This window comes from Osmerus eperlanus, chromosome 9 (assembly GCF_963692335.1).
Source record: "Osmerus eperlanus chromosome 9, fOsmEpe2.1, whole genome shotgun sequence".
In the NCBI taxonomy this organism is placed as follows: domain Eukaryota; kingdom Metazoa; phylum Chordata; class Actinopteri; order Osmeriformes; family Osmeridae; genus Osmerus; species Osmerus eperlanus.
In genome coordinates, this window is record NC_085026.1 from 2,124,636 (window position 1) to 2,196,724 (window position 72,089).

The 72,089-nt window shown below is 48.8% G+C and overlaps 2 protein-coding genes across 2 annotated transcripts; both read left to right on the forward strand.

Moving 5' to 3' along the window:
* The first annotated feature begins 5,647 nt into the window (after positions 1-5,647).
* grin3ba (glutamate receptor, ionotropic, N-methyl-D-aspartate 3Ba) lies at positions 5,648-57,289 on the forward strand. Its single transcript, XM_062470176.1, is given in 13 exon segments — positions 5,648-6,450; positions 35,688-36,376; positions 40,611-41,116; positions 41,540-41,811; positions 42,572-42,808; positions 43,472-43,618; positions 43,964-44,109; positions 45,649-45,764; positions 52,581-52,732; positions 53,891-54,055; positions 55,155-55,222; positions 55,674-55,734; positions 55,736-57,289. Coding segments are annotated over 13 exon segments (4,035 nt in total). The 5' UTR covers positions 5,648-5,925; the 3' UTR covers positions 56,687-57,289.
* A 3,692-nt stretch (positions 57,290-60,981) lies between these two features.
* On the forward strand, positions 60,982-71,210 carry plppr3a (phospholipid phosphatase related 3a). The gene is given in 10 exon segments (XM_062469351.1): positions 60,982-61,429; positions 63,030-63,133; positions 63,358-63,543; positions 65,129-65,258; positions 65,593-65,788; positions 66,653-66,710; positions 68,187-68,360; positions 69,244-69,785; positions 69,787-70,117; positions 70,201-71,210. Coding segments are annotated over 9 exon segments (2,460 nt in total). The 5' UTR covers positions 60,982-61,429; positions 63,030-63,052; the 3' UTR covers positions 70,963-71,210.
* Positions 71,211-72,089: the final 879 nt, after the last annotated feature.

Consider the following 72,089-nt stretch of genomic DNA (forward strand, 5'->3'; position numbering starts at 1 on the left):
GAGAGACAGATAGCCATATGAGGGGGAAGAGACAGACAGAGAGGAAGGGAGAGAGACAGAGAGAGGGTGGAACAGAGAGGGGGAAAGAGAGAGAGAGACAGCCATGTGAAGGGAGAAAGAGAGGGAGAGAGAGAGAAGCAGAGTGGAAGAGAAAGATACAGGGGGTTGTAATTCCATCAGCATGGGTCCATGGTGGCAGCGACAGCCAACCAGGCAGGGTGGAGGGCGACAGTGAACTTCATTAGCTGGCCCTGTTAGTCTAATGACTGATGGCAGACAGATAGGAGCAGGGAGGACAAGAGAGGAAAGAGATTAGCTCTTACAGGGACCTGCATTACAGTACACTACATTACCTGCTGGGTCTCCCTCCACCCTCCTTCTCCCCTTACTCCCCTTCCTTCTCCCTGTTCCCCCCTCCTTCTTTTCATCCTCCTCCTTCCTCTCCCCCTCTTCATCCTCCTCTACCCCGGCACCCGCCCTCTCCCTCTTCCCCCACCCCTCCTTCCCCTCCTCCTCATCCGTCTCCCTCTTCCTCCTCCTCCCCCTCCTCACTGTATAAAGAGCAGGTTGCCCGACGGTCAGTCTCTAGGCTGATGATGTTAATGTAATCCCCTGATCCCACTATGCCAGCTCAGCATAACAGAGCCCGGGGTGACAATAGGAGTAATAGCAGCCTGAATTACAACACGGTTCTCCCTCCTTCATTAACCCACAGAACCCCTGCACTGGAGACCATGGGGGGTACCTTCTTTGAGATTTGGCCTTGTTCCCCCCCCCCCCCCCACACACACACGCAGACATGCTCATACTGTACGTACTCACATACCTTCATAAACTCATATACAAACATACACACACATACACTCACACATACACTTGTGCTGCTCAAAAAGGATGCTGATGGGGTGACCCTGACCTGGAGTGGGAGGGGCTTGGTGATTGACAGCCCATTAGCTGAGCATTGATTGGTTTAAGCTCAGAAAGTGGGTCAGAGGACAGCTAATTAAAGTAGAGCCCCGCCCTCCCTGGGAGATGAGACTGGAGAAGGCCATTTCCCAGAATTCACCTGTGACGTTCAGCATAAACTGCCGGGTGAGGCAGGGCATGCTAGAATAGATGTTAACAATGGATGTTCAGCTCTGCTGTCTAAACAACAGTAAGAATGTGAATATGACAGCAAACAGACACACACACACAAAAGCATACATGTGTGAGAAACACATGCACACCTCAATTCCTGTCAAGGACAAATAAAGTTATATTCAATCTAAACAACAGAAAGCACACATAGAGGACAGGTACAGCTCAGTGGTCGAGCAGCTGACTGCAGACTAAAATGTCACAGGTCGTAAGTAAATCCCTCCCCTCATTCGTCACTTTAGATCAACGTGTCTACACAGATAACAAAGAAATTAACTCACATACAGTACCAGTCAAAAGTACATCCAGAAGCACACACACGCAAACACCCATAAATGAGCAAAAACATATCCAGAAGAACGCACACACACACTAACACACCTCCTTGCCAAGAAGCCCGAAGTCCTCATTAGCTCATGTAGGTCCTTCACCTGCAAACACTCCCAAAGCGAGGTCATGGGAAGGTGTCTCACACACACTCAAGATAAGATTGGTAGGGCAAGAAAAGGATGATGTCAGTAACCCTGTAACACCGACACATACACATACCTCCAATATAAATATGCAGTCTCTGCCAGTACAAATGCTGCACACTGTATACATACTGCATGTAGACATGCATACATGCACATATTGCACATAATAATCCTCTCCATGTGTATCCACCCTATATTTATTACTTTGCAGTTGTATGATCTACTATTTGGCTGTTAGCCCCTCCCTCTGCGTGTTCTTTTCCTTTTCGTTCCCTCTCTGAGGGATCTGAGAGACGGTGTTTTAATAGGAGCCAGAATTCTCTGTTTTGTTGCAGACTCTTCCAAACCATCTACATTCCAGCTCTAATGGAAATGAGTCTGTTGTTGTGTTTCTGTTATTGTTGGGCTGCTGGGACCGCAGTCTGCTAATTTTGTTGGCTGCTGCTGAGTGCATTTACCTGAAAGGTTGACAAAAAGAATGTTCGTGTGTATGTGTGTGTGTGTGTGTGTGTGTGTGTGTGTCTGTCTGTCTGTCTGTCTGTCTGCCTGTCAGTATGTCTGTCTGTCTGTCTGGCCATCCATGTGTCTTTCTGTCTGCCGGACAGTATGTCTGCCTGTCTGCCTGTCAGTATGTCTGTCTGATTGGCTGACTGGCCATCCATGTGTCTGTCTGTCTGCCGGTCAGTATGTCTGCCTGTTTGTCTGTCAGTCTGTCTGTCTGACAGTATGTCTGTCTGTCTGTCTGTCTGCCTGACAGTATGTCTGTCTGTCTGCCTGTGAGTATGTCTGTCTGACTGGCTGACTGGCCATCCATGTGTCTGTCTGTCTGTCTGTCTTTCCATCCATCCATCTGTCCGTCCGTCAGTCAAACAGTGGCTTAAAAATAACAGTGGGTACTGCTAAAGCCAGATAAGTCTCTGTATTGGACAGAGACTCTGGGAGAGCATGAGGTTAGAGCAGTGAGTTCCGCTGTTAATTTGTTTAGACGCTCAATCCACAACACACTCCGACGCTCCAATCCTCTCTAAACATGTCTGTTCCTCTTTGACATCCTGGACACTTTCATTCCACACCACCCTCCTCCCCACACCCCTTCATCCCTCCTCAGCTTCTTATCCTCTACTCATTCACCTCAGACTTTTTCTCTCACTCCCTCTCTTTCTATCCCTAATTCTCCTCCTGTATCTTTTCCCTCTCTCTATAACCCTGTCTCTCTCTGCTTCCCCCTCTCCCCTGTCTCTCCATGCTAGGAGGTGTTGTGGTAAAAGGTGATAATAGCAGCTTTAGAGCTATGCCAGGAATACTAACTCATGGCTCACTGACATTTGTACAGCTCCTCTCAACCAGAGCCTGTGCTGCCAGATTACTTTGGATTATACAACTGTTCACACACGCGCACACACACACACACACTCACACACACACACACCACCCCCAATCTTAAATGGGTAATTGGCTGCTTTTGTGGTGGACCTTGTTAGAAGAACGGGTGTTTTCTGAGGCAGTCTTTAGCAGTCTAATTGTAGTGTCAGTGAGTGAATGAATCATTGATGTGGGGAAATGGCCAAGACAAGAGCAGTGCTAATGCTTCCTCTCACAGCTAGCCACGGTGAGGTGAACCGAGAGAGATGAAGGATTGGGGAGAGAGGAAGGGGGAAAGACACAGAGGGGGGAGGGGGGGTCAAATAAACAGAAAGCAAGAGATATAAGTTTAACCTAAACATACATGCCAATTAAGCAATTAAGGGACAGAGAGAGTGAGAGAGAGAGAGAGAGAGAGAGATAGAGAGAGAGAGAGAGAGAGAAAGAGGGAGAGACATAGGGAGAGAGAGCAAGTGAAAGAGAGATTTAGGGCTGTGGGGAAAAACAAAGTGAGAGAAGACCAGATGAAGAGAGATACACTGAAGGGAGAGCACACTAAATACGTAGTGGATACGTAGAGGAGGGAGGTGAACAAGAAGAAAGTCAAAGGCAGACAAGAGAAAATTGAGAGAATGAAAGAAGGGAACAAAGAAAAAGGGAGATGAAGGAAGGATGAAGGATGAGAAAGTGAATACAGAAACAAAGAGGACAGAGGGAGGAGAGGGGGGAGAAGAGGGGGTATACAGAGAGGATGAGAGAGATGGAAGGGGGGGGAGGTAATCAGAAAGGAAGAGGGTGATGGAGGGATGCGTGATGGAGGTGTGGAGGTTATGAGAGTGAGGATTATGGACAGGAACAAACCCCTGTTAACTGAGCTGAGGGAGTAATCCTCCTTAGATACATGCTAGTTTAATTAGGTTCAGCCTTAATCCCATTCTTTCTATTAATCCCATACATCGCACATAATCAACACAAACACACCCCAGAGAGAGAGACACACATGAATAAGAAGCTCTTATATACGCAGGCAGGTTCCGTTAATTACACAAACACACACACACAAAGAGTGAGACACACACAAACGGACACACACACACCCAGAGACATACATACAGAACCGACACACACGGTCAGACACATGCATATGTAGGGATACGGAGAGATTTCTATAGCTTTTCCTGACCAATTCAAACTGCGACATACAAGGCATTTAGTGTAATCCATTGATATAACACACATGCCACTGACACAGCACAGTGCAAACAGAGCACTCCCTCCACGCAGCCAAGGCTCCTGCCCCCCAATTTAGCCCTTTCTTCATCCGTCTGTCTCACAAGCGAGAAAAAGACCTGCGATTATTATGGGCTGGTAGAAAGAAAAGACATGCATCCATGCACAGTGCCTGTCAGAGATTGATAGAAAAGAGAGAGGGGAGGGGATGGAGATAAGATGAAGAGGGAGGGGGGAGAACAAGGAGAAAGGGAGGATGGAGGGAGGAGTACGAGAGAAGGGGATCTCTGCCATCAGACCAGAAGGCTATCCAGGTGTGAAATGACTTGTTGATCCTGTGAAAAGTCGGGAGTGTGTGTGTGTGTGTGTGTGTGTGATCTAATGACACCTCTCTCCACCTAGTGAGCCCAGCATGTCAGTGTGTGCGTCAGGGCTCAAATGGTCTGTGTTCATCTGACTCTCTGATACTCCACCCCTGTCAAACAACACAACTATTACACACACACACACAGCACAAACACAACTCACACACACAATCCCACCAGCACACACACACAGCTCTCTGGACTGTGATCCCCTACGTGTGCGTGACAGCAGAGCCATTATTGGGGCAATGCTGAGACACAGTGACACACACGACTAGGCCTGATTACAGGTAATGAGTCAAAGCTACCAGAGCTGAATCGATAAGATATGAAAATAGACACACACAGACTTACCGCCAGACCAGCAGAGAAACAGACACAAGCTTATTTCAATGGCTTCCCAACCCTCTTCCTGGAGAGCTATTATCTTGTCGTTTTCAGTCCAACCCTATCCAGCACACCTGATTTTAATACTATACTCATTGACAAGCTGAGTCATGTTTGTTCCATGTTTGTTGTTATGTGAAACCCGACAGGATGGAGGCCCTCCAGGAGCAGGGTTGGGTATAGTGCATAGTCACTGTGGATCTGTAACCATTGCTTTTCATGGTGGGGACATATAACTAACGCAGTAGGCTACATTACGACATAAAGATCATTTCGCTGTGGCTTACTCACTATGTATTATTATAATGAAAAACAATTTAAGGAGAAGAATCGTAATTTTAAGTTTTCAATGAGCGGCCATCTCATCAAACCATCATTAAATAATGAAATCATCGGGAAATTGATGAGTATTGATATGAAACCTTCCTAATTTTAGGACAGAGCAGAGGTTAGGTGACAAAATGAGCAACAACCGTTAGGTTATTGCCTAACTTTGAACAGGTGAGATTGTCTTAAAAATGTAAGCGCACGTTGTATATAACACTTTTCTCTCGTCATACCCCTGTCTCTCTCTCTCTCTCTCTCTCTCTCTCTCTCTCTCTCTGTCTCTCTTGCTGTCTCTCTCTCTCTATCATTCACTATCACACACGCACACACACTGAGCGCTTTGTCTTCCGCCAACGTTCATCGTGAAAGACAGAAGCGGGGCGACCGCTCTCAGTTGCGCGCGCTCATCGCTCCTTCTCGTCTCCTTCGTCTTCTTCTCATCTCCAACAACTTTCAAAGACAAAAAAAAAAACATCAACCAGTCAAAATGTCACCGCCTTCAGCAAACCAAGTCCGATTCAAAGGCAACAGAAAACATCAAGTCTGAGAAGGGAAGGAGAGCCGGGAGAAAGAGGGAGCTATGCCATCTCCCGCCAACCGGAGCCCAGTGGTCCTCTCGTCCTTCACGGAGCAGCAGAATGGTGTCGCTCTCTGGACTCTGGACTCGCTACTTTCCACTGGAAAGACTTCTCCGTTCCCGACACTTTCCCACCGCGAAACTTGTTCCGCTTCTTCTACTCTTGGTCCTCTCTCTCGACCGTTGCGCTCCGCATCCCCAGCCCTGCCACATCCTGGCCCGGATAGGGCACACCGTGCGACTCGGTGCCCTCTTACCGACCCGACAACCAGCGAGGATACAAAACGCGCTCAACCGCGCTCTTGCGAGTCTCCGGCACCAAACCGGGGCAGACGTCGCTGCCACTTCCCCGCCACCACTGCTTCCCTACAACCTTACGCTCGAGATGGTGGCTAGGTCCCCCGCGGGAGGCGACCCCGAATCTCTATCTCGGAGCGCCTGCCAGGACCTGGTGGTGCGTGGGGTTTCCGGTATCCTGGCTTTTCCCCGGTCACCAGAAGAGCTCATCCAGGTGGACTTTCTCTCGTCGTTTTTGGAGATCCCCTTCATCTCCATACTGGAGGAGACGGAGCCACTCGCGACTAAGGTAGGACAGGATGCGCATATGTGTGATTATAATTGAGAATTTGTGTGTGTGGGATGGCGGGGGTGGGGGGGTGGGGGGCGTGTTTATGTGTTTGATATGTTGTCTGTGCAGGGTCGGACTGATCGGGAGTCGGGAGATTTCTCGAACGGCCGGTTAAACGGCGCGGCATAATGCAAAAAACATAATATACGGTCGTGGGCCGGTCTGCGTTTCAAATTCCCGGGCCGTTTTTCAGTCCCAGTCCAGACATGTGTCTGTGTCATTGCGTCTGTGTGTTCATGCGCGTGTTTCACTGTGTGGTACAAAACATCAATCTACTTTAGCCTTCGCCAACTTTTCAAGGTCTTGCCAGGAACCGAATACAATATCCCGTTATGTGGCAGTGAATGTGTTAGTGATGAAGTGAATGAGAGCCTGTCTTTTTTGGCAGTGTGACAGCACAGCACACAGCTGATAGGGAGAGAGGAAACCAAACCTGTGGCATCCCTTACTGGTCCAGGTCCAGTATGTCCAACCAAGTGTGCTGTGTCTATGTAGACTAGCCTGTGTGTGGTGTATCTGTGTGGACTGTAGTCTGTCTTTTAGACAGTGAATCTGACTATTATATAAAAGAGGGTCTGTGGTTTTATAACTGAAGAAAGGAGTCCAATGGCTCAGCGGTTAGGGAATCGGGCTATTAATCAGAAGGTTGCCGGTTCGATTCAGGCTGTGCAATGACGTTGTGTCCTTGGGTAAGGCACTTCACCCTACTTGCCTCGGGGGAATGTCCCTGTACTTACTGTAAGTACAGGGACACTCTGGATAAGAGTGTCTGATAAATGACAAAATATAAATGTAAATGTAAAGAAATATGTATTCTCTAAGAACAACATGGTTAAAATGCCATACCCTGAAGTAGGTGTGTGTGTGTGAGAGAGAGATAAGTATAGAGGGAGACACAAGGAGAGAAAGGGGGAGAGTCGGAGAGAGAGAAAAAGAGAGGGGGAAGAGGGTCGGGGCAGAAGAGAGAACGAGGGTGTGTGTGTGTGTGTGTGTGTGGGTGTGTGTGTTTGCAGGGTGGTTGGGGTTGCAGGGTGGAGGTTGTGATTAGGAGGCTGAGCACTTCTCAGTAAGAATCACTCAATGTTAACAGATGAAACACCAGCAGAAGTGTGGGGAGAGATACTCTCAGAGGCTGGTCTTTGTGTGTGTGTGTGTGTGTGTGTGTGTGCGTGTGTGTGTGTGTATGAGTGAGTAAGTGTGAGTGTGTGTGTGTGGGTGTGCATGAGTGTGTGTCTGTGAGTCTGTAAATGTATATAATCCTGTGTGTTGTAAGATGCTCCTGTTTATCTCCCTGTATGTGTCCTCTTACACTATGGGTGGGTATGCATGTATTTGTGTGGGTGTGTTTGTATGCACGTGTGTGTGTGTCCATGTTAGTATTCCCGGCAGCAGCCTAAGCTGTGTGCCAGTCAATCCAGCCCCAGCCGTATCTGCCTCTCTACAACTGAGCAGCCAACTGCAACATACACACACACACGCACACACACGCACACGCACACACACACACACACACACACACACACACACACACACACACACACACACACACACACACACAGGCTCAGTAGAGTTCCAAGGAGTGTCAGGACAGGAGAGTTTCTGGATGAAAGAGAAAACATGTCAAATCAGCTTCATTGTGTGTTTTTGGCGACACAAGGATTGCTCTTCCGACTCGAGTAAAGCCTTGTTGAATATAACTTGATTGAATTTGACGTAATACTGGGATAGGGGTGAAAGGGAGTGGGAGAGAGAGAGGGAGACAGGGTGCTTATAAGTGCTTAGAGAGAGAGAGAGAGAGAGAGAGAGAGAGAGAGAGAGAGAGAGAGAGAGGAAAAGAGTCATCTGTCATGCTGTTGGAGGCCTTTTCAGAGGAGCTGAATTGTGCCAGTCTCTGGCTACTAAGACACAAAGAGGTATCTCTCTCTGTCTCTGTCTCTCTCTCTCTTGCTCTTCTATCTCTGTCCTCCTCCTCTCTCTCTCTCTCTCTCTCTCTCTCTCTCTCTCTCTCTCTCTCTCTCTCTCTCTCTCTCTCTCTCTCTCTCTCTCTCTCTCTCTCTCTGGAAAGCATTAGTCCCACATTAAACAGCGGCTAATGTGGTTAGCAGGGCCTCAGGGAGTCAGACTACATTAGGAGGGTCCCAGTCGTAGAGGCTGGCCTCGGTGCTTCCTCAGACTGTCCGCCTGTGTTGCTCTCTCTCCCTCTCCCGCTCTCATTCTCTTGTTCTCTCTCTTTCTTCCTCTCTACCCCTCTCTCTCTATATTGCTCTTTCTCTTCCCAACCCAAAACCCTCTCTTCCCCCTCTCTCTGTTCCCACCCATCTCTCTACCCCCCCCCCCCCCCCTCTCTCTCTCTCTCTCTCTCTCTCGATACCCACCCCCGTTTCTCACCACTCTCTCTCTCTGCTCTCTCACCCCCTCCCTCTGGTGAGAACAGAAGGATCTGCAGCCTGGTGAGAAAGTGCTTATTCCTCCCAATGTACTTAAGCTAATTAGACCCACTCAATGACCCGCAACTGTAAATCTCGGGCTATGTCTGCGGAGAGGGTGGGAGGAGGAGTAGAGGAGGAGTGGAGGAGGACGTGATTCTGTCTCATTACGGGGATGTGGGCGGAGGAAGGAGGGAGTTCATGTTCGGAGAGACTGTTTAGACTGCTACTATAATTCTGATGTTCAGACAGGTGTTCAGAGAGATAGAGAGGAGAGAGAGTGCAGGGAGAGAGAAACAGAGTTAGAGAGAGGGGGGGGTGGAAAAAGAGACAGATATAAAGAGACTGACCCGGCGTGTCCACTACAGCGACGCAATGCTTTCCATACATTTTCAATGGAGCCAGGCAAATCTCTTGTGTAGGGCATTGTGGGTAGCGAAGCGATGCAACCAATTTGAGTTGAGATTTTCTCAACTTTATGCAAATGAGGAGCGATTGGATTTTTGCCTAATGTGTGTAAAAGCTCCGTTACCCTGCGTGCCTTCCCACAGTGCACCACGCTCGGGGGCGTGTCAGACAGATGAATGCAGAGTTGTAGTTCCCTAAAGTCACTGTTGTAGTTCGTATAACGTCATGGCAAAGTGTGCAGACTTGGGTTTACGTACTCGCGAAATCGATCAAAATACAACTGTTACACATTAAGCAAAAATCCGATACACTGGCTAGATGTAGCATGATGTTATCTACTATACACACTAGTTTCGGCTCCTTTTTTGCTGTATTTTATTTAGAGTGAAATATTAAATGTTACAGTAGCGATCGGACACAAACGCCACTAATAATGTGCAACGCAGTCTCACAATACTGATGAAATAACTTTTACACACATGATGCAAGAAATACAATACGCTAGCTAGATGTGGCATGATCTTATCCACTACTCACAAAACGGTATCTTTGTATTTTATTCAGGGTGAAAGATTCAATGTTACAGTCAGAGGCGTTGTTAGACATAAAACTCTACTGGGGCACAGGCCCCTATTCATATCCCTTTTTTTTCTTTCAAGCTTGCTGCGCACAATGCACTACTAGGCTATAGAAACTCCCCTTGCTTAACCCACTATAGTACGACAGTTCAGGGACGCAATTTTGCTATCAGCTTTGGCAGGGACATCAATAGTTAATGCGTGCGCGCTATAATTTGAGCGCAAATACTGTTTTTTGAGCTTGATGTAATATTGTTTTTATGTTTTAGTCAAAATACGATGATCAGTAGGCCTATCATTTAGAAACTTTCTTTCGTTTTGTAATGTTTTCTTAGCCTACCTCAATTCTGACTTGTGTGCAGAGTCCGACACCTGGACTTCTGTGTGTGTGCTGTAGTGGCTATTTGGCAAGCTCAGAAGAGCTAGGGCGCTGACATGGAATTCTGCGGGCATCGGTTTGTGTTTTCGGTTAAACTGCTTAGATTTTACAAGCGTTTATTGGGATACTGCATTTATTTTTTCAAACTTTAGATTTTACTGGGGCACAGCAGATTTATACTGGGGCACGTGCCCCAGTAAAAAGGGTTTAACGACGCCCCTGTGTTACAGTATGCCACTGTATGGAAATGATAATAGAAATTATCATTAATAGAAATGTTTACCATGGTTGCTACATTACGAGAAACAAGAAAACAATCCGATTGGCCATCGCTAGCAAAAATCACTCCTCATTTACATAAAGTTTAGAAAATCTCAACTAGAATCGCTTGGATCGCGTTGCTACCCACAATGCACCACGCAAGCGACATTGTGACTCTTACTGTACCTGCACCTTGAAACTAAACACACACACTTTGTAACCATAGACACACACACCTTGTAACTAAACACAACCACCTTGTAACTACACACACACACCTTGTATCTTACACACAAAAAATACCTTCTAACTACACATAAACTTCTAGTAACTACACACAAACATCTTGTAACTACACACAAACTTCTTGTAACTACACACAGACACCTTGTAACCAGTGGCGGCCGGGACTTTGCAGAGGCCCCCCGCAAAGTTGGAGCTCGAGGCCCCTCCCCTAAATCCACTCAAAATGTATCTCCATCCTATCTTATACATTGCTGTCTACCTTTAAATATAGCCTATATTCACCAATGTGAGAGAAATAAAAAAGTTTAAAAATAACAAAAGCACAATAGCAGCCTATTTGTGTGGCATCCTGCGGAAACCCGTCGGATGTCGCGGCCGCGCGGTCATTGCTGGCTATAAACCATAAAAGATCGAAAATTGTTTTCTGTCAAAATTTAGGTTTTTGATGTTTTCTATAGTTAACACCCTAAACTTCATTGTAATGTACAAAAAGTATAGCTTCTGAAAAACTGTTAATTTCAACGTTTTTTGGACATGTCAGCTAGCAAGATTTCCAAGCCATTTCAAATCAAATGCTCAGTTTGCTTGCTCTTTTGAGTGCTGCAGCAGCCCCAAACAACTGATCAATGAAGTCAGGCTGTTAAACTTAAAAATAACTTGCTGATAAGTTATTAATGTAGCCTATACTTAAACTGACATTTACATTCACAACGTGATTACGAACAAAAGGATTTCCTTTCCATATTCGCCACAGAATTAGAATGAAACGGAGTGGAATGCAATTTTCTCGGTTATCACTTTATTGACACAGTTCAACTTTAAAATTATGTAACTTCAGTTGTGATAAAGATATCTGAGTGATTTAAACATATTTGTATTCAGGATAGTTTGTAGTTTCCAAATATGTATAATACCCAGAAAGACCCAAATGTTCACGATGTGAAGAGTTTCCGCAGGCCGCCACACATTTGTCTTTGTTCAAAACCAAAGACAGCACTAGCCTTCTGATAGTTCAGCACCAAGGATAGCATCGTCGAAATAACACACAATCAATGGAGGAAAGGAAAACATTTATTCTTGCCAATAAGTAGGCTAAGCAAGTATATTTTTTGTTGGTTGCTGGTGAAGACGTGCTGCTGCTAGCTACCTGCGGCTGCGGTAGTGTTTCGTCTGGAGATGTTGATAATATTCCTCTCTGGCTGGTCTAAATAAGTGTGTAATCTTCGGGTGTTTTGCTCGAACTTATTCAGACAACAGTTTATTGCTGCGCTTTTGAGCACCGCGTGCATATTTTCTTTTACTCATGTCTCTACCGTCATCTAGCAGAACGTAGCCTAATGATTAGCATTTTTTAAATATGCGCATTCAATAGGCGTAATGGCCCAAAAGGCACGTAAGATACGCAAAAGCCATTGTTGCCAGATTCAGGGATTTTGAGACTATTTAGCCTATTTAGATCTGTTACGTTGCCTACATTACGGAATTCCTTTACCTGGCAGTTGAAACTTGGGGCTCTAAATGAGCGCCCTCAAAGTGTTTTCCTGGTTTTTTTATATATATATTTTTTCTATAGGCCTAGTCTGTTTGTTGATATGCAGGGCGGGGCCCTTAGGGCGTGGGCGCCCCCCCGCCTTGCGGGGGCTGCGGGGGCTTCCCAGCCGCCACTGCTTGTAACCACACACGCACACCTTGTAACTACACACAAAAAAAACTTCTAGTAACTACACACAAGCTGCCAGGAGCAGCCGAGGCAGGTGGAAGTGCAGGACACGTTTTGTCAAGGTGTTTCAAGGTGTTCCTACTGACGGCTGCCATCTTGGTGGAGCTGGGTTCACAGCAGGGTTCCACACAGGTCAGGGAGAAGCACTGCGTGCTTCACACCCTCATCCTCTAAATGATTCTGTTTCTTGGCTCACCGCCACACTTGTTATTGAGGAGAGCTGGGGTCAAACTCCTGGATGAAGCACTGGATTCATCACTGCTGTGCTCGGAAGACTCCTGTTGTTGTTGTTGTTGTTATTATATAAACTTTATTACAGGCTCAAGGCCCACATGTTTTTTTTTTTTAATTATTGTTAATATTATTGTAGTTGTTATTATTATTGTTGTTGTTGTTATCACTGTTGTCACCCTCCCCACCCACCCTGTTTTCACCCTTTCTCCAGTCTGGGTAACTGGGTGAGTATGTTTAGCTGCAGCCTGTCTTTTAGAAACAATTCATTTCTGATGAAAGGGATTTAACAATGTAACACATTGTCACCCGACTGATTCATCCAAATTAAAAATAATGCACACATTTGATGGATTCAAAAACTATTTAGACATGAAAACAAATGGTTGCTAATGTGAATGTGAAATGTGTCTGAGTGAGTCGGCTGTGTTTGAGGTAGTGTTGCTATTCCTGCTGCGAATATCACTTCCTGTCTGCCTCAGGTGACCCAACACCACACACACTTACTGGTGCTTGGATTGGTAGGATTCTAAACAGCAAACATTGCTGGGATGAGGACAGACGTTTCTTACTGCAATCTATCCATCCTGCACTCTTTCATTTGCTCCCTCCATGTCTTACAGCCCAGCTCATTCTGCAGGAAAATGAAAATGAAGATTAGTACATTAAAAAACTCAATTTGCCTCCTTGAATGAAATTACATTTTAATCCTGAGACCTTGCTGAATGGGAGGAATAGTGGCTTCCAACTAGCACTGTTCTCTAAGGACACACGCACGCACACACACACACACACACACACACACACACACACAAACACACACATACTGTAAACACACAGGCACACTCACAGGCTATTAAGCTTGTAAAGCTTCTAGTGTTTCTGTGAGATGACGATGAGGACGGCGATGGGTGGATCTGTGGTGAGAACACAGAAAACGAATGATAGTAAAGAGCTCTTCAGACGTGTGTGGTGTTGCTGCTGCAAGCGAGAGGAACAGCTTGAAAGCAGCAGCCATCCGAACACAAAACCAGCCGGAAGGATCCGCTTTATTAGTGTTAATATGAGAAGCTCCTCCAGGCCCAGCCTGGTCTCTGAGATCTGTGTGTGTCTGTGTCTGTCTGTGTGTCTGTGCGTGTGTTTGTGTCTGTGTGTCTGTGTGTGTGCCAAGATATTACGTGTGTTGCAGGCTTGAGTTTCTGTATGAGTGTGTGTATATATGTGTGTGCGTGTGTGTGTGGGGGGGTTGTGTGAGTGTGTTTGCCGAGGGATTTGTGTGTGTGTGTGAGAGATTGAGAGAGAGTGTGTGCGACGGTATATAATGCGTGTTTGCATGTGTGTGTGTGGCGTGTGAGAGAGGGCGCAGAGCTCCAGTGTATTAGTGCTGCTGTGGATTAGAAAGGGGACCAGCAGCAGGCTGGTCACTGATGTCGCTGCCCCTCCTGGGGGGACCAGGCCACAGCGAGGTGGAGATGGAACATCTGGAAACATCAACACTGTTGCTTGGCTCTGGTGGGGAGGGAGGGAGGGAGAGAGAGAGAGAGAAAAAGCTAAGAAACGGAGAGAAAGAGAGAGGCAATGAAAGAGAGAGAGCGTAAGAGAGAATGAGAGAGAGAGATTGAGAGAATGTGTGAGAGAGAGAAGCTGACAGTGGAACGAGAGAAGCAGGGAAGGGATACTTAAGTCATTGAAGGGCAAATACGTTGTTTAAAGGAGAGATAGAGGGATAGAAGGATGGATCGAACGATATACCCCGGGTAGAAGGTAAGGGATAAAGCACATCGTTTCTCTGTACATTGGGGGGTGCTCCGTCAGGGCTGGAGTAGCAGCGAATGATAATGCACTGAAGGTAGGTTAAACACACTCACACACCTGTGCACAACGTCCGTGTGTTTGCTTTCGTGTGTGTGTTTCAAGGTGTTATCGCCGTGTGTTTGTGTGAATCTTGGCAAAGAAGGTGGCGACCTGAGAGAGATAACCTGTAATCTGGACCAGGTGTGACTCTCAGATAATGACACAGACATACACACACACAAACTTATACACACGCACACACACACACACACACACACACACACACACAGGTAAAGACACACAGGTATAGACACACACAGGCACACAGGAAAGAGAGGGAGACAGAAAGATAATTACAGATAAGGACAGATGTGTTTATAAGCTAAGAAAGAAGAAGTTCACAAAGGAAAGTTTGGAGATGCGGTGTTCAGAGGCGGGCCAGGGAGGTGGGCAAGAGATAGGTACTGCAGAGTCTATGAGCAGAGCTGCCAACTCCATATCACTGATTTATAGCCCATACGGATGGGTTTCAGTACCACCTGTCTGGGGAACAACACCCATCTGTAGGAACACACACACCCACACCTCCACAGTAGATCTGTCATACACATCTACAGACTGACCCCTGGAAGAGAGCAGCTGGGTGTAAATCCTATGCGATGTGCTGAGGCATCAAATTCATATTCACCTCATCTCCAGGACTGTTTATGGGACTGAGCCACACAGATGGGCCCAGAGGAGGGATGGAGGGTGGGAGACAGACAGACAGAGAGAGGGTGGGGTAAGGAGGGTTAGTTATATACAGGGAGGGAGGGAGGGAGGGAGGGAGGGAGGGGGGGAGGGAGGGCAATGAAGGGCAAAAGAAGCTTTTATTCCATCCTGCCTTTTACCATAATTATACACAGGCCGACTGGCAAACCAGCAGGTAGACAGACAGACATACAGGCAAACATGCAGATAGACAGACATACAGGCAAACATGCAGACAGACAGACAGACAGACAGACAGATAGATAGACAGACAGATAGAGAGCTGATCCTCTGTCGTCACACCACCAGATCAGTTGCCTTCTTCACTTCCAGCAGGACTCCAGTATGGAGGAGACTGGACCCCCCTGGAGCTGTACCCCCCCAACCCCCCAACCTCTCTTACAGTCCTGCTGGGTGGTAGAGCACTTCCCCTGCCAAGACCTTCCCAGCACTGACACTCTGCCACCAATATTACTGCCAATATTACTGGCTGCTGTGTGCATGAGTGTGTGTGTGTGTGTGTGTGGGGGGGGATTTTGTCAGTGTGTGCATGTGTGATAATGTGAATGTGAACGCGAGTGTGTGTGCGTTGTCAGTGTGTGAGTGTGTTTGTGTGTCAGTGTGTGTGAGTGTGTACCTGAGTGTGTCGCCAATGCTGTGGTGCAACCCCGGTTATTCCTGTTCATTGTTGTCTATCAGAATGCATGCCGACAGGGAGAGGATTGGCAGGTGGGGTGTGTGTGTGTGTGTGTGGGGGGGGGGGTCAGGGCAGGCAGTGGATGGAGTCAGCAGCCCTCCCATCTTCCATCCAGGGCTTCATTCAGTCACGGCACTTAATGAATTAGGTTGACTTATTGATCAGTCAGGAAATGTACCTACACGAGTGCACACACTCACGCATGTGCCCACAGCAGCCATGAATCAGCGTTTCACACAGCTCACGAAAACTCAACTATCCAACCTCTCGTTCTCTCACCTATCTGCTACGCAGGGGGAACGTTTCCATTGAACCAGTTCTGTTGTTCCAGCAGCATCGTACTGTTTAAAGGTGGAGAGGTGATCCTCTCGAGGCCCCAGTGAGAGCAGATTGGCTTACAGTGAGAGTCCCAGCCCTCGCCAGTGCAGCCAGAGCCTTCCTGCAGTCGAGAATGTTCTCAAGAGTCCAGAAGGCCTGCACGCTCCTAGGCCTATCACATAAACAACACTGACTCTCAATGCCTGTTGAGTGCTCCAATTGATCCCGATCCATTTGGGATGCCTGTGAGGAAAAGAGAGAGGCTGGAGGAAACACGCACGCACGCGAACACACACACACGCACCACGCACGTACACACACGTCTAGTACCTCCCTCTCACATACACACGCACGTACACGCACGTCCCGTACCTCCCCTCCCTCTCACATACGCACACACGTACACAGCACCACACAAACACACGCACATTTAAATGCAGGCGTCAAGGGAGACACACAAAAGTACGCACACACTCAGTCAAGCTCACACACACATGTGCAGTCAAGCTTTCACACAGTCTAGTGAACAGAACACTGTTGTATTTGCATAAGTGGGTATAACACACTGGGCCCTCAGACACTGTGGATAGGAAGGAGATGACCCTCCCTCCCTCTATCCTTCCCTCCGTCCCTCCCTCCTTCCTTTCTTCCCTCCCTTTGTCCCTCTCACTCTCTGTCTCTTTCTCTTTATCTGTTCAATTTCTCCTCCCTGTGCTCTGTCCAACTTTATCTCTCCCTTTAAATGCTTTGAAAGTTTTTTTTTTCCTTGTGTCATTTTTCATAAGTAAACTCTTATCTTGTTTGCTCTTTTCTATGCTCAAAATAAGAAAACTTTTTAAATTATCCTCCCAAACCACCACTGAGACCATGGGACAGATGCAATATTTGGCAGAAGAACATCCGCAGAGAGAGGAAGAGAGAGAGGGAGAGAGAGAGAGAGAGAGAGGGAGGGAGAGAGAGAGAGAGAGAGAGGAAAGAGGGATGAATATTTGAAGTTGAGAATCCGCAGTGACTCGGTTCCAACAAGTCATCTTTCATTTTTATGACCTCAATCAAGTGTCCTTGAAGCCCAAAATATAGTCTAGTCAGGTGCCTCTTATCTAGATGGGGAGGTCCAGTGTTGAACCAAACGTAAGCAGCACAACAGTAATGAATGTCACTCCCCCCCCCAACTCCCCCCCCCCCCCCCCCGCTCTAGGCTCCTCTGGCTCCCAACCAAACACAAACGTCCTCTCTACTGACTCATAAACGGAGCACCACGGTTTGATACGCATTACATTGACCATGTGTGTGTGCGGTGTGTGTGGTGTGTGCGGTCTGTGCGGTGTGTGTGCAGTGTGTGCGGTCTGTGTGGTGTGTGCGGTCTGTGCTGTGTGTGCGGTGTGTGCAGTATGTGCGGTGTGTGTGCGGTCTGTGTGGTCTGTGCTGTGTGTGTGGTGTGTGCGGTGTGTGCGGTCTGTGCGGTCTGTGCTGTGTGTGCGGTGTGTGCGGTGTGTGCGGTGTGTGCGGTCTGTGCAGTGTCGGTAAGGATACTTTCAAAACGCTCCAGAATACAGAATACATGCCCAAAAATGTAATTTGTAACATATTCCATTATTCTGAATACTTGCATTACTTCCACATTGAATTGCATTTTATAATAGGTAGGCCTATAGGCTAATATATTATAACATACCATGATTTCACATCATGGCCTACATATTTTATACACAGGAGGACTTGGCATGTAAGGAAACATAAAACAGTAGCCTAACTGAAGAAAGTAGGCAGTAGGCTAAATGTAACTGCACTAACTGCACATTGAACTGCATACTACAAAAATCTAACCGCGGTCTAAGCTACCACAAGCTAATTTTAACTAACGTTAGCTAGCATGTCAAACAGGGCTGACGGTTGTGGGGCTAGTAAATCATGCTGCTCCTCTTCCGACTCCATTGTGACTGATCACGCAAATAGCTAATTTTTTCGTTTTCATAGTGGGGCTTCTGGGAAATGCATGGAGTTGCATGAATTTATTTAGAGAGTGAATAAACTTTTAAATCTAAATACCAACTATTTAAATTTAAACTATCATAATTTGTATTCTGAATACGTAACGCCGGTACATGTATTCCGTTACTCCCCAACACTGGGTATGTGTTATGCGTGTGAATACCTGTGTTTATGTGTTTGTGTGAGTTGAGACAGGGGTAGTCCCCTCCCCCTCTGGGTCCTCATCACCCATTGGCCACAGCCGCTGGGCCCTCATCACCCATTGGCCACAGCCGCTGGGCTCGTTGGCTGATTGGGTAACAATCTGGGAGTCCTTGGTGTGCACCAGGGTTGCTGTCCATGGTGCTACTGCTGGAGTCTCTGCCCAGCCACTGTGTGTGTGTGTGTGGGTGTGTGTGTGTGTATGTGTGTGAGGAGGGGGGTGGGTGTGTATGTTTGTGTAAATTGCTTGGAGAGGAACCTTCCCTAAGACACCATCTCCAGAAAGTTTTCTGTTGCCCTTGTGGAGTGCGAGCAGAGACACAGACTCACAGCAGTGTGTAATTCCATCTGTCAGTCTGGGCTACACAGGGGGACTCTAGTGTGTGTGTGTGTGTGTGTGTGAATGTCTGAATGTGTGCGCATGTTTCTGTCCGTGAGTGCCAATTTGTATGCGTGCGTGTCTGAGTTTATGTGTGTGTGTGTGCGTGCGTGCATGTCTGATCGTGTGTGTGCGTGCGTGTCGACGACTGTGTGTTTTGTGTGTGTGTGTGTTGATGACTGTAGACACCCAGGAGGATTGCCTCCTGTTCCTGCAGTTTACCTGTCTCTACCTACTTCCTGCGATCCAGAACATGCTGCACATTTCCATTCGCTCTCTCCTATTAACTCTCCCTCTTTCTTCCAGTTCCCCCTCCCTCCTCCCTGGCCCTCCTTCTCTTTTCTTCTCCCAGTCTCTCTCTTTTCATGTCTAGGATTGCCGCGCAACGCTTGAATCCTCCTTGTCTGGCCTGTTCCTAACGCATGCAGCTACAGCCCAGGAAATGAAATCTCTATTTCCTGTTTCGGTCCTCTCTTTGTTTCTCCTCCTCCCTCTCTCCCATAGTCCCTCAATGGTCTGTCATTTTCTGGCTCCTAAAGCGACACTTTTATTGCGTAATTTGTTTTTTACTCTAACTATTGTTGTGGGAGTTTTATTACATCCTTCTGCTGTCTCTTCTGGTCTATCACCACCCAGAACCTTCTGGAGGGAAGAATTCCTCCCAGGAATAGAATGTCTGATGTTGGGAATGGAATGTGTGAAGTTCTGATCCGTAAATGTCATTTCATCTGTTGGGCCCTTTCTAAAGGTCCTCTCTCTCTCTTTCTCCGTGATAGCACTGAATCAACTACCAAGGGAGTTTCTCTCTCCCTTTCTCTATCTGTCTTGCTGTTTATTTCTCTCTCTCTCTTTCCTTTTCTCTCTCTCTCTATATCTCTCTTTTTCTCTCCCTCTTTCTTTTACTTTCTCTCACCCTCTCTTCTCTTTCTGCCTCTCTTTCTCTCTCACTGTCTACGGCACGTGTTTAATCTGATAAACCAAATGCTCCCCAATGTTGCTCTACCCTTCAGAGCAAGCAGTCTCCTCCTTGAAGGCACACACCTGCCAGTGTATCTCCTGAAGCCACACACAGTCACACACACGCACCCTTGCCAATGAAGCCCCGCACACACACGCACACGTGCACACAATCACACACACACACATGACCAGGCACACGCACCTGCCAAAGTCTCTCCACACGCCACCAACCACCTTTTCACTTTGAGCAGTCACCATAAAAAATTCTGAGATAGACGGAGAAAGAGAGAGAGAGAGAGAGAGAGAGAGAGAGAGAGAGAGAGAGAGAGAGAGGAGGGATGAAGGGAGGGATGAAGGGAGGGATGAAGGGAGGGATGAAGGGAGGAGGGGTGGAGAGGCGCACGCATGCAGGGAGGATTTTATTTCTGTGTAAAATCATGTTATAAGAGCAGCACACAGGATGTGACCTGGAAGGAATGAGGCAGGAGGGCTGGAGAAAGGAGGAAGTGGAGAGAAAGGAGAGGACAGAGAGAAGGAATGAAAGGGACAGAAATGAATAGAGATGGAGGGAGAGAGACTGTGGAGAGAGAAGAGAAAACGTGATGTAGGCAATGATGTAGTTCCTGAGACAACTGCCTGAGATCATCATTACTGCTGTAGTTCCCCTGCGGCTCCTACATCCTATCTCAGCCGTTTTAGAGTCTGGAGGAGGACGCTGGAGGTGGAGGAGCTGGAGGTGGAGGCTGGAGGAGGAGGCTGGAGGAGGAGACTGGAGGTGGAGGAGGTGGAGGTGGAGGCTGGAGGAGGAGGCTGGAGGTGGAGGAGGTGGAGGCTGGAGGTGGAGGAGCTGGAGGTGGAGGCTGGAGGAGGAGGCTGGAGGAGGAGACTGGAGGTGGAGGAGGTGGAGGCTGGAGGTGGAGGCTGGAGGTGGAGGAGCTGGAGGTGGAGGAGCTGGAGGAGGAAGCTGGAGGTGGAGGCTGGAGGAGGAGGCTGGAGGTGGAGGAGCTGGAGGTGGAGGAGCTGGAGGTGGAGGAGCTGGAGGTGGAGGAGCTGGAGGTGGAGGCTGGAGGAGGAGGCTGGAGGTGGAGGTGGAGGCTGGAGGTGGAAGAGGTGGAGGCCGGAGGTGGAGGCTGGAGGTGGAGGCCGGAGGTGGAGGCTGGAGGAGGAGGTTGGAAGTGGAGGCTGGAGGAGGAGGCTGGAGGTGGAGGAGCTGGAGGCTGGAGGAGGAGGCTGGAGGAGGAGGTTGGAAGTGGAGGCTGGAGGAGGAGGCTGGAGGCTTGAGGCTGGTGGATTGAGGGTGGTGGCTGGAGGGGTGTGGGTGAAGACTAAGACGAGGAAGAGGCTGGAGTTGGGGGTTGCTGGTTTGAGGCCAGAGGCAAGTGTGTTGAGAGTGGAGGCTGAAGGAGGCTGGCAGGTAGGGGCTGGAGGTAGGGGCTGGAGGATGCTAATGACGTTAATGAATGTTGTCCTACACTGTCCCCTGTGTGTCTCCACACACCTGCACAGACTCCCAGGGTAAATAGCTAACCAGAGGCAGAATAGCATGAATATCAAGAATATCATCTACACTCACACACACACAACACACACGCCACACACACACACAGCACACACACAGCACACAAACACATACTTCCTAGGGAGGAGAGCAGAGAGAGCAGACTGCTTACTATGCAGAGAAACACCTGAGGAGAATATGATCTCAGATCTGTAGTTAATTAAACATTAAGCATTAATCAAAATGAGACCATTAATCTCCACAAGATTATCTGTGATATTTCATAAATTATGATTCTGTCTCTGACCTGCTACACAGTAAGACACAGTCACACACAAACATTTACTGAGACACACACACAACTTCGTACAGACACTCACCCGCATACAGACCGCAACTCACACACTTACACGTACTCACGCACACACACACCCTTCTTTCTCCTCTGTGGTCTTAATCAGTCAGTATGTGTGAGCCCTGCTCTTTGATGCCCTTTACATGTTTCAATCAACATCAATCAACATGTGAACTGCTGCTAAGCATATCAAACCAAGAGGAGGACAAGCACGCACACACACACACACACACACACTTACACACACACACACTTACACACTTACACACACATACACATTACATTTTCAGACCATCGAAGAGGCTTGTTTTTCCGGATTTAGATATTAAAGTTGACGATCATTGTTGATCTTAGAACATTGACGGTTCTACATAATCATACACACACACGTACACACACACACATGGACACACACTCTTTGCTGTTCTGCTTATAGAAGCTCCACACACTCAGAGGTTTGCCAACTAAGTAAATTACCGTTGGCACCGAAAAGACTATCGGTACTTAAAAGGATCTGACGCACACTATCTTTTTATGAATGGAAATGAAAGGTGACTTTGTGGGGAGAGAAAAGAGAGGGGAGAGAAGAAAGAAGCGAGGGGAGGGAGAGAGAGAGAGAGAGAGAGAGAGAGAGAGAGAGAGAGAGAGAGAGAGAGAGAGAGAGAGAAGCTCCCTATGGCCAGTTAGAGAAAGAAGATTGTTCTGAGCGCTACTGGTTATCTCATCATTAGTGTGAAGATCCCAGAGCTTCCTATCAATGTACTCCTCTCTGGATCAGAACACTGCTGTGTCCATCTAACACACACTCACACATGCAGGACCTGGACGCACACACTGACAAACACACACCCTCATCAATCCACACACACTAACACACACACAGACACGTGAAACACTTGACTGCAGACACTCACACACACAGAGACCCTGAGTGCATACACACCGAGCCCAGGCACCCACACACACACACACACACACACACACACATTGTGCTATCTTCTTCTTGAAATATATTTTGATTACTAATGACTGAGTCTTTGTTCCTGATAAGGAGACCCCCCCACACACACACACACACCCCTCGGAAAGCAACGCTATTGTCTGATAAGGCAACATAGGACACGTGCAGGACGTCTCGGTCTGATGATGTCATGTAGGGACTAATAGAAGATTAATGGTTTGAAGTCTCCTCCCATCTGGGACATGTGAAATACCAGACCACCTGTGAACCTACATTACTGTTATCATCCTGGCCCTTAATGTGTTTGTGTGTGTGTGTGTGTGTCCATGTGTGTGAGAGTGTCTGTGGTTATGTGTGTGTGTGTGTACGCGTGTGGGTGTGTGCAAGTGTACGTGTGTCTGCGTTAAGTGTGTAAATGTCGTTCAGCATCGAGTTTATATGCATTCTCACCTCAGACACCCTCTCTACTGATGTCATAGACATAACTTTGGTAATCTTCACTTATGACATCATAGACACGTCAGAGAACTGCACTGATGATGATGTAGAGACGAAAGTTTAGAGAACTCAATATCTTAGAACTTAGCATCTGCTCTCCTTTTCCCTTTTTACTCTTCTGTACTTGTTTCCTCCTCTCTCTCTCTCTCTCTCTCTCTCTCTCTCTCTCTCTCTCTCTCTCTCTCTCTCTCTCTCTCTCTCTCTCTCTCTCTCACCCTCTCCACCCCCTTTCCTGTCTACCTTTCTATTTGTTTCTCTCTCTCTCTCTTGCTTTTTCTCTCTCCCTCTCTCCATCCCTTTCTCTGTGTAACTATATCTCTCTCTTTCTCTCTCTTTCTCTCTACCTATCCATCGCTTCCCCCCCCCCACACACACACACACCCCCTCTCTCTTATAGAGATGGATGAAGGCGGATGTTTAGGACTCGGGTGGAGAGCTCTGCTGATTGGTTGAATCAGGGCAGGTCATTTACTCACCACCAGACCCATCTATCATCTATAACCCTCCATACACACTCACATACACACTCACTCCAAAATGACTTCCATTTCTCTCCTATTGAGCATAGTTAGAGTTTCAGTATTCAACACGTCCAAGGGATAGGGATCATTTTCATGTGGACGTCCATCACACAGACACACATACTAAAACACACACATACACACACACTGACACACACACACACACACACATACACACACAGCCTCAAAGTCGGATGGAAACATCAACCTCAGCAAACCCCAAAGCTGCAGACTCATTAAGAGTGTAATGTGTGTCCCGGGGTGCGCTGAATAAATGTGTCCCCTGATTCCCCTCTGATGTTCCTGCTTCCTGTTTCCTGTGTGACACTCCCCGGGGGCTAACACTTAATGACATCACAGCAGACCACATTAGGGCTGGGGAGCGTTTGATATCACTCACAGGGTAACTGAATAATGTTGACATTATACTCGCTCCGCTGCCGGCTGATCACATTACAGTCCTGTGAGAGGCCATCTGACACCCTGACAGCCCAGGAATCCAAAACAGCCAGTTCTCCAATCGTACACGGCCGTGATTACGGCTAACCGCCTCTTCTGCAGTGAGACGCTGCTCTGCTAACAGGGCCGTATGTCGGAGGGCAAGCAGCTGGGTTAGAGAGGTGCGAGGAAAACACAGGGAGAGGGAGGGATGGAGACAGGCAGGTAGAGAGTGAGACAAAGATACAGTACAAAGAGTAAGAGAGAGAGATTATATATGGAGGCGGAAAAGAGAGTTAGAGAAAGAGAGTGAGTGAGAGAGACAGTATATATACGCAGAGGGCCTCATGTACTAACGCTTTTGCGCCCACTTCAGGCGTATTTGTTTTGCAATTTGCGCGTAAAAGCACGGCGAGGTATGCACAAACATGCCGCAGTGAGGTAAAAGCGCAGACTGCCTGTTGAGGGAACTGAAAATGGCAAATTGCGCTTTTCCGTGTCATGCATATGCATTCACGGGAGGTTTTGCCACAAGGATCACACTTTTTGAGTTGAGTGAACACAAAATCATTACAGATAAAGCAGCCATGCAATATTACAGTTAGCCTACTGTTTTCGCGCAAATTGCGAAACAAATACGCCTGAAATGGGCGCAAAAGTGTTAGTACATGAGGCCCAGAGAGAGAGAGAGAGAGAGAGAGCAAAGAGAGGGAGATAGAAAGAGAGGGAGAAAGATTCAATAGAGAGAGAGCAAGACAGCCAAGAGAGAGATAGAGAGAGAGATAGATACAATAAAGAGAGCGAGACAGTCAAGAAAGAGAGAGAGAGAGAGAGAGAGAAAGAGAGAGAGAGAGAGGCGTGTAACCTAGTGCCTCTCCACCCGTCGTGCCCCTGACTGATGGTTAGGGCTCCGGTGTAATCAGAATATGTGGGCTGCAGCAGCAAGGGATGACTCACAGCTGTAAATGAGATTACAGAGGCAATCATGACTCAGATTAGCCTGCCCGTGTTTTCCTCCATCTCCTCCACTCCGCTCGTCATCACCATCCATCACCATCAGAAATACTATCATCGGTGGCCATCAATGCGGCCAGCACTCACTTAGATTCTTCTCCTGTTTTTTTGTTTTTCCCTTCGGCGTTGGAAAATGAACATCTTTTGTTTATACTCAAATCCCTCTCGCTTAATAAGCGACGGCTTGCATTCCGATGGAGGATCGCGAGCTGCTTCAGGCTACGTTGGGAAGCGGGAGGAGGGATGGGGAGGGTGGGCGGGTGGCAGGTCTATCGTACATAAACACGGCGAGCGTATCTTTGGTTGGCGCGCGCCAATCTTCTGTGCGTGTGCTCGCGTGTGTGTGCGGATCAAAGGGATGCACGACAATCCGCCGAGCGTGTGCTGTTTCTGCTGCTGGAGAGATAACTGCCGCTCCCCAACACAGTCCTCAGCTCTGATGCTGCTGCTTGAACGCAGGCCTATTAACGCTGCCTGGAAATTGAATGGAATATTCCGTCTCCTCTGTCAATCAACTCGTCTGATCAGGATGGATGGCTTCACAGAAACCGTCACATTTGAAGATCACGGAACTGTAAACTAGTTCTTGAGCGCTGTTCTAGAATATATTTAGAGAAGTTGGATCCTTCAAGGCGTCTGCTTTTGACCGATAAAGCGCTAAACTAGGTTGCTTTAATGCTTAATTGCTTTGAATGAATGCTTGTTTACACTAGAGAAGCCTGAATGTAATATGACACCATATATCTGGACAAAAGCTTTCATGAGTGAGTGAGTGAGTGAGTGAGTGAGTGAGTGACTGAGTGAGTAAGTGAGTGACAAAGCATGAATGTGTTCCTCCTCTTCCCCAACTTCCTCTTCTCTTCTCTCCTCCTCCTCCTCATTCTCTTCCTCCCCCTCCTTCCCCTCCCCCTTCCTCTCCTCCTCTTCTTCCTTCTCCTGCTCCTCTACCTCCTCCTTTTGCTCCTCCCCCTCTACATTCTAATACTCGTCCTCCCCACCCATCCTTGTCCTCATCCTGCTCCGCTTCCTCTCCTCCTCCCCTCCCTCGCCTTCATCTTCCTACTTCACCTCCCCCTTCCCCTCCTACTCCTCCTTGTCTTCATCCTCCTCTTTATTCCCCCCTCCATCAGTTCCTCCTCCTTCCACCCTTCCCCTTTCTCCACCTCCTCCTTGTCTTTATCTTCCTTCTTCTCCCCCTCCTCCCCCCCTCCATCAGCTCCTCCTTCTACCCTTTCCCCTCCTCCCCCCATCCTCCCCCTCCACCCCCCACATTCAGCTCTTCCTTCTACCCTTCTACCCTTCCCCCTTCTCCACCTCCTCCTCCCCCTCCTCTAGCCCCTCCTCCTTCTTCTACCCTTCCCCCTTCCCCACCTCCTCCTCGCCTGTCTTGGCTCCAGGGGAACACTGATGCGCTCTGCTTCTTCATCATTCAAATTAATTTGGAGCCGCACTGAGAACAATATTCCATCAAATGGTTCATAAACTACACACACTGCACGTTACACACTGCACAGCGTTTCACACGCCCAACAAACACGCACGACGAGCAAACACACACACACGCACACAATTTCTTCGGTAATGCTGGTCTAATGCTGATTCTGAAATTGAATCACATATTTTTCTCACTCTTCTCCCCTTTCATGTGAAACCATGTTAACACGAGAACGTGCAGGTGGAGGAGAGCAGGGGGGAGAGATAAGGGAGAAGAGAGGTAGATGAAAGGAGAAGAGAGGAGAGGAGAGAAGAGAGGTCGGTGAGCGATAGAGGAGAAGAGAGGTAAGTAAGGAAGGAGAAGCAGAGGAGAGATAGACGAGAGGAGAAGTGGGTGGAAGTAGAGGAAGGGTGACGTCGAGGAGAAGAGAGCTCGAGGATGGAAAAGAGGTCTGTGAAAGGAGAGAATGAGAGAGCCGGAGGAGAGGTAGAGGGGAAGAGAGATGCATGTGCGGCAGATGACAGGAGAGAGGGGAAGCGTTGAAGGATCGGTAGAGAAGAGGACAGGTGATGAGAGGAGAGGTGGAGGAGAGGTAGACGACAAGAGAGGAAATGAGAGGTACTTGAGAGGTGGATGAGCAGAAAGGAGGAGAGGTGGATGAGAGGAGAGGTAGATACGAGGAGAGGTAGATGAGAGAAGGTAGAGGAGAGTTAGAGGAGAGGTAGAGGAGGAGAGGTAGAGGAGAGGTGAGGAGGAGAGGTAGATAAGAGGAGAGGTAGAGGAGGAGAGGTAGAGAAGAGGTGAGGAGGAGAGGTAGATAAGAGGAGAGGTAGAGGACAGGAGAGGAGAGGAGAGGAGGAGAGGTAGATAAGAGGAGAGGTAGAGGACAGGAGAGGAGAGGAGGAGAGGTAGATAAGAGTGTAGGTTGGGGAAGATCTCGTAAGGCCGGAGACGCTTGGTGTTTGTCCCCGGCTTGGGAAACCCAATTCAATTCTGTTTAGATGTTCAGGGAGATAATTGACTCGTTAATATCTGACTCCAATTTTAGAAATGTGCACAAGTGTGTTACCTGTAACCTTGAGCGCTAAACAGTTAATGACATGAAACTCTGGCGTAGGTAAAAATCGTCTGCTTGATCAGAGCATCGACCCTAAAGTATGCGTGTTCACTAATCAGTCATTTATCATTACTATAATATGGATTTAACCATAGTAGACCTAGTATGTAAACCAATCACTCAGAGGCTCCGGTAAATTCCTTCGGAGCGTGGAGATCCACCGTAAGTGACTCAGAGGCCTTAAGTTAAAACCTACTTCAAAAGTCTTTGTTTATAATCAGTATTAGCCGCATCAACCAGACTAGATCAAAGTTTTCACCGCCGTAGCGTGATAGATACGTTTCAAGGAGAACAAGTAACTTCAAATGCACAATAATAGTTTATTATCTAAATAGTAAAATAATCAATACAATGATAATGAAATATCATCAAATACAAAACATACCTTCAGAGCAATGGTTAACAAAGGTATTCACAACGAAGACTAGGCGCCTAATGCACCGGAGCTGTATCGTAAACAGAACTCAAAGTTAGTGGTAAAAACTTCTTCCTATATACACCCAAACCTGACTAAAATGGGGACACCGGTCATATGACTGAAAAGTTGTCTAACGCATACAAATTCAAATTGGATCATTAATCAAGGCTTCAGTAGACCAAGTGGTGCCCTTGCAAGACAAGGGAACATGTTAAACACATGTTGGTCTGCTGCAAGCCCAAACTCTGTAAACCCTGTACATGTACATGTTACAGTATTAAAATTATGACTAGAATGTAATACGTAAAATAAGAAACAAAATCATATCAAACATGACATTAAAAGCTGTTTAGAACTATATTTACAAGAACACAACTTTTAATGATAATTTCTTCCTCGGTCCACCTTCCTCTTCAACTGTTGAGACCACCTTTCCAGAGGTGTGTCATTAAGGTGTGATTGTCATTTTAGCATTCATGCAAATCAACGACTGTCCCAGACGAGTGTCTGGGTGACCAGTGACAAAGGGGCTGCCAAAACAGCCCTACAAGAGGAGAGGTAGAGGACAGGAGAGGAGAGGAGGAGAGGTATAGGAGAGGAGAGGTAGATGAGAGGAGAGGTAGAGGAGAGGAGAGGAGGAGAGGTAGATGAGAGGAGAGGTAGAGGAGAGGAGGAGAGGTAGATGAGAGGAGAGGTAGATAAGAGGAGAGGTAGAGGAGAGGTACAGGAGAGGTAGATGAGAGGAGAGGAGGAGAGGTAGATGAGAGGAGAGGTAGATAAGAGGAGAGGTAGATAAGAGGAGAAGTAGATGAGAGGTAGATGAGAGGAGAGGTAGATAAGAGGAGAGGTAGAGGAGAGGTACAGGAGAGGTAGATGAGAGGAGAGGTAGAGGAGAGGTACAGGAGAGGTAGATAAGAGGAGAGGTAGAGGAGAGGTAGAGGAGAGGTACAGGAGAGGTAGATGAGAGGAGAGGTAGAGGAGAGCTACAGGAGAGGTAGATGAGAGGAGAGGTAGATAAGAGGAGAGGTAGATAAGAGGAGAGGTAGATAAGAGGAGAGGTAGAGGAGAGGTACAGGAGAGGTAGAGGAGAGGAGAGGAGGAGAGGTATAGGAGAGGAGAGGTAGATGAGAGGTAGGTAAGAGGAGAGGTAGAGGAGAGGAGAGGAGAGGAGGAGAGGTAGATAAGAGGAGAGGTAGATAAGAGGAGAGGTAGATGAGAGGAGAGGTAGATAAGAAGAGAGGTAGATAAGAGGAGAGGTAGATGAGAGGTAGAGGAGAGGAGAGGTAGAGGAGAGGTAGAGGAGAGGAGAGGAGAGGTAGAGGAGAGGTGAGGTAGAGGAGAGGTAGAGGAGAGGTAGATGAGAGGAGAGGTAGAGGTAGAGGAGAGGTAGAGGAGAGGTGAGGTAGAGGAGAGGTAGAGGAGAGGTAGATGAGAGGAGAGGAGAGGTAGAGGAGAGGTAGATGAGAGGTAGAGGAGAGGAGAGGTGAGGTAGAGGAGAAGTAGAGGAGAGGTTGAGGAGAGGAGAGGTAGAGGAGAGGTAGAGGAGAGGTAGATAAGAGGAGCGGTAGATAAGAGGAGAGGTAGATAAGAGGAGAGGTAGATAAGAGGAGAGGTAGATAAGAAGAGAGGTAGATAAGAGGAGAGGTAGATGAGAGGAGAGGTAGATAAGAAGAGAGGTAGATAAGAGGAGAGGTACATACGAGGAGAGGTAGATAAGAGGAGAGGTAGATGAGAGGTAGAGGTGGGGGGGGCCTTTTCCAGCAGCTTTATAGCATCGTCAGTGTTCCCTCAGATCACAATGGCTGTTTTACGACCTCATAACCCCCTGGTGGAGAGACTAACAAGGTCCTTATGTTTAATGGACACAACTCCACTAGCACTCACCTCCCCTTGCATACCTGCCTTGAAAGGCCAGGGGAGGCTGGACCCGATGAATCGAGCAGCCATTTAAATCCAATCAAATCAACACTTACTTAAAGTGCATCTTCAACACACACAAGCCTCCACGGAATGTGTGGGTGTGTGTGTGCTCAGCTCCAGTTCTTCTTTTGGCAGACAACACAATCGCCACTACAGGCTCCATGACATCATACAGCCGGCGGTTCCTGATAGGCTGATCCTGCCTGCTGTTCCTGTTGATGGTGAAAACATGCGTCCGTAATTCAGTTTGTAATCTAAAAAGCTCGTTCCTCCTCGGCCTGAACTGTGAAATAGGATTTTGAACCTGCTGGGTGTGTGTCCAATCTGGTGTTAGGACCGGGTGCTGTGTATCTGGGTTGCGATCGAATCCTTCTCTCTGGACCAACAGGCTGCCGGGCCCAGATAACCAACCTCATTTACAAGCCTAAGTGGCTGGCAGCCGCAGTTGCATGACTTGCGCATGGGGGCATTCGTGTACGCTTATGTGTGTGTGTTTTCGATAAATATGTGCATGTCAGGGAGTGTGTGCTAATGAAGACGTGTGCATATGCGTGATTGTGTGTGTGCTTGTGTAATTTGATGAGTGTGTGTGTGTGTGTGTTAATGCCTGTGTGTACCTCATCCCCCTTCATGGTAAGGGAGATTACTGTCTCACATTATACTTAGTGCCGGGGGACCTGGGGAAAATTAGGGGGAAATTAAACAACCCGTTTGCATAATCACACAACACAGTGGTAACTGCTTGGTTACCCCACAGACCATAATAATCTGAAACAGGCTGCACAGAAGAGCCTGTAAACGGTAGCTACAAATATAACCATCCATGTGCTGCAACATATTACAGTCACAGCTGTTCATTGACAAAAATATATGGTTTTTGAAAGAGTTCAATTTTTCAAGAATGTGTAGTTCAATTGCAGCTAACCGTTATTGAGGAAAATCATAAAATGACTGAATAGCAGAATTTGAATTAAATTTGAAAACTGCCAGTCAGCGAGTCATAAAAAATCCAGTAACTGTCCTGAATTTATGAGTTATGAATGTACTGAACTATAATAACTATTTAACTGTGCAGGGCGCAGACCTTAGAGTTGCCCTCCCCTGACCTTTGTTAACCCACAGGAAGTGGAAATTAACCAATCAGGGGGTAATCTGAGTAAGAGGTCAGAATCCGGTTAGAGTGCGTGTGCTCACCCATCACTGTGTTAGTGTGTGTGTCTGTGTGCTCACCCATCTATGTGTGTGTGCTATACCCGCTGTGTGTGCGCGCGTCTGTGTGTGCGTGTGTATGCTTACAGTAAAGATGGCGTAGCAGGGCGTGTGACATTTTCAGTTCATAAACACAACAGGGGGGCCAGTCTGTTTAAAAGACATCTCCGATAATATGTTCTCTTTTGCTCTGCACCGACACAACACACCACACACACACACACCACACACACACACACACCACACACACCACACAAAACATCACACAACACACACACACACACCACACACAACACAAAACATCACACTCACACCACACACACACACACACACACACCACACAAAACATCACACAACACACACCACACACACGCCACACACACCACGCGCACCACTTTGTTTCTCCAAGCTCTGTCTTCCTGGTCAATCCATACTGAACGTCATTCCCTCTCAGGAGCATCTCAGGCCCGGTGAAGTATTGATGTGACAGTCTCGCCTTTTGTTTGTCGAAGGGTTGTTCTTGCCCGGAGCTCTCTATCTAGAGGGGGGGGGGGGACAGGAGCTGGGGACAAGGGGGTCAGGTGCAGCTAGCAGACCACCTGCCTCCCTCCGCACTTCTGGAGTCAGAAAGGAAGGATTCATGAGGGTAAAGTCCAAGACACAGATTAACAGCTGAGGTTCCTCCTCTGGTATACAGGAGTCAGAGAGAGAGAGGGGGGGGGGGGGGGAGAGGGAGAGAAAGAGAGCAAACACACACACTGGGCTGGGACCGAGAGGGAGAGGAGTGTGAAAGAGACAGGAGGGAAGACAAATAGAGAGAGAGAGAGAGAGAGAGAGAGAGAGAGAGAGGGGGGGGGGAGGAGGTAGAGATAATGAGAGACAGGTGAACCACACTGGGGGCCAGGGATGGGGAATAGGAGGCAGAGGGACGGCAATGGGAGGCAGAGAGCAGAGAGGCAGAGAGGCAGAGAGGGGAGAAAAGACAGACAGACAGCTGGGGGCTCCCATCAGAAACCTCTCTGCGTTCGTCCCCTGTCTGGTCAACCCCGGGTCCACGTGTTTGCTGGTGTGAAGAAACCCCCTCCCCATGCAGAGGGCTTTCAGCCTGTCTGAACCCTGCTCTCTGTGTGGCTCAGTGACTGGTGCTCAGATCCACAGTGGTGAAGCCTCCCTATGTTTAAATAAGGAATGAGCTTTCACTGCATCCTGCTTCAATTCAACACCCAGGATTTCTCTCTCTGGGTGTCTCACACAATCACACACACACACAGGCACAGTATACAAACATGCACACACACACACACACTACCCAGTAAACAAACACGCACACACGTAAATCCCTGTGGGTCGTGGTTGAAGTATTCCAGTAGATTATTCAAAGAGTTTAGGATTGACAGGGCCTGGGCTCTCCTCTGTTGGTGTTTACTGGGAGCAGGGCAGAGGCAGAGATGGAGGCTGAGGAACAGACAGGGGCAGAGATAGAGGCACAGAGCGAGGCAAATATAAAGGCTGAGATAGAGACAGACGCAGGAACAAGGCAGAGAGAAAGGCAGAGGCCGGGGCATAAACGGAGGCTGTTTCAGGCAGAGGCAAAGGCAGAATGTGGGATGCAGAGGCAGGAGCAGAGGCAGGGGCAGAAGCAGAGGCAGGGGCAGAAGCAGGAGCAGAGGCAGGAGCAGAGACAGGGGCAGAAGCAGGGGCAGGGGCAGAGGCAGGGGCAGAGACAGGGGCAGAAGCAGGGGCAGAGGCAGGAGCAGAGGCAGGGGCAGAGTTATGGATTTACACTGAGCTGCCTCGGCTGAGAGTTCCCATAAGTCTCTGATGTTCATCTGCTACTCCAGGAGGAGATAAGAGCACCTCCACCACTATGCCGCAGAGACACACACACACACACACACCGACACATACTCAGAAACACACACATACTGACACACACTCACACACACTGACACAAACTCACACTGACACATACTCAGACACACACTGACACACTCTCACACACACACTAACGCTTTCTCCTACACTTTGAGGAGGTAAGCCTCCACCCCTGACACAATGTGACACATTAACACATACTGAGACACACACACTCAAACACGCCCACACACACGCTGAGACACACACGTGCACATACACACGTGCACATACACACACGTGTACACACACAGACAAGACATGGAATGACACAACGAAGCACATTCAGTGAAACACACAAACACATATAAGACCCACCAAACTGACATACTCACACACATACTGGGACTGAAACCTCTGTGGGTGATCTTTACGCTAATGTGGTGAATACCATTCCCCTCACACAGGTACAGCACCTTATAGAGCAGACCCCCTCCCAAGCCCCCCCCCCCCACCCTCCTCGGTGCACTAAAGTCCTGTTACTCAACCCCTCCACACACACACACACACACACACAAGCACACACACACACAAACACACACCAGGCGAGCCCCTGTTGGGTTCAAACATTACTCTAGTCAACCCCCCCCCACCTTCACCCCCTACGCACACATGAACACACACACATACACATGAACACACACACATGCACACACACACACACAGCTCTGAGGCCCCCCAGGGCCTGGTATATGTGCTCTATTAAGCTGGGCGTGTCTGAAAAGACTTCAGGCAGATCTCAGTATGGAGACTGAAGGACTCAGAGTGCTGGAGATGCTGTTTGCTTTGTACCTCTGGGTGGGACATTTCCATTACAATGGCGTCTGTGTGTGTGTGTGTACATGCCTGTGTGTTTGTGTCTTTGTTTGTGATTATGCCTTTGTTTGTGTGTATGTGTGTGTGCATGTGTGTGTGTGTGTGTGTGTGTGTGAGCATGTGGGATGCTTCAGTTTGTGAGGTCTGCCAAAGAAAAGCTGAATCTTCAATCAGATGTGATGAATTGAGGTGGATGCTACTTTTGCAGTTTTGGTGGACCTTGCCTGGGGCATAAGATAGGGGGGCTGGGATAGAGGCCGGGGTGGAGGCTGGGGTAAGACAGGGGGCCGGATTAGAAGCTGGGGACGAGGCTGGCGGAGGACAGGGGGCTGGGGGGGGGGAGTGGTTGGGGGGAGTGGTTGGGGTAAGACAGGGGGCTGGGAGGAGAGGCTGGGGTAAGACAGGAGGCTGGGGGAAAGGCGGGGGTAAGATAGGAGGCTGAGAGAGAGGGTGTGGTTGTGGGGTTGTAGAGACTGATAGAGAGACAATGATGGTTGTGTTAAGTACTTTTCTAACTGGAGACTTGTCTCTGTGGGTTTTCTTTGTACATGAACAGTGGAATTCGACGCTGACAGGAAGTGTACTGCTGATTGAACTTGGGGATAATGATGGAGTAGGTGTTGTGGGTTTGACTTATCTTATTAATCTGTGTTGTTCTCTCGTGTGCTCTCTCCTCCCTATCCCCTCTGTCTCTCTCTCTCCTATCTATCCCCTCTGTCTCTCTCTCTCCTACCTATCCCCTCTGTCTCTCTCTCTCCTACCTATCCCCTCTGTCTCTCTCTCTCCTACCTATCCCCTCTGTCTCTCTCTCTCCTGCCTATCCCCTCTGTCTCTCTCTCCCACCTATCCTCTCTGTCTCTCTCTCTCCTATCTATCCCCTCTGTCTCTCTCTCCTCCCTATCCCCTCTGTCTCTCTCTCTCCTACCTATCCCCTCTGTCTCTCTCTCTCCTATCTATCCCCTCTGTCTCTCTCTCTCCTACCTATCCTCTCTGTCTCTCTCTCTCCTACCTATCCTCTCTGTCTCTCTCTCTCCTATCTATCCCCTCTGTCTCTCTCTCCTCCCTATCCCCTCTGTCTCTCTCTCTCCTATCTATCCCCTCTGTCTCTCTCTCCCACCTATCCTCTCTGTCTCTCTCTCTCCTATCTATCCCCTCTGTCTCTCTCTCCTCCCTATCCCCTCTGTCTCTCTCTCTCCTACCTATCCCCTCTGTCTCTCTCTCTCCTATCTATCCCCTCTGTCTCTCTCTCTCCTACCTATCCTCTCTGTCTCTCTCTCTCCTACCTATCCTCTCTGTCTCTCTCTCTCCTATCTATCCCCTCTGTCTCTCTCTCCTCCCTATCCCCTCTGTCTCTCTCTCTCCTATCTATCCCCTCTGTCTCTCTCTCTCCTATCTATCCCCTCTGTCTCTCTCTCTCCTCCCTATCCCCTCTGTCTCTCTGTCTCCATCACACCCACCCTTCCTCTGTCTTTTATCTGTCTCTTTCCCCACCCTTCCTCTGTCTTTTATCTGTCTCTTTCTCTGTCTCTCTCTCTCTGTTTCTCTCTGTCTGTCTCTCAATGTCGGTCTCTCTCTTTCTCTCTCTCTTTGTATTTGCATTTCTCTCTCCCACCCCTCTCTCCCTTTATTCCTTTCTCCTTCCAACCTACCCACCCTTTACCTGTCTTCTCTGCCTCCCCCTCTCTTCTGCCTCCTTCCTTTTCCTGTTCTCCACTGGTTCTCCTGTGGTCCTCTCCGGCAGAACCGGTTCCACCTCCAGATGTCGGCCCGTGTTCCCCCGTCCAGTCTGGGGAACCTGCTGCTGTCGGTGTTCCATGGGAGGGATGGAGGAGGCAGGGGGGACAGGGGCACGGGCGGGGCAGCGGTGGTCTGCCCCGGCTGGGAAGAGGGGGGCGAGGGGCTCCTCGGGCACCTGCAGGAGGGGGGCGGCGCCAGCGGGCGTCTCTGGGACGTCATCAACCTCACCCACATAGGGGGCCTGGGGGGGAGGAGGGAGGAGGCCAGCGAGGAGGGAAGGGAGGGCCAGAGAGAGGAGGAGGTGCTGGGGCTCCTCTCCGGCCGCCTGCTGCGCTCCCCCTCCCCCCTCTCCTCCGCCCTGCTCCTGGGCTCCGACCCAGAGTGCCTCTCCTCCGTCCTTCGCGCCGCGCAGCGCCTCTCCCCCTCGCTCCCCGCCCTGCAGTGGATCATGGGATACCCCCTGTCTCCAGACTCCCTCCACACCCTGGGGGGCCCCCTCGGCTTGTTGGCCTACGGGGAGGTCGGCCGCAAGCCCATCAGCTTCTACATTCGGGATGCTCTGCAGCTCATTGGACGAGCCGTCACCGCGGCGACCATGGTGAGGCCAGACCTGGCCCTGATCCAGAACATGGTGAACTGCTATGATAAGCCCAACCGCCAAGAACTGCCCTCGTCTGGACAGTACCTGGCAAGGTAAACACACACCTGACCGCACACACACGTAGATACACACCACACACTGACCGCACACACACATAGATACACACCACACACTGACCGCACACACACGTAGATACACACCACACACTGACCGCACACACACGTAGATACACACCACACACTGACCGCACACACACGTAGATACACACCACACACTGACCGCACACACACGTAGATACACACCACACACTGACCAAACACACACAAGCACGTACACTGGTGACCTTTCTGGTTAAGAAAGGGGGGGATAGATAATGAGAGAGAGAGAGAGAGAGAGAGAGAGAGAGAGAGAGAGAGAGAGAGAGCGATAGAGAGAGTGAGAGAGAAAAAGAGAGAGAGAGAGAGAGAGCGATAGAGAGAGTGAGAGAGAAAAAGAGAGAGAGAGAGAGAGATAGAGAGAGAGAGAGAGAGAGAGAGAGAGAGAGAGAGAGAGAGTGGGGGGACTAGAGAGAATCAGTGGGGTTCTGCTCTTTGTATACAGGTTCTGCTGTTTAGACTCTCTGCTCCATTCAGGCAGGTCGTGCTGTTCGGTCTCTCCTCCAGCAGGGAGCTGATGCTTATCAGTGCTCCGTGCCCAGCCCAGATTGACTCTGACAGGCTTACACAGCACTGGGAACTTGGAGACTTCCACATGGAAAGGCAATTAACAGCTCTATGCCTGAGGGATTGAGAGAGGGAGGGAGGGAGGGCAGGGGGATGAGATGGAGAGGGAGGAGGATGAAGAGGAGGAGGAGGAGGAGGAGGAGGAGAAGGGAAAACGTAGCATTTCACCGTTTCATATTCAAAGCAGCCAAACCCCAAGGGAGTTATGCGGAAACAATGCTTGAATACAAATACGCAACATTTGGCCCAGGATGACGATGCTCCTTCCTCTGGTCCAGAATCACAATCCCTGAGTGCCTGTTCCCATCGCATCACAGACAGGGAGGATGGGAGGGAGGGAGAGAGAGAGACAAAGAAAAAGAAAGAGAGAGAGATAGAGAGACAGGGAGGCAGAGGGAGATTGAGAGAGGAAGAGAGAGAGAGGAGGAAGAAAAGAGTCTGAAAAGAAAAGGAAGTAAGAGTAAGAGAGGTTGACAGAGACACAGGGAGAAAGGCAAAGAGAGGAGCTGAGATGGGGGAAATGAAAGAGAGATATAAAGTGAGTGAGAGAGAGAAAAACTGAGAGCGAGAGCGAGATATAAAGTGAGTGAGAGAGAGAAAGACAGAGAGAGAGCGAGAGATATAAAGTGAGAGAGAGAGAGAGAAAGACAGAGAGAGAGATATAAAGTGAGTGAGAGAAAGACAGAGAGAGAGCGAGAGATATAAAGTGTGAGAGAGAGAGAGAAAGACAGAGAGAGAGATATAAAGTGAGTGAGAGAAAGACAGAGAGAGAGAGCGAGAGATATAAAGTGAGTGAGAGAGAGAAAGACAGAGAGAGTGAGAGATATAAAGTGAGAGAGAGAGAGAGAAAGACAGAGAGCGAGCGAGAGAGAGAGAGAGAGAGAGAGTGAGAGAGAGAGAGAGAGAGAGAGAGAGAGAGAGAGAGAGAGAGAGTGATTGCGTTGTTGTTGTTATCTGGAAAAGGGATCTGCCAGTCAGTCACTGCCATCTCAGGGTCCCAGCTGCCAGAGTGACTCTGTCTCTCCGGGGAGATTAAAACAAGCGCCCCCAACCACTCGGAGGACGACAGCAGGGGAGGAAACTTCCTCCGATGAGATGGAGCAAGAGAGGAGAGAGCGAGAGACGGGGAGATAGAGGGGAGACCAGCCCAATCCTGGCTTTAGTGGCCTCATCCGTCACGCACTGCTCCTGCAAGGCAGAGTCTCTCCCGGAGGACACCAGGGCAAGTCTCTCTGCTGGGGCTCATCTCTCTCTGACACTGCCCCCTGGCACACACATTTACATCCCGACTGGCTGGCCGGTGATTAATGGTCGCCGTCACACAGAATATCAGATCAGACGCCAGGGTGTTTCTTATTCTGCATGTGTGGAGGGCAGAATCCATGTATTGATCAGAGATCAATTCAAGGAAAGAAGAATGGGTGTTTTTTGCACACTTGGTCTTTATAGACTCACTAGGACAACTCCTTACCAGTGTGTGTGTGTGTGGGTGTGTCTCTGTGGGTGTGTGTGTGTGTCTCTGTGGGTGTGTGTGTGTGTCTCTGTGGGTGTGTGTGTCTCTGTCGGTGTGTCTCTGTGGTCGTGTAGGTGTCTGAGGGATGTGTCTGTGTCTCTGTGGGGGTGTAGGTGTCTGAGGGATGTGTGTGTGCCTGTGTCTCTGTGGGTGTGTCTGTGTCTGTGGGTGTGTGTGTGTGTGTCTGTGTCTCTGTGGGTGTGCGTGTGTCTGTGTCTCTGTGGGTGTGTGTGTGTCTGTGTCTCTGTGGGTGTGTGTGTGTCTGTGTCTGTGTCTCTGTGGTGTGTGTGTGTCTGTGTCTCTGTGGGTGTGTGTCTGTGTCTCTGTGGGTGTGTGTGTGTCTGTGTCTCTGTGGGTGTGATCAGTTGTGGCTGTCTTAAGCTGTTAGTTGGCACAATGACACAATGAAGAAGAGCTGTTTACCCACAATGCACAGCTGAGGGTGAACAGGCACACACAAAGCTGGTGATGAAACACAGGCCAATGCTTTCAAAACAGGAAGCCCTTAATTAGCGCTGTGTAATTAAGATCTAACCTGTTTCTTTTAAACCTCCCTCACTTAGTGAATCACATATTAAGAGTGTGTGTGTGTGTGGACGTGGGTAGGTGCGTGTGTGTAAGTGCGAGCACGCGCATGACTGCGCATGTGTACTTGTGTGCGTGTGTCTGCGCTCGAGTGTGTACGCATGGGAAGGTGTGTCCTACACCGCCCTACACGCACACTCAGTATGCGCTGGACAGCCCTGACAGAGCAGGCAGACCCCAGCCAGGGCTGGGCCAGAAGGAGGAGGCGGGGTTAATGACCCTCACTATCAATTTAGCCTCCTTCCTCCTCCTCCCCACCTCTCATGTTTAATGGAGGAAGTTCACCCGCGGCCTCCCTCGCTGCTCACCTAACAGAGGAGAGAGGGGGAGAGGAGAACGAAGGAGAGAGAACGAGAGAGGAGGCTTGAAGGACACAGAAGGATGTGTGTGTGTCTGTTTTATGCGTGTGCGTGTGTGTGTGAGAGAGAGAGAGAGAGAGAGAGAGAGAGAGAGAGAGAGAGAGAGAGAGAGAGAGAGACAGAAACAAGGAGAGACGTGTCATTCACTCAGCAAGCATACAGGAGGTGAGAGCCAAGCTGGGAGGCATCACCGTCCAAGACAAATGAGGAAACTATTAGCCTCGCCCCCTGACCTACAATAGCAGCACAGTTAAACACCCAGACGTCACCTAACAATCCTCCACTGACTAGACTTGACCCAACGATCCCAGCACAGCTCAAACTCCCAATTTCACGCGAAGGAATCTCTAATCTCCTCCATAACGTCACATGACACATTCCCTTGACCTGACCCAACAGTCTCTTCATGGTTTAACATTGAGACAACAACCAGCGTTTTTCTGCACGGTCAAGCATTCAGACATCGCGTAACGATCACCGCATGGTTCACCAGCCGGGGCATATTTATGTGCAAGCGGCGATTGCTCATTCTAATGTATTCCATCGTAAAGGGTGGCGCGGGCTGGCGAGAGAGTGAGAGGAATAGTAATGACAGCTAGGACGGCCAGACAGGCCAGACCTTCTAGATCCACATTAACTTCTAATAATGAGTTAGTGGAAGATGCAATTATTACAGCCAACACACACAGAAGGGACTGGGAGTTTTGAAACTAAGTTTGAATGTGTTAAGAACTCTTTCAATTACTTTTTTTGTCACCTAATTTTATATTATATTAATATTATATTATTATATATATATATATATATATATGTGTGTGTGTGTGTGTACATCCAGAATTATTGGCACCCCTGGTAAAGATGATTAAAAAGGGTTATATTTTTTGGTAACTTAGAATTTTTTATTTTTACAATCCAATATTTTATTAATATAGTAACAAATTAATTTAATACAGACAATTTATTCAAAAAAATCAGTCATCAATAAATACATTTATGCTTCTATTATCGACACTCCTGCATTTAATACTTTGCACATCCCCTCTTTGCCAATGAAACGTCCCTGAGTCTTCTTCTGTAACATCTAAGAAGTAAGAGGGGTGCGTGGAGCAGCAGCACCACAGTAGCCTCCTCCTCTGTCTCCCTCCAGGTTCCTGTCCAACACCTCCTTCACCGGAGCCACGGGGCTGGTGCAGGTGGAGTCCGCCCGCTCCCGGGTCCTCTCCTCCCAGCTCTTCCACGTGTGGAGCCTGAAGCGGGGGGCTCTGGGACAGCCCGCCTGGGTGACCGTGGGCCAGTGGACCCGGGGCCGGCTGGAGCTGGAGGAGGGAGTCCTGGGGCTGGGACCGGGGCTGGGGCCGGGGGTGACCCCGGGCCAGGGCCAGGGTGCCGGGGTGCGGGGAGGGGACGGCCAGGGGGACAGCAGCCCTGGGGGGCGCTGGAGGCCAGGCCTGACCGTGGAGGGTCATCGCCTGCGTGTGGTCACCTTGGTGGAACACCCGTTTGTGTTCACAAGGGAGGTGGATGAGGACGGTCTCTGCCCCGCCGGACAGCTGTGTCTGGACCCCAGGACCAACCGGTCTGACCTGCTCCAAAGCCTGTTTCACCAGCTCCACAACCCCAACAGCACATCAGCCGACCTGGGGGAGGGCGTGGGTGAGCCGCACACACTCCGGACATAATCCTCATTCTTCTCATTACTAAACTCAATAATATAGTACACTCAATACTCATGTCATATACTTCTGCTAATATGATATACTGATCATACATACTTAGATGAATATGACATACTTAAATTAATAATACATACTTATACTCAAAAAAAGAGAGAATTTTTTTTGTGTGTGTGTGTTTTTTCGCCGTATTATACCTCCAGTCATATACACACTCTTAAACAGTCAACCTTACACATTCACACAAGACACATGCTGTTTCTAGCTCTGGTGAGAAGTCTTCTGACAACAGCTTAGAAACTAAATCTGAGTATGGTCGTTCTCCATCTGTGGATTCTAACATGGTCAAAGCGACGTCTTTGACGGCCTTATCAATGTTCACACGAGCGCTCAATTCACGCAGACCTGCCAGACGACCTGCGCAAGTGTTGCTACGGTTACTGCATCGACCTGCTGGAGAAGCTGGCGGAGGACATGGGCTTCACCTTTGACCTCTACATCGTGGGGGACGGGAAGTACGGGGCGCGGCTCGGCGGGGGGAACTGGACGGGGCTGGTGGGAGACCTGCTGGCCGGGACCGCAGACATGGCCGTCACCTCCTTCAGCATCAACTCGGCCCGGAGCCGGGTGATGGACTTCACCTCGCCTTTCTTCTCCACCAGCCTGGGGATACTGGTGAGAGGGGGAGGGGGGGGAGGGGGGTCTGTGTGTGTAAGGTTTGGGGGTCAGCGTGTGTGTTTAGGGGGAGCGTGTGTGTTTTGGGGTAAGAGTGTCTTTGGTGGGGTGCGTGTGGATGGGGGGGGGGGGGGTATTTGTGGGTGAAAGTGTGTGTGTGCATGCGTGTATGGAGTGTGTGTGAGTATGTTTTGGGGGTAAGCTCCTTTTCGTTTTGGAGAACATGTGTGTGTGTGTTTGTGTGAAGCTAGTTCCCCTTTACATGGTTTGAAGTTGTGACGTTTACATTTCCCATCTCGAAATGACCTCATCGTCCTTCAACAGAACGTCCTTTTCTCGGACTCCAGTTCGGAGGCTGCCCACCCATCTGCCTGATTAGTATTCTGACTGATGTGTCAAACATCCTTCATAAACTCCCCACCAACACCAACTGGTCTCTAAGAGCTGCCAGGCGTGTGTGTGTACGTGTGCGTGTGCTTGTGTGCGAAACAGTTGTTGTGTACTGTTTGTGCGTGTGTGTGAGAGGAAACGTTGGTGTAAAAAAGTGCATCTGTATTTGTGTGTGTGATCGTGTGCGAAACCGTTGTGGTGTTCTGCACGTGTGTGTGTGTGAGGAAACGGGTGTGAAAAGTATGATCGTGTGTGCGTGGAGATTGTCTACTGTGTAAAAAGCATCTGTGTGCGCGCGTGTCCCCCCCCCCATGCGTGTGCATGCATTGATCTAAACCCCCTCCGTCTCCACCCCCACCCCCACCCCCAGGTGCGTAGCAGGGACACCGCAGCCCCCATAGGGGCGTTCATGTGGCCCCTGCACTGGTCCATGTGGGTGGGCATCTTCGTCACGCTCCACCTCACCGCCCTCTTCCTCACGCTGTACGAGTGGAACAGCCCCTTCGGCATGACTCCCCACGGCCGCAACAGGCTGAGGGTGTTCTCCTACTCCTCCGCCCTCAACCTCTGCTACGCCATCCTGTTTGGACGCACCGTGGCCACCAAGGTGCACAGCCGGTCTACAGGAGAGAGGGGGGGAGGGGGGAGAGCGAGGGAGGGAGGGAGGGAGATAGAAAAAGCGAAAGAGTGGGGATAGTGTGAGATAGAGCGAGAGACAGAAAGAGTGAAGGGGATGAAAGGAAGGAAGGAAGGAAGGAAGGAAGAGGAGTGCTGAGAGAAAGAGAGAGAGGAGTAGGGGACGAGAGGGAAGAACAACAATGAGAGGAAGAGAAGAGGTAAACTGGGGGAAAGCAAGAAAGAGAGGAAGGAGAGAGAGAAAGAGTAACATGATATGAAATACACGGGTGTTGCCGCTCTGTAAACAAACCAGCTCCACGATCCTGTACACAAACAATGCAAAGTAATCAGCAGAACTGAAGCCAGACCAAATACATGCATTAGATTCTTGGGAAGCAATTTGATATCCATTATTCTATTCATCTCTTACTGCACCGCTGGAGGATAACTTTAATCACACCTTAAATTAATTTCAATATGAAATCGGTGTTTTTGTTATTGGTATTTTACCACACCAAAGCTAAACCAGAGCGCGTGTGTATTCATGTGTGTTTCTGTGTGTGTGCGTGTGTATGTGTGTGTGAGTTTCTGCATACGTATGTGTGTGCATTCATGTATACATGCATACATGCCTGTGTGTGTGTGTGTGTAGACTCCTAAGTGCTGGACCGGGCGGTTCCTGATGAACCTCTGGGCCATCTTCTGCCTGCTGGTCCTGTCCAGCTACACTGCTAACCTGGCCGCCGTCATGGTGGGAGAGAAGACCTTCGAGGAGGTGTCTGGAATACACGACGACAAGGTTAGACCACACATGCACCCACACACGCACACGCACGCGCACACACTAGCACACACAGGTACACAGGTACACATACACTCTTTTCACACTCAGTCAATTCTTTTAGTATTCCGTTTCTTATCCGTCGAGATGCACACACTCACACACACGTGCAAGGTCAGGTGTGTGAGTGAAGAGAGGGATTATTTATGAAGGATTATCCCCCTGGTATTTTTCAAACCGCTGAGGGAGTTTATAGATGGTGAATTTAAGATGAGACTGATGATGTTACCTCCTCCCTCTCATGCCCCATCCCTTTCTCTCCCCCTCTCACTCCCTTCCCATTCTTTCCCTCCCCCCCCCCAGCTCCACCACCCCTCCCTGGGGTTCAGGTTTGGCACGGTGAGAGAGAGCAGTGCGGAGGACTACATGAAGAAGAGCTTTCCGGAAATGTATGACTACATGAGGCGCTTCAACCAGCCCACCACACCCGACGGAGTATCCATGCTGAAGTAAGGAACACACACACACAACCATATAACAAGCCCAGCACACCTGACAGAAGTTCCATGCTGACTGACACACACACACACACAAACACACAAAGATATAACAAGGCCAGCAGAGTGTCCATGCTGACACACACATTTACAAAACTCACACACACACACACAAGCACAAACATGGGCACACCTTGCAAACAGAGATGAAAGGTGGAACAGTGTTTGGTTGGATGAAACACACAGAGGGAGAGAGAGAGATGGAGAGAGAGAGACACAGAGAGATGGAGAGAGAGAGACACAGAGACAGAGAAAAAGAGAGACAGAAAAGGGAACTTTGATGTCTGCATAGATGGACAGAAGGGGACGTCAGGGCAGAGTAAAAGCACTGACCCACACACAGCTCTGAGAGAGAACAGGAGCGCACTTCGGGAGAGAGAGAACACAGCTCTCTCTCACACACACACACACATTCATGCCAGAAAGAACACACTGGGTGATCGGCACCCACTGAGAGGAACCCCCCTCAGAGGAGCTCTCTTCTGCTCCCCCTCGCAGACAGGGAGAGAGGGAGGGATACTGAAGAGGGGGGAAGAGATAGGCGGACAAAGAAAGAGGGGGAGATAAAAAGGAAGAGAGAGAAAAGGAAAGAGAGATAAAGAGAGAAGGGTAGATATAGAGAAAGATGGAGAGAGAAAGAGAGATATAGAGGTGTGAGAGAGATTAAGATCATTTGAATTTGGGATGCTGAGAGACAGAGAGAGAAAGAGAGAGAGAAAGAGTACAAGAGAAGTTGGCAATGGTTTTTCCTGAAACCAAAGACTTTTTAAAGTCATCTCTGTTTGTGGTAGACCTAGCCTACACCCAGTGGAGAATAATAAGGAGTTTCAGGTAATTTGATCAGCCAGCCAGCCTGATGTGATATCCGGCTGGTTTTCCAGTCAGTAAGTGCTCGGTACGTGTGTGTGTGCATGTGTGTACGTGTATATGCACCATATGTGTGTGCGCCTTTGTGAATGTGTGGACATGTCTGTGTGTGTGTTTGTGTGTGTGTGTGTGTGTATTCCAGTCCAGCTGCTCAGATAGCAGGTTTAGGCGTGTTCACTACTGAGGGCCACTCCATAACAGGGGTCAGTCAGGGTCAGTAAGGGGTCAGTCGCTCATGCTGGTGTGCATGTGTGTGTGTGTACTCTCTTATCAAGCAGGCCCAGGTGTGTGTGTTTGTTTACATAGTCGAGTGTATAACAGGAGGTTAATCGCATCTCTAAATGTCAGAGATGTTGAGACGAGCTGCTGTATTAAACATGAGATGAGGCTGGATGCTCTGAAACACTGGCTGCATTGTACTGATCTGGAGGTATCCGGCCCTGTCTGAAGGATTGTGCTGACTCTGGATTGTGTCTCCATGAATCGATGATGTCTGTGTAGTCTAACTCTTATGGTGTGTGCGTGTTTGTCTGTTTGTGTTTGTGGTGTTTGCTTGTGTGTGTGTGTGTGTGTGTGTGTGTGTGTGGGGTTCTGTGTGTGTGTCTTTGTGTCTTTGTATTGAAGGACAGATCCTCCTACTCTGGATGCCTTCATCATGGATAAAGCCCTGCTGGACTTTGAGGTGTCCATCGACGCGGCATGCAAACTACTCACTGTGGGGAAACCATTTGCAATAGAAGGTGAGCAGGACACACACACACAGAGACACAAATACACACACCACACACAGACACAATTACACACACACAGAGACACAAATACACACACACACACACACACACACACACAGAGACACAAATACACACACATGCAGAGACACATTTACGTAAAAATGCATGCATAGACTCATGCACACACAGACTAAATGACACAGTGGAGTAACAGCTAGGCTGAGGGATGACTGAAGGGTTGGAAGATTGTAGGTCTGTAGGGGTTGTGGGACGGTGGGGTAGGGTGCAAGGCCTGAGGTGTTCTAGGGTTGTAGTGTGGTCGGACTACAGGGTTGAAGTGTAGGACTACAGGACTGTAGAGTTTTATGGTTTTAAATGAGCAGGCTTGTCAAAAAGATGAAGCTAGTTCGATAGATAGTCAATGCTCTACTGCTGGTCATGCTGGGGGCTATCTGAATAATATATTTCATTTCTGTAATTCATTTCTGTAATTTTAGAACATGCAGTCAGTTACTATCTCTCTCTCACACACACACACCCCATAATGATACACTGGCGAGCTCATCGTCTCAAAGTGTGTGCATGAAGACAGCCCTGCTGGAAACACCGCAGCCTGTCAATCACAGACCTGGCTCCCCCTCAAACACCGAGGAGAGTTGACCAGCCCCAACGCAAACTTCCTCTCTTTCAAAGCCCGTTTTTTTCATCTCACAGGGGCGGCAGAGACGCTATGCGGGCCTCTGCGGCTCACACGTGAGATACAATCGCTGGGCGGATTGTGGAGATAACAAACGCACCTCGTTGGTATGCACGCTGGGTAGCGGAGCGTGTAGACAGCCTCGCAGCTGATGTATTGACTGTTGACCTGCCATGGCTATCACTTCACACAGAAGCTTGTTGAATGGAAGGAATTTTTCCAGTAGAATAGAATGTAATGTATTAGACTAGAGTGGAGTGAAATTGAACAGCAAAGAATAGAATAGAATAGAATGGAATGGAACACAATCCAACTCCAAAGAATAGAAGGGGTCTTTCATCCAAGACAGAGAGGACAGTACTCACAAAGACAGAGAGATGTGGGTCTCAAAGAAAGACAGATGTAGGAGCTTGAGGGTGGTGGAAGGAGGAAGAGGAGGAAGAGGAGGAAGAGGAGGGAGAGGCAGGGAGAGGCAGGGAGATAGAGGGCTTTCATTTGCCCACTGCCAGTTAGTGTCCTTCTGCACAGGGAGTGATAAAGGACCCCGGCAGTGGAGTCACCTAATCAAGACAAACCTTCCCCCCTTCCCCGGAGAGAGGGAGCGATGGAGGGGGGGGCCGAGGGCAGGAGAGGAGAGACAGGAGGGACGTTATTCGGTGAGACAAAGAGGCACAAGGGATGTCTGAGGAAAGGGGGAAGCAGGTGGGGGGGGGGCGGGGGGGAGCGAGGGAAAGGAGAGCCCAGTCCAGACACTGCAGGAAGAGGAAGGGTTCTGTCTCTCTCGGACTCCTGGAACAGAGAGAGGCAGAAGACGAAGAGTTTGCTTCTGTTTCCGGGGCACGGAAATGTTTATGACAGCTCAGACACACCCCATTACAGTTTGCCGATTGCTTGGACACCAAAATGTCAAACAACACACAGTTAGTGAAATCTGACACTCAATGAACAAAACAGCAGCCCCGATCTGCACAACTCTAAGCACATTCTCAGCCTCACACTATTTGCAAATTACTAAACACTCTTTTCTACATTAGACACAGAAATATAATATTATGTCACTTACTGTAATTGCCTTTTCAAGACACTGCCTTGTAAAATGCCACACTTGAACGAATGGATCAAACACGGCCGTCAGGTGTAAAAGCCTAAAGTGCTTACAGTTTTTTCCAATTGCTTACATGCTTACAGTTTTTTCCAATTGCTTATGTAAGCACAATTTTAAAAACAGGGCTCACTTTGTCAAAACGCAACACATGATTCACACAACTAGACACACATGTAGCAGAACACCTCCAATCTTTTGCAAAATGAAACACTTCGTTCAAAACTATACAATCATGTATAAAAACCTATTTCTGTCACCGTATGCCACGCACATGGTTCATAAAATTGGACTGTTTGAACCAGTTACACACTGTTGTGCAAAAAAACACTTTTACACTAACTATTCTTTTCTAATGATATAACCTGCTTGATTTTGTCAGAGATATTGTTACAGTAGAGTACGTAAAAGTACATGGATTTGTTGACCAAACACAACACACAAGACCAGTACTGCACACTGTTGAAAATATGTACTGTACTCTCCACATTGTCTACGTAAAGGTTGCATTTTGTTCCGAAAATCTGAACATACTTCAAATTGAATACGGTATAGTATTCAATTACGTAAGAGCGTCTGCTACGTAAATGACTAAATGTAGTAGGCTACATACTGTAAACACAGCTAATACATTTGTGGAGACAAATGAAAGTATTCAGCAAATGAATACAGTAGATTGTTTCAATCATGGACTGCCGTAAATGTGTACAAAAAAAGTACTGATATAGTGCATATGTAGTAGGCTACATTTTACTGTACTGGAGACAGTAGAGTAAAGAGAGAGGATGAGAGGGGGAGCCCGTGGAGGAAGAGTGGTAGGGAGAGGGAGACCTGCCGGTCGTGGAAGAATAGGGCCAAATTTACAGTATCTAATGAAATTGGAACAACATTGGTTGACCATGTTGGGAACCATGAGGCAACATTGAGAACAGAGAGTTCAGCCCAACCTCAGCAGATATGCATTTGCTGTGTTTACACTATGTAGCCTATTACAGTATTTGATTTGAAATATGTTCTGATCTTCTACACAAAATGCAACCTTTATGTTGACAATGTGAAGAAATACAGTACATATTTTCATCATTGTGCAGTACTGGTCTTGTGTGTTGTGTTTGGTCAACATATTCGTGTAGTTTACGTACTCTACTGTAACAATATCTCTGACAAAATCAAGCAGGTTATATCATTAGAAAAGAATAGTTAGTGTTTTTAATTGTGCACAATTGTGTGTAACTGGTTCAAACAGAGTCACATTTGATGAACCATGTGTGTGGCATACGGTGACATCATTGGATTTTATACATGATTGTATAGTTTTGAACGAAGTGTTTCATTTTGCAAAAGATCGGAGGTGTTCTGCTACTTGTGTGTCTAGTTGTGTGAATCGTGTGTTGTATTTGACAAAGTGAGCCCTGTTTTCAAAATTGTGCTTAGGGTAAGCAATTGGAAGAAAAGGTAAGCAATCGGAAAAAATGGTAAGCAATTGATATTTTTTAAATATTACCACTGAGCTGTATGTGTTTGTGTGTGTGATGTCGTATATGTATGTTTTTTATGTGCGTGTGTGCTTGTGTTTGTGCATATGTGTGGGCCATGTCGGTGTGTGTGTGTGTGTTTTCCATCCCTGCCCAGCCATCCAGAACGGAGTGTGTCTCGAAATGAGGCAGGCGGGCAAAGCTGTGTTGTTGCCAGGGCGGAATTGTTGTTGGCAGGGTAGTTGCTGCTTGGCAAGAGTGATATGTCTGTGTGTGTGTGTCCGTGTGTGTGTGTATGCGTGTGTGTGTGTGTTTAGGTATGTGTTTGTTATGGAGAATAAAAGAGAGATAGAGAGAGTTTGAGTTGGGAGAGAGGGGAACAACAGACCGGTTGTTTATGGATTTGGGGTGTGCGTATAAATTGGTGGCCATCAGTCGGAGAGGAAAAGAGCAAAACAAAAGACACGGCTGCTCCTTAGTCTCTCACTGTCTGACTCGTCTACATAAGGAGGGATGAGACAGGAGCTGACAGACGAATACTGTCTGTCCCTGCTCATCAGAGGAGAGTGAGCGAGAGCGAGGGAGACAGAGAGAGACAGAGAGAGAAAGAGAGAGAGAGAGAGAGAGAGAGAGAGAGAGAGAGAGAGAGAGAGAGAGAGAGAGAGAGAGAGAGAGAGAGAGAGAGAGAGAGAGAGAGAGAGAGAGAGAGAGAGAGGGGGATGAGAGAGACAGGGTGGAGACAGAAAAAGGAGAGAGAGCGGAGAGAGAGTGGAGAGAGGAAGGGGAGAGAAATACAGAGAGGAGAGAGAGAGAGAGAGAGAGAGAGAGAGAGAGAGAGAGAGAGAGAGAGAGAGAGAGAGAGAGAGAGAGAGAGAGAGTGAGAGTGAGAGTGAGAGAGAGTGGAGAGAGGAAGGGGAGAGAAATAGAGAGAGGAGAGAGAGAGAGAGAGAGAGAGAGAGAGAGAGAGAGAGAGGGAAGAGAGAGGAGAGAGAGAGATACATTTTATTTTAATATACTGTAAGAAACAGTGTGCCAGTGTGATCTCGCCCTCGGCTGGATCCTCTGAGATTAGCACCTAGCCAGCCCAGATAACAGGAACTGACCACAACAGCGACAGGAAGTCAGCTATGCAGGAAGTCAGACTGTTGACAGTTTTTTTCAACTGCTTACAATTTGTTTTTTTTACTTGTCCTCTTTTTTTCAAAACTTTACACAAATCCAAGAATTGCGCACACAAAATGCAAAATGCCTCGCATCTCTTGCAAAATGAAGCACTGCATTCAAAATATCACAAACACGTTTCAAAAGCAAACATTTGTCTTACGTTGCCAACACCTTTGCCATAATATTAAATTTTTGGATATATCATATACACACAGTTATTCCAAACCTAAAACTCCTCTTTCATGAGCTCCTATGTACATTTCTGTAATAGCAGAGATGTTGAAAAATTCATGGTAAACACGAAAACAAGATTGAAACCAAACTTTTTTTTTACTGTAAGCATTTGTGGTTGTGAATACAGTATTACACAGTACGAAAGAAAGAGTGTAGTAGGACAAAAACCAAACCTAATTTTGAAAAAGGTGATTACGGAATGGTGTGTGTGTGCCATGAACTGTAGCATACAGTAATATATATTATTTTCTACAATATTGTCAGAATGTCTTCTCTCACAGTCACTGTACTGTTGCACAGTATGATACAGTAATCCACCAGACTGACAAATCATGCAGTGCAGTCAAGGGATGCATGGGTGCTAAAATATATGTATGTGTATAGTATACCGTGTGTTGTGCTGAAACAGCTATTATGTGTACATTAGAACATGTGTACATTACAGTAGATTGTTACATACCTTTTATAATTTCTACAGTAAAGGTTGAAATTATACCCACCACTGTAAATCAACTCAAATTAGGCTATTTATAGGCCTATTCTAAAGCCATGATTGGTTGGTGTTGAGTAAGGCAATGAGTGTTTGCACATGTGAGAAAAATCAGATCAAATCCTTACTTGTCACACCATTTCTGAAACCTGACACTCAAACACCAGAACCACACATCAAATCTGCAAAACCATATGCACATTTTTGGCCTTTGACACACGGTATACTATACACAACCATATATTTTAGCACCCATGCATCCATTGACTGCAGTGCACTGCATGATTGGTCACAGTCTGGTGGATTACTGTATCATACTGTGCAACAGTACAGTGACTGTAAGAAGACATTCTGACAATATTGTAGAAAATAGTATATATTACTGTATGCTACAGTTCATGGCTCACACACACACACCATTCTGTAATCACCTTTTTAAAAATTAGGTTTGGTTTATGTCCTACTACACTCTTTCGTACTGTGTAATACTGTATTCACTACCACAAATGCTTACAGTAAAAAAATGTTTGGTTTCAATCTTGTTTTCGTGTTTACCGTGAATTTTGAATCATCTCTGCCATTTACTTTCAATCCTGTACAGAAATGTACATAGGAGCTCATGAAAGAAGAGCTTTAGGTTTTGAATAACTGTATGTTTATGTTATATCCAAAAAAGTAATATAATGGTAAAAGTGTTTGCAACATGAGACAAATGTTTGCTTTTGAGACGTGTTTGTGATATTTTGAATGCAGTGCTTCATTTAGCAAGAGAAGCAAGGCATTTTGCATTTTGTGTGTGCAGCTGTTGGATTTGTGTGTTAAGTTTTGAAAAAAAGAGGACAAGTAAAAAAAATGTGTGTAAGCAGTTGAAAAAAACTGTAAGCCGAAAAGGTTACATTTATGGGACTCTCTGGATGATCTGGCCGCCATTGTTGCAGGTTGCGCAGTATTCACATACCCCTTGGTTTCAAGTAAGCTCCTGAAAACACTTGGTTTTAAGGGGTGTATACCCCTTCGTCTTAGCCCTACCCCTCGATCAAAAAGAGTATTGGGACACCACTTACTCTCACGTGAACACGCAAAACTAAGGGGTAGGGATAAGACAGAGTATTGGGATTTGGCCTTAGTGTGGCATTTTGATTGGTTGTGTTTGAAAAAGGAAATCAAGATTCTTCCTGTTAGAATGTTGTGTGTTACGTGGAGAATTGTGTGTTGTGTTTGGCAAAAAGTGTTTTATGAAATTAAAAATGGAGTCAAAGGCCAAAAATGTGCGTAGGGTTTTGCAGATTTGATGTGTGGTTCTGGTGTTTGAGTGTCAGGTTTCAGAAATTGTGTGACAAGTAAGGATTTTGTGCGTAAGCAGTTGAAAAAAACTGTAAAGTGCAGAGCTAACTCAGGCTTACAGGTCTAAAATCATTAGGTTCACACACTAGTCATATCAGTTGAATGTGTTGTTGCTGTGTCAGCCCCAAATCCTGCCCTCTATACCACTCTGTAGGATGGACCCTAACAGTGTGTGTATTTGTGTGTTTTTGTGCGTGGGTCTCCGGTTCATGCGTGTGTGGGTGTGTATCTCCATGCATGCCTTTGTGTGTGTATGTGTTTACTTGTGTGTGTGCCTGTCCGTTTACATGTGTGTGTTTACATATGTGTGTGCCTGCAGGCTATGGCATCGGAACAGCCCAGGGCTCCCCCCTCACCAGGAACGTGTCAGAGTTTGTGAGTCGCTACAAGTCAGACGGTTTCATGGACATGCTACATGACAAGTGGTACAAGGTGGTGCCCTGTGGAAAACGTGTGTTCGCCGTCACCGAGGTGAGTGTGTGTGTGTGTGTGTGTGTGTGTGTGTGTGTGTGTGTGTTGGTGGAAGGTGTGTGTGTGTGGAGAAAAAAAGGTGCATGTGTGTCAGTGTGTTGGAGGAAGGTGTGTGTGTGTGTATGCATGTGTGTGCGTTTAGGAGACGATGTGTATCCGGTAGAAGGTGTGTGTGTATTTAGGTGTGTGTGTGTGCGGTAGTGAAAGTAGGCCTGTATCTAAGCCTCCCATTGGGACACAGAGGAACAGTCAGGTCTCGCTGCCAGCTATACACATCCCAATATACAGCCTATGGCTACAGGCTTAGACTGTTTATGTGTGTGTGTGTGTTTATATTTCACTTTGCTTTTGTCTTCCCTTGCAGCAAACTTGCGTCAGTGTTTTGAGTGTAACATGGGAGCATGTTATGAGAGCTTCTCATTCCTCGTGGCTTTTTAGGGTGTCTGTGCTTGTCTCGAGTATTTCTATATCTGTCTGCATCACTGTTTCACCCCACCACGGTTTGTGAAGAAAAGAGAAGATTCTGTTCCCCTTCCCCAGAACACCTTCCCTCACAGCTTCCAGCGGGAATACAAACTGTCAAAATGAACTTGAAATGCAAGCAGAGAGGGCACCTTACCAGCTTGAACCCAGATGTCAGACAACATCTGCCACAGCCAGCTAGGTTTCCTGCGTTCAAAGAGGAGCCTCTCCTAGGTTCTGGGCGAGCGGGGTAGAACTTCCAAGCGGTGCCACGGGGAAGAGGGAGGGCTCCCGCAGCGAGAGGAAAAGAGGTCACCGTTTTCCCAGATGAACGTGTTGAATCAGCAGGAGCGCGATTGCCGCGAGGGCCAGTGGAGAAGGGGTTGTGAGGGGTCGTGATGGAAGGAGCAGGGCTCCTGTCTCTCTCCTGGCACTTCAAAGGCAGATGTGCCCAGATAGGAAGGGGCTGCCGTCACGAACGAGAGACAAATGAGCCGCGGTTTAATCGTTTCTCACTCTGCCCACTCTGGTTCCTCTTGATGTGTTTCACCTCCCCCACTCGGTTTCTCTTTCTCTTTCTCTCTCCCCTCATCCCACTCGCTTTCTCTGGCTTTTTCTTTTTCTTTCTCTCTCTCTTTCTCTCGCTTTCCCTTTTTCGACCTCTCTCTTTCTCTCTTCCTCCCCTCCGCCACCCAGACTCTACAGATGGGGATCCAGCATTTCTCGGGCCTGTTTGTGTTGCTGTGTGTGGGCGTGGGCGGGGCTTTGCTCACCTTGGCAGGTGAACACACCTTCTATCACCTGGTTCTGCCCCGACTCCGACGCACACACACTCTACAGTACTGGTTACACACCAGCCAGGTGAGCTAACACACACACATTTGTTTACACACCCACACACACATATCTAACCACACCTAAACACAGACACCAGGCAGGGCCTCAGCAGGGGCGTTGTTAGAGATAAAGCTCTACTGGGGCACAGGCACCGACTCAAATCCCTTTTTGTTTTCCTCCAAGCTTGCTGCACACAAAATGTGTGCGACACAATGCACTATAGAAACTCCCCTTGTTAACCCACTATACGACAGCGGAGGGACGTAAATTTGATATCAGATTTGGCAGGGATATCAATAGTTAATGTGAGCACATGCCCATTTTTTCGCATTAATTTGAGCGAAAAAAAATAAATAAGATATGTATGTAATATTGTTGTTATTATGTTTGAGTCTAAATAAAATGATCGGTAGGCCTATTATTTAGAAAGGTCTTTAGTTTCTGAAGGTTTGTTTTAGCCCACCTCAATTCTGACTTGCCGACACCTGGACTTCTGTGTGAGCGCTGCAGTGGCTATTACAGCAAGCACAGAAGAACGCGTGGATATGGAATTCTGTGGGCAATGCGTCAGTTTGTGTTTTCGGTTCAACTGCTTTGATTTTACAAGCATTGATTGGGATACTGCATTTCTTTTTTCCGGGATTATCAATGTAAATGAATGCACTGACTAATAAAGTAAATTGTTAAAACTTAAATTTGAGATTTTACTGGGGCACAGCTAATTTATACTGGGGCACATGCTCCAGTATAAAGGGTTTAACAACGCCCCTGGGCACCAGCATAATGGAAAGTTGCTCATCCATTCAGACATGGTGTAGTGGCGTCCTCTGCTGTTCACATTGTGTCATTACAGGACTGACTAACAGCAGCATCAAATGTATACTGTAGCTGTTCCAGTAGCAACTGTATTTAGTATGGTGTACAGTCAGTATAGTAGTGGGATTTTTAGCACTCAGCACAGTAGTTTATCCTCAGTATAGTAGCATAGTTATCAGTTAGTACAGTGATTAGTAAAGTTAGTGGTCAGTGTTGTAGTATGTATGGTTAGGGGTCAGTATAGTCGTGTAGTTCACACTTGTTGTGTTTGTAGTGGTAGGTGTCTCATATGTGGCTCCTTCTGCAGAAGATCCACCGAGCTCTAAACACCACCTATGAGGATGTGGGGAAGGAGCTGAGTGGTATAGACCAGAGGTATCCCCTCACACACACCTCACACGCACCTCACACACTTCACACACACCTCACACATAGCTCACACACACAGGAGAAAGTTCAATTGATTAGTCAATAACATAGGTATACAGTACATCCCATTCTCGTCCACATGCCTCGCACCTCTCACCTAACATACACTTCACACACTTCTAGAGCTATCTCATCTCCTTCTGGGGGAACTGAACCGTAAACTGACCCGAGCTGTTTGTGATTCTCTTTCTCTACTCCCCCCCTGCCTTTCCTCCTCCTTTTTCTCTCCTTCCCCTTCTGCTGTTCACTTGACCTCCCTTTCATCCCCCTCTCTCCGACCCTATGTCTCCCCTTCACATCTCCACCCCTTCACTCCTCTCCATCCTCTCTGATCCCCCCCCTCTATCTACCATACTCTCTCCTCCTCCCCTTTTCTCCCCCCCCCTTCTCCAACCAGCCCGTCCCCCTGTCTCTCTGACAGCTGCACCCTCCACAGGAAACAGCAGCCCCCTCCCCCCCCCATCTCCCACCCCACCCCTGCCTGCCCTCCCTCCTTGCGGAGACACCCCCCACGCGCCTTCCCCCTCCCAGGAGCCTAAGGAGAGCAAGCATGTGCACTTTGACCTGGAGACCCTCCATAGCTACCGTCTCCGCACGCACACAGCCTCCGTGCGGGGCCGGCCTGGGATGGTGGGCCGGCCGGGCCTGGGGCTGGGGGGCCTAGGCCTGGGGGGCCTGGGAGGTCTGGCCTCTCCTCGGGTTAGCCTCCAGGCTAACGGCGGACCTGCCTCGGCCCTGCCCTCCCCAGGCTTGGTGCTCTCTGCCGTGGGGAATCGCGCCGCCCAGGCCTGCCTGTGGGAGGGGGAGCTCCAGGAACTCCAAGGGAGGATTGAGATCTTCCGGACCCAACTGAGAGAAGCCCTGGCCAGGAGGGCGGAGATCCAGACCAGCCTGGAGAGAGAGAAGAGCACCCAGGGAAGGAGAGAAACCAGTCTGGAGAGAGAGAGGGACAGGGAGAGACCACTACAAACAGGGAACACTCTGGAGAGAGGAAGTGTCAGCCAATCGAAAGCCCTGGAGAGAGACAGGACCAGCCAATTGCAAACCCTGAACAATCAACAAACAGGGAGACTCAACCAATGGGGTGTTTTGATTGGTATTGAGCGTGGGAGAAACAACCAATTGAACACCATCAACAGCTTGGATAGGGGACGAGCCAACCAATCACGTACCGTCAATAGATTGACAGGGGAAAAGATAATCCACTCACGTACCTCCACTAGCCTGGAGAGAGGCTGGGTCAACCAATCAGCAGCTGTTAACAGCACAGAGAAAGGGAGAACTGTCCAATCACGTTCCACCACCAGCCTTGACAGACAGAAGGCTAACCTATCACGTGCACTGAACAGCCAAGAAAGGGCGGGAGCCAACCAATCCAACGCCGGACAAGAGCTTTCAGATCCTTTATGAGAGAGACTGAGGATTCAAACGGACATGAGTGTGGTCTAGGGTGGATCCTTTAGATGGACATGACAAAATCTCCACATCTATGATCAACGCTTTAGAATCTCATTATAGCCAATCGGAGGACTGGTGGAAGGGGCTCACTGTGGGTATGACTTTTCAAGAGTTTATGGGAAGATATCGTTCAGAGAGACTTCCAAAAATATTTGCTGTACACACATAGGACTCGACACTACAGCTGTGACCTTCAAGACCCTAGTTTCCTGTCGGGGTGTGTGTGTGACCATAGCCCAGCTGTCTGGCTCAGAGGCCTGGCTCCCAGTGTAAATTAGAGCATTTCAACTTTGCTGTGGTGTTAACTGGTTGTGTTCGCTCGCCATGGTGTCTGTAGGATATACCTGTGTGGTGGTTTGTGAGAAGGTCCTGCGTGCCTTCAGATATTTACAACCAAATTATTATATTTGAATTTCACCCCCCCCCCCCCCCTCCTCCTGCTCCTCTACTATAAAATGGTATATAGATATTATGGGATTTTATCATGTTGTTCATTCACATCTTTTGAAATAAACATTTATATGCTGTTTAACCTGCACCAACTTAAAACATTCATTTGTATCATGCGTCTTGTTTGGTATATGGAATACTTGAACTGGATATACAGTAATACAGTGAGAGCAATGCTATATTCATTTAGTAAGCAACGTCTGTTGCAGCTCCTGGTTTACTAACACCAGTGAGGCCACATGGGGGCGCTAGAGTCCTCGTTCTTAATGATCTGTCAGATAAGAGGATGTAGAAAGCTACAGGCTCGTGGACCTACACCAGGTCATATTGGATCACTTTTAACTTGTAACTGCTGTCAGTAATGTGGGTGTGCTTGATTTGGCTCAACCACAGCAATGAAACTGATGGGGAGTACTGTAAAGGGAGTACTGTAAAGGGAGTACTGTAAAGGGAGTATGGTAAAGGGAGTACTGTAAAGGGAGTACTGTAAAGGGAGTACTGTAAAGGGAGCACTCTAAAGGGAGTACTGTAAAGGGAGTACTGTAAAAGGAGTACTGTAAAGGGAGCACTCTAAAGGGAGTACTGTAAAGGGAGCACTCTAAAGGGAGTACTGTAAAGCAAATAAAACTGATTATTTTTTCCATTCGTGTAAGTGATCGCAGCAATGGGCCTTGGTGGTAATCCGACAGCCAGAACACGCTGATGAACACAGAGGAAGGGAGAAGAGAGAGAACGTCATTCTAGTTTCACCACGTCACACTCGCCTGAAGACTCATGTCAGCCGTCTGGCCACTGAGTCTGGGGAATGTGCGAGCGTGCGTCAGGGACAGTCGAGTCTTTATTTAGGGACTTCTTCACCGAGCAACTGGAACCTAACATTGCTCAAACGCACGCTCTCTCTCTCTCTAAGAGAGAGGTGAAGGAATCCATGTGTTTGTGTCCCTGCTGTGACCTCAAGAGTGCACGAAGTCCCGAGGACGACACCATGATCCAGTCCGTCTGTCTTTCTCATCGCCAGTCTTGTATACTGCTTGTAGTCATAAAATAAACAGCAGACTCTTTGTCTAGCAGTCAGCGAGAGCAGACGGACTGCGGAGAACAGCCTCGGAAAAAAAAATCTATCAGAACCCAATCTTCGCGCGTGTGTGTTTGTGAGCTTGCGCGCAGGCATGTGTGTGCCCATGCAAGTGTGTATGCATGTGTGTGTATGCATGTGTGTGTATGCATGTGTGTGTATGCATGTGTGTGTATGAGTGAACATGGAGAGGGCCTGGGTCTGGAGATTCACCCGGGTAATTGGGTCAGCTGTGCGAACAGTCAGGTGGTATTTTAATCAAGCCCAGAAACCAATCGATCCCTCAGGCATTCAATTATCGTTCATGGGGTTAGGAGTTAGAGGTAAGATTAGACGACTGTTATAAGTCCCTGTTCTAGTACTGTTTAGTAAGAACCCTGGTCCCTGTTCTAGTAATGTTATGTAAGGACTATGATTCCTGTTCTAGTACTGCTCTCTGTAAGAACTATGGTTCCTGTACTAGCACTGTGAAGACCTTGTTCTTGTGCTGTTCGGTAAGAACTGTAGATGATGTTCTATTCTGTAGAAATTGTAGTCTCTGTTCCAGTACTGTTCCAGTGGCGGAACTAAGGGGTGGCAAGGGGTGGCGGCTGCCACCCCAATCTTTTTTCTTTTTTTTTATGCATTTAGCAGACCCTTTTATCCAAAGCGACTTCCAAGAGAGAGCTTTACAAAAATGCATAGGTCACTGATCATAACAACGAGATAGCCCCAAGCATTGCGGGTAGCCAAAACATGAAGCACACATTGTGAAAAAAAGCCCAAAGGGAAGAACCATAAGAACATGTAGTGAAACAAGTTACAATTAAACAACATGAACCTCAATCTTCCCATGGAAAATATTATTTGTACATTACAGAACATTTCAATAAATAATATTAATGTTACTGTTTAATTTACACTACGATGTTATAGCCTAATCATTTACCATAGGGAGTACTTTACCCCCCTACTTTGGATTTTGATTCGCCTCCAGGAGGAGGCCACCCAACAACTTCCTTCTGCCACCCCATTGCCACCCCGAATGAAAATCTCTAGATCCGCCCCTGTACTGTTCTGTAAGAATAATGGTCCCCTGCTTTTGTACTGTTCTGTACAAACCATAGTCCCTATTCTAGTACTGTTCTATATAAACCCTAGTCACTGTTCTAGTACTGTCCTATAAGTGTTCTGTAAGGACTGTAGACCCCTGCTCTAGTACTGTTCTGTAAGAACTAAAGACCCCATCTGGTCATGTTCTGTAGAACCCTGGTCCCTCTTCTAGAACTGCTCTGTAAGGAACCACTGCACTGTGTTGTGTGTGGCCCTCCTCCCCTCCTCCAGTTTCCAGGGGCTCAGAGGGTCACTTCTCTGCTCGGGCCCAGCCACTGTATCTAAGGAATACACGGGGAGAGAGGTTGTGGATCCAAACAAGACTGTGTGTGTGTGTGTGCATGTGCATTTACCGGATGGGAAATCCATGCAGACTTGCAGACAGGCTCCAGTGTGAGTGATGAGTTTATTAGCTCCTGTGCAGCTGTGACCATGCACTGGGGTATTGAGAGGGTGGGGGGGGGGGGGGGGGGAGTACCCTAGAGGCCGGTGGAGGGTTCCCTGGCAACCAATGACAGAACCTTCAATGGAGTGGCCCCATTCATCTAATGCTGCCACAGAAAGAGAGAGATGAGTGAAACAGGAGGGAGAACGACAGAGAGAGGCAGACATAGACATAGAGAAAGAGAGAGGGAGAGGAGAGGGGGGAGATGAAGAGAGTGGAAGGGGAGCAGGGAGAAATTGAGGGGGGTTATAATTGCCTGGTGTGTTGCACCTCTCCTTTTCTCCCCTCTCCCGAGGAGAAGAGAGAGAGAGAGAGAGAGAGAGAGAGAGAGAGAGAGAGAGAGAGAGAGAGAGAGAGAGAGAGAGAGAGAGAGAGAGAGAGGAGTGGGGCTAAATGTGCATTTTGCTGCTTTAAGCTCCATATAAAGAATTCATAACCGTGGGAGCCAAGGTTCTGCAAAGGATACACACAGTCAATTACATATATGCTCTCTCTCTCTCTTGCAGTCACATCCACACATACAGCGAAGCAGTGGATTGCGTGCATGTCAATCGTGGAGCAGCGAGTCAAAATATGTGTGAATGCGCGTGTGAGTGCATGTGCGTTAACTCAAGAGCCGCGCGCGCTTCACGAATCCTCCAAGGATGTGCATCGCGGCACCGAGAGGCGCGTGGTCAGGCACCTGCCCCACCCTGCTACAGTAAACAAAGAAAATAGCTAGTTTTATCGGTGATCGGAAATCTTTTTTCGCTACTAGAAGCTTGGCACATACGCATTTAAATATAAAATCAAGTCTGGGGCTGGACTAGACTACCAACGCTTCCAGGACCAATGTTTCTATCCAGGGACGTTCCCTGAAAAGCCGCCACCTCTGGTCCACAAGCAGCAGGGTATTGGCTACCCACACACATCCGAAATCCAGCCCTTTGTCTCGGTCAGCTCCGTGGTGCTACCCCTGGATCAGGAATTCAGTGTGCGTGTGTGTGTGTGTGTTTGTGTGTGTGTGTGAGAGAGTGTGTGTGTGTGTGTATGTGTATGTGCGTCCGTGTGTGTGAAGAACAGACTGTCTCCTCCCCCATAAACACACACTCTCTCCTCCCCCTGTCTCCCCCCGCCCCCGCGCGCCCCCCAATGCCTTTGTGTGCGCGAAACTGACTGCATTCCCGACACCGCGTGACGGATGCCTTAGTGAGAAACCCGTTTATTTCTTCAACCTTACTGAGAACCGGTAGAACTGAAGGGGGAGGAACCGGTGGACGCACGTGAAAGCCAGACTCACCGGTCATTTTTACTCACTCTCGCCTAAAAGGAGAAATAGCAGGGAAATCAGTCAGCTGTCGAAAATTGGACTTTTCACTATCTGCAACCGTCGCTGTGTTCCATCCGCATACCCCATCTTTCTCAAAATCAGTCTGTCTGTTGGTTTGTGTGTCTCCCTCGCCCACTTACCGCCGCGGTAATTTCCGCACCTGTATCGGTATTGAGGGGTCTGGAATTGTGGCGTTTTCGCCGGGAAACAACTGACTTGAGATGGATTAACGGTTCAGCGCCAAACTGGAGCAACACACACGACCGCGCCGGGGGGGAAGGGGGCGAAGGGACTCGGTGAATTCACGCACCCCGCGGGACAGAGGTGAGTACCCCCTTGGCCTGCTTTAGTTCCCCCCCCCCCCCCCCCCAACACTGAGATAAAGAGAGGGGAGGAGAAGGTCCACAGAGAAGCCGCATCACGGAGCCTGGTCTGGCGTTCTCTGGGTTCCATGCCCTCGGACCATGGTGGAGGTTTTGACATAAATATGCCATATGTTGCATTGGGGGGGTTTCCACGGCGGACCATATGTCTGCTGCTTTCCGCAGTGCTCGTTCAGGACCACGCACGCCGTGGACAGCGCCGTAGTCCCTATCACCCAGGCTGTGCCGTATAACCCTGCAGATAAGCACGAGGGGAGGATGTATCGGGCTGGGTGTCTCTCCCATATGTGAGGTTTTCTGGAAAGCGAGAAGCAGCAGGAATGTGTTTATTCGTTAGCAGTCTCCATGCAACGCCCACGCCGGGCTGTAGGTGTGCGGGGCAGGTTCGCTTCTCGGCCGCTGGCCGTTCTGTTCTCTATGCTTTCTGACAGATTGTTTCTGTCTTAGTGCAGGCTTGTTAGCCCCCCCACCCCCCGTCCCCGTCCCCAACACACACACACATGCATGCACACAAAACACAGAGACCCCCTGAGGACAAATGCTGTTGAGCTAGATAAACGAGCCCCTCTCAACTGCAAGAAGGGCTCATTGTGTGTGTGTTTGCGTGTGTGATGGGGGCCACACATGTGTGTGTGTAGGCAGAGGGGATCCGCTGATCCTGTCTGCCTGCAGAATCTCTGTTGTGTCTCTGGTGTACAATCACAGTAGTTATTGTCCCTGAGTCAGAGGGGCTGAATCCTTGCTAAGCTGCTTTCCCCCATTCTGGAATCTCTACCACGTCTCTCCTCTTCTCGCCTTTCCTCTCCTCCCCTCTCCGGGCCCCTTCTCCCCCCCCCTCCTCTCTTCTACTCTCCCCCTCCTCTCCACCCCTCTCCAGTCCTCTTGTCTTTTTCCCCGTCCACACCTTCCAGTCTCAGGTCCTCTTCATCTTCCCTTTCCTTTCCTCTCTACCCCTCCGTTTCCCCTCCCTATTCTCTCCTCCCTCCCTACCTCCCTCCCTCCATTCCGTTCCCTCTGCCATCAGGGTTTTCTCTGATAGATCTCTATCTGGGGTGGAAATTGGAAATGTTGAAAACTCTTTGATTTGTCGGCTTATGTTGCTCTCCCTGCTACTCTCTCTCTCTCTCTCTCTCTCTCTCTCTCTCTCTCTCTCTCTCTCTCTCTCTCTCTCTCTCTCTCTCTCTCTCTCTCTCTCTCTCAGTCTGTCTCTGTCTGTCTCTCTCTCACTTACCCTCCATGTCGCTCTCCCCCCTCTCTTCCTTCCTATCCCTCTTTTTCTCCCAGTCTCCCATCCTTTCTCTCTCTCCCACACACACACCCTCAGGGTCGCCCCTTATCTCAGTGAACAAGGCGAGAGGGAAGCAGAGAGGAAGAGAAAGGGACAGTTAGAGAGGGAGACGTGAATATTCAGCACGGTCGGCTTCACACCGCGTGTGAAGCTGTGTGTGTGTGTGTGTGTGTGTGTAACTCACCTGCCATCTCAGGTGTGTTCCAGTTCCTTCAGTCACATACGTGTCTCTTCCTGGTTTGTCTCTCTCCAGCCTGTGATTGGCCTCAGCCTAAGATGATGTCACCCAAACACAAGGCAAAGAAGAAACCACCCAAAGACAGCATGACGCTGCTACCCTGCTTCTACTTTGTAGAGGTGTGTGTGTGTGAGAGTTTGTGTGTGTGTGTTTGTGAGAGTGTGTGCGTGCATGTGCATGTGTGTATGTTTTTGAGAGTTTGTGTACGTGTGTGTGTGTGTCTATCTTTGTCAAAGTTTCTGTGTGAGTTTTTTTTACTAAGATTTAGTGGTACTGCCATGTGAAGGTTCTCACTTTAATGAATGTGTGTGTGTGTGTGTGTTTGTATATAATGTGTGTGTAGCTCCCCATAGTTTTGTCATCTCTAGTGTCGCTGTATTTCCTGGAGCTGACGGACGTGTTGTCCCCGGCAATGGTGGGGTTCCGTTGCCATGACCGCGACCTCTCCATGCCCTACGTGGAGACGGGAGATGAGCTGATTCCTCTACTGATGCTGCTGAGCCTGGCCTTCGCTGGGCCCGCCGCCTCGGTGGGTCTCACACACGCACACACGCACACACACTCACACACACACTCACATTCACACTCACACATAAGCATACACACATACACACACGCACCTACACACACACTCACACACACATACGCTCACACACACATACACACTTACACCCTCACACACACATACTCACCTACACACACATATACTCACACACACATGCACACACACACATACACACACATACTCACAAATGCACAAACTGGAAAGGCTTGGTGCCACTGTACATTTTATGGGAGGATTGAAGACTGAGAAATCCAAGTATGCTTTGACATCACAAGAAGCTGTCAAATCCTGCTGGGATAACTGCAGAGTTGAGTTTTATGCTGTATGGAACACACCAAATACTACTGTAAGATTTTGTGAAATTCATTTTTCAATGATTCAACATTTCACTCAAATTGTTAAGCTGGTCAATTTGCAAATTTGACCAATTTCATTTGCAATGAAAACATTTGTAGCCCTGTTAAAGATAAAAAAGCAAAATAGAAGTATCTAGTTACTAGAGCCTTTGGGCACTACTGTATGTATGTACAGACATACATGTACACTTGCACACGCAAATACACATGCATAAGCACACACACTTTCTGTTTATGTATATGCAAACATACATACACACTTGCATGATACACAATAAGCACACATTCACATTATGCATGGACAAATGCATACACAGACACACACATACAGGAACACAGCAACACACATGCATATACAAGCATGCACTCTTGCACGCAAATACGTATGCATGCACACATACGCATGCACAGACGTGTGCCCAAGGACACACATTCACGCTGCACACAAACACACACACTCACACACACGGCTGAAGGCACTCACTCAGATGCACGCATCAAGTACACTCACAGATCAATGCACAGCAATAAACACACACCTGACATAGAGCAACACACACTGATCACTCCAACACATTCAGTCTCTGATCAATAAGCACTAATCAATCTATATCAGGAGAGCAGACAGCAACACACACACCTCTCATTAATCAACCTGATTACATGACCTCATCAATACCCCCTCAGAGCAGCTCTTCACCACACCTAGACCCCCTTCTCTTACATTTACATTTTAGTCATTTAGCAGACGCTCTTATCCAGAGCGACTTACAGTAAGTACAGGGACATTCCCCCGAGGAAAGTAGGGTGAAGTGCCTTGCCCAAGGACACAACGTCATTTGACACGGCCAGGAATCGAACCAGCGACGTTCTGATTACTAGCCCGATTCTCTAACCGCTCAGCCACCTGACTCTTCCTTCCTCAACGCTCACACTTAGTGTCGTTCTCCTTCCACTCTCTCTCTCGCTCTCTCTTACGTCTTTCTCTTTCCTTCTCTTCCTTGCCCATCCGTACCCCCACCCATCTCTTTTTCTCACTGTGTCTTCCCATCCTTCCTCCTCCTCCTCCTCATCTCTCCTTGTCCATCCCTCTCATCCCCCTCCCTCATCTCTCTCGATCTCCATCCCGAACTCCCTACCTACTCTCTTCCCCTCTCTGCCCCCTCCCTCGCTCCCTCCCTCCCTCTCTGTAGATCATGATAGGGGAGGGGCTGATGTACTGCATGCAGTCCAGACTGAAGCTCCGCCCCAAAACAGAGAGCAGCATCAACGCGGGCGGCTGCAACTTCAACTCTTTCCTGCGACGAACCGTTCGCTTTGTGGGTACGTTCTGACTTTTGACGGCTTCTAGGTGTCAAATCACGACAAAAATCTTGAATTGTGTGATTAAAAAAAATCCTGTTTAAATGGAGATAAGTAAATGTTTGATCAGTGGATGTCCACAAACTGTCCGGTTGGTTCCCCTGCTTGTATCCCTGGTTGTGGGTAGCTGTGCCTCGCAACCTTTCATCTCTTACCTCTCATCTTTCACTCTCATTCTGCCCTCCCCTCTCTCTCTCTCTCTCTCTCTCTCTCTCTCTCTCTCTCTCTCTCTCTCTCTCTCTCTCTCCCCCTCTATCTCTCTCTCTGTCCCTCTCTCCTCCCCCGGGTGTCCCAGGTGTTCATGTGTTCGGTCTCCTGGCAACGGCCCTGGTGACAGATGTGATCCAGTTGGCTACTGGTTACCACGCCCCTTTCTTCCTCACCGTCTGCCAGCCCAATTACACGGCACCGGGAGTGTCATGTGACCAGAACACTTACATCACCCAGGACATCTGCTCTGGGAAGGACCAGTACGCCATCATGTCCGCCAGGTAAGACACACACACACACACACATACTCACACTAACAATCAATCACATCCTCACACATGCACACACAAACACACACATACATTCACACACACACACACACATCCACTCTCAAACTCATACACACTAACATTCACGCACATTCACAAACCTAATTGGATTGTTTGCTATTGGCAAATATGAAATGTGAATATGTTGTTATTAATATGAAAACATCACAGCATATGGGTATCACAGGTGTTTTAATGTGATATAAAAGCACATTAATATGGTAGATTATGGCTTAATGGCGGCCCCAACAGGGATAATCTGATTGGCAGACAGTTTGATATAGCGACACAACCCAGGTCTTACTGACAGATTAGATTTGTGATTCAGTCTGCTATGACAACAGCCCCAGTGTGCCTCCACATGAGTCAGCCGTGTTTGAACTTGTGAACACACACACAAACACACGCACACTTGCACGCACACTCGCACAAATACAGACGCAAGCATACACACGCACAAATACACATGCATGCACGCATTCACACACACTCGCACACACACAGCTCAACTGCGTTTCATCTGATCTCCTTGTGCTCATTAATATTCACTTCAAGGACATTCGCTCTCCTTGACCTTCACAGATACATAGACAGATCATCATTAGACTGTAAAACATAAACAACTGAGACCAAAATAAACTATTTATGAGAGAAGACGTGTGACTTTAGTTCTTAACTTCCGGGAACAGACTTTCACAGAGATCACAAGCTAAGACACAGTCTCTGTGTTGGTTCTCTAACTTCACAGCTAAAGTCAAACCTTTTTTTTCCCCTTCTCCTCTCTTTCTCTTTCTTCCACTCTCTATCTCCCACCAGGAAAACGTTCCCATCCCAGCATGCAACACTCTCTGGCTTCGCTGCTGTGTATATTTCCGTAAGAACTTCTTGTGTCCTGCTTGTGTGTTTACAGTTGTGTTTTATTTGTGTTGAGTTCTCACTATTAGTTTGTGTGCAGCCAGTAAAGTTAGTGTGCAGCCAGTAAAGGAGCTAGTGAACTGGTACCTACTTAGTTTGGAGATGGTTACCTGTAGTTAGCTGGTAGCTAGATAGCTGGTCACTAGATATCGGGTAGCTAGTTAGCTGGTAGCTAGTGAGCCAGTAGCCAGTCAGAGGGCTCGTCCCCCTCATTACAATAACAGACTAAAGTATTTTATTGACCGTTCTCCTCATCCAACCAGCCCTGGTGGTCAGTCCTGTGAAGCGCAGCTATGCTTGGCTGGACTACGCTGGGCTAGCTAGAGGTGGGACGCTTCACTGACGTCTCGCTAAGCCCAGTGCTCATTAAGATGCTTTACCAAGGGGAGAGAAGGGTGGGAGGAGGAGAGGAGGGAGGGGGCAGAGGGAAAGTCAGAGGCGGAAAGGGAAAGGATGAGGGGCGGGAGGGAGAGGTGGGGGGGAGAAAAGAAGAGGCAGAGAAGGATGAGGTCAATGGAGAGGACGGGAAGACGAGTTGAGGAGGAGAGGAGCTGGTCTTCTCGTTGTTAGAGCTAGATGATGCTGTCCAAGTGTCACACACATTCTGTATGCATACTGACATTCCCCACTATAGGCAGCTATAGGCTAGCCGCTACAGTATAACAGCTATGGTCTGGAATATAACAGCTATATACTAGAGTATAACAGCTATAGGCTGGATAATGACACTGTAGGCTAAAGTATAACAGCTATAGGCTAGAGTGTAACAGCTATAGGCTAGAGTGTAACAGTGTTTGGTCAAATTGAGCCGACTACCCATGATTCTTTGTGCTTGTGCAGAAGCAAACTTGTCATGGACAAACAAGGCACCAGAGGAGGCTAAATGATGCATTACGGTGGATGGTCTTGGCAGTCAATCTGACTATAAAGTGAATATGTCTAGAAATGCATACAGTATAAGTATGTACAGTCACATTTCATCGGGTTACTGTAAAGACATTATGAACAAATCCTGCATGTTTTGTTTGTCTTAAGGAGAGACGAGTTTCATGTATTCAGTTCATTCTGCAGCATGTCCTGCCAATCTCATGAAATCCAAGTTTCCTTCACTGTGATGACGTGGTTGTCCTTTAACCCGGAAGCGCTTGCCCTCGGGCATCTTCCCTTCATACAGACAAAAACAATGTCTCGGTGTCCCGCTCTACTCGCCCGTCTAAACCCTCTCTGTTTCCTGTCAACCCCTCTGTTGGGTCTCTCAGGATGCAGACTCATTTGAACTCAAGTCATCCCCATAGCTGTCTATCTTTTTTTTTCTCCTGTATTCCAGTTTCCCATGTGTTTGATTGTGTGTTCTAACTGCGGACCGTGGTTGGGTGCGTGTGTGTCTGTGGGTGTATCTGCGCGTGTCTGCGTGCGTGTGTGTGTGTGTCTGCAGATGTACTTCAACGCCAGTATCAGTGGCAGCACTAAGCTGTTGAAGCCGTTGCTGGTGTTTGGCTTCTGTATGGCCGCTGCACTGTCGGGCCTCACCCAGATCACCCAGCACCGCAGTCACCCTATAGACGTATACGTGGGCTACGTCATAGGAGCAGGCATCGGAGTCTATCTGGTAAGTGTGTTTATTTTGTGTGCGTGTTGTTCACGTTTACCTGTTTGTATATGCGCTCGTGTGTATGTGTTTCCATGCGTTTCGCGAGCGTGTGACATGTCAGCGTGTGTGTTGTTTGTGTAGGTGTGTGTTAGTACGGTATATGCGTGTGTGCTAGTATACAGGATGTGTGTGTGTGTACTGTTCATGTCTGTGGGTATGTTAGCACACCGTCGGTGTGTGTTAGTTTGACACAGTCTCAATTGATTTGAATCGCAGATTGTGTCGCTGCGACAAAACAGACGAGCTGTCTCTCGTTACGTAACGCCCCCTCTGCTGTTCTCCTCCTCGAATCCCTCGGTCCTCTGAGAGCCACTACAGAGCCCCTCTTTACATGAGCTTTTAGGGAACATGCTATATATAACTTTTTCTATTACAGTGAGAGAATGAATGAATAATACCATAAGCTTTCCGTAGATGAATTTCAGATTTTTGGGGGGGGAAAACCTGTCTCTGCAATTTCTCACAGCTCCCCCTCTTTGTCTTTTTCACCTCCCTTTATGGAGGGGAGAACGTTTTCTTCGCTCCTTAGATTAGAAAGGTTCTTGGAGAGAAAGCTGCCAGAAAAGGAATTCACCTCAGACTGATACAGGAAGCACACTGGGTCTTTCCTCTCTGGGGATTTGGAAACTTAAACTTTCATGGTCTGCTGGTTTCTTTAATATAATGGGTTGCCCTTCTCTCCCCATCAACCCCTCATCCTCCCTGTCTTCTCAAAAATTATACTCCCTTCTTCTTCTCCCCCTCCCTCTCTTCTCCTCCCTCTCTTCCTTCTCCCTCTCTCACCCTCCCTCCTCTTCCTTCTCTCTCCCCCCCCTTAACTCCCCCCCCCCCCTACCCCCAGGCTCTGTACGCGGTGGGGAACTTCAAGGCGTCGGAGGAGGACTGCCCCTCCCAGCCGTCGCGGGCGTCGTCCGGCCAGCAGAAGGACCCCCTGCGCCTGCTGACCCAGCGCAGCCACGACTCCCTCTACAGGAAGAACGGCCGCTCGTCCGAGAGCCGCGAGGAGCTGGGCGCGGCGCTGGGCGGCTCGGGGGGCCGCAGCAAGGCGCGGCGTGAGAAGGCCTCCCTGGCGTCCCTGAAGCGTGCGAGCGCCGACGTGGAGCTGCTGGCGCCCCGCGGGCCCATGGGGAAGGAGACCATGGTGACGTTCAGCAACACCCTGCCCCGGGTGGCCAACGGCAACAGCCCTGCCTCCCCCTCGGAGGAGCCGGCCACCCAGCGTCACATGACCTTCCACGTGCCGTTCGACCCCCAGAGGTCACGGCAGCTGGTGTCGGAGTGGAAGCAGCGCTCGCTGGAGCTCCGCAGCCAGAGCCTGAGGGACCAGGACGACGAGGATGAGGGGGGGTTGGAGGGGGGGGGGGCCCGGGGAGGGGAGCCAGGAAGGGGCGGGGGGCGGGGTGGAGGGGGAGCAGGGCATGCCCTCGTCCCTCTACCCCACCGTCCAAGCCAGCAGGGGCCAGGCGGTTGCCACGCCGACGGTGGGCGGGACCCGGGTGGTGGTGGCCCCTCCCCTCGTCCACATCCCCGAAGAGGCTTCCCGTCCCCCGCCGGTCTCTCCGAAGAGCGCTAAGACCAGAGCCAAGTGGTTGTCGCTCACCGAGGGGGGAGGGCCCCGGGAGGGAGGGCCCAGAGAGGGGCCTATCGCCGTGACCACCCCACGGGTGCCGACCACCCTCCCGAGTCAGCTGCCCAATCAGCCTCGAGTGATGCAGGTAGAGACCCGGAAGTGTTTCTCTCACGTTTGTTTCGTTCCAGGACAAATAGAGACGTGATTGGTTGTTGCTTCTTCCCGCAGGTGATCGCCATGTCCAAGCAGTCCGGCCATGGACCAATCACGTCCTCGGCCAAGACCTCGGAGACCGCCTCTTCCTGTGGGGGCGGGTCCTCTAACGGGTCAGAATCTCCGTATTACCGGATCCCCTCCGACCGGGACAGCTGCAGTGGCAGCAACCCCGGCAGCATTACCGGCAGCGTTACCGGGAGCGGCAGCATTGTCACCATTGACGCCCATGCCCCGCACCACCCGGTGGTGCGCGTGTCGGCCAGTAACGGTAAGCCCTGGGAGTGGAGGAACACGGTGAGCGGGAGCATGATGAGCGGCGACTCCCAGGACCACCAGAGGGGGGCACTGCAGCGGCAGGACAACATCAGCCGAGAATACCGGGAGTACCGGACCCTGTCATCCATCAAGACCGACTCCCTCTGCTCCTCCTCCTCGCCCAGCGAGGGCGACCACGCCCAGCTCCCCCCGCCGCCTCACCCGTCCTCCCCATTGCCCCCCTCTCTCCACCACATCTCCTCCTCCCCCCTCCCTCCCCCGCCCCACCCGTCCCCCCTCCCTCCCCCGCCGCACCCCTCCTCCTCCCCGCTGCCCCCTCCGCCGCACCCCAACTCCTCCCACCTCCCTCCGCCGCCCCACCCAGACCTCCTGTTGGACAGCCACTCCCACGCCCTCTCCCGCGCCTCCACCCTGCCCCGCCGGCCCCCTGCCTCCGTCCACAGTCACGCAGAGCAGGAACACTACTACAAGACCATGCAAAGCGAGCGGCGGTTGTAACCACGACGATGACCAACAACACATCAGCCTCATAAACCGCCCGATAAGACAAAACCAGACAGAAACACGGACAGAGATACCCAGCAGGCAGTGCAAAACCAGTTGAATGATAAGAGTTTCCAACAGTGGGGATGCTAAATGGTCGACAGTCGGGCAGCCATTTTTTTTTTTATGTATAGTGTTGGGGGAGGGAGTTGTACATTGCCATGAGAGGTGAAGATGCAAGTGCACAAGTTGCCACCAGGGGGGGGGGGGGGGGGGGGGGTGGGATGAGAATGAGAGGAACCAGGCAGTGATAGAATGTGTACATACTGTAGAGATGTTTATACGGCCAGGAGACGGAGGTCCCTGGGATGTGTCTGTGCTCCCACACGCACACGCACACGCACACAACACACACATGCACGCAACACAACCTCTCCAATCTCCCTTCGACTGTGGCCTTTTTCTGCACCTCAGTGGACCTGGCGACAACTGAACTGGGAAGGAAAAGAAGAAGGGAAGAGAAGAGGATAAAAAAAGATGAAATGAGGGAAAGAGGGAGAGATTTTTAAAAAAAGGGGAGTTGAGGGAGAAACAAACGACTTGAGCACCTGGGCTCGGCACCTCCTCCTCTGCGTCTGGGAGATGCCAAAACTGAGATGAAAGGAGGAGCGTGACAGAGGACCGAGGGAGCATTGGGAACAACTCCCAGATCATCACGGGTTCCCTTTCCCACCACAGACACTGGGCCTCCAGGACTGACTGAGGGGCTGACAGGCTGTCCTGAATGGGAGATTGGGCCATTGAGGAGGGTCTGGGGACCAGTGGAGGTAACAGCTCCACTGAGCTCTCCAGAACTTCAACTCTCAGCTCCTCTGGCAGAGGAGGCAGAACGCTGGAGCTCTCGGAACACGCCAGGAACACGCCAGGAACACGCCATAAGCATGCCGCGAAACATGGTCAAGGAAACGTCCGTAGTGTGTGTGTGTGTGTGAATGTTGGAGATCACGACTTCTAAAGGACGAAGAAGGAGTGGGGGAGGGGCAGAGAGTGCTGGGGGGGGGCACAGTGGGTGTCTTTGCGTGACCGTCTTTGAGTGGATTACCGTTGTAAACACCGGAGGATGGGGTAGGGAGGGAGGGGGG